The sequence below is a fragment of the Hibiscus syriacus genome, unplaced genomic scaffold (genome assembly GCF_006381635.1).
Source record: "Hibiscus syriacus cultivar Baekdansim isolate YM2019G1 unplaced genomic scaffold, ASM638163v2 tig00111277_pilon, whole genome shotgun sequence".
Taxonomy (NCBI): domain Eukaryota; kingdom Viridiplantae; phylum Streptophyta; class Magnoliopsida; order Malvales; family Malvaceae; genus Hibiscus; species Hibiscus syriacus.
In genome coordinates, this window is record NW_024063044.1 from 207,219 (window position 1) to 279,307 (window position 72,089).

Below are 72,089 nucleotides of genomic sequence, written 5' to 3' on the forward strand. Positions count from 1 at the left end.
AGTTAAACGTCTACTATTAATAACTTGTTTATATATGATAGTATTTGTGTTAACTTACATTATTTATTGTCGCATATGGTATTAAGTCTTCCAATCCAACAGACGTTTCCTCTTCCAGGAAATAGCCCTAGGAATATCATTTGAGGTTTTTAATGCATATGTCCGCATGCTGGGGAAAGCCTCGAATATCCAAATCTACAAACAATATAATAACAAACATTAGTAATTGTTAAATAATTCATTATAATTTTGAAAACATTATATAGAAATTCTTACCTTAAAGGCCCAAACAAAGCCTGACAAAGTGTATTTCGACCCATCGCCCCGCAAACTTTTGTGGTCATCAAAGGCACACGACAACTTAGTCCAGGTAGCTTTCCATATATAAGAACCCCACGGAAACAGATTCCATGAATTTAGGTCCTCTACCAATAATATTAGCTCCTGAGGAATAGGTTGTCTGGCCTCTCTGGCTAAAAAGCCGGCATACAAAAGTAGTAGAAGGCATACTCGGACAACATCGACGTCATTCATCCGAGTAAAACCATCTTTCTTATTAAAAAATTTCTTCAGGTCGTCGACGTGTAAGTTTGGCTTCTCTATTGACTGATCAGGAAAAACCCTGGATAACCATGATGGGCGGGTGATATGACGAGTGTACCGGCCTACATCATCGTGTCCGAATCGTAGACCAGTGATTAAGCAGAACTCCTTCCGCCCAAAACAAGTATACGCCGGTGGAAAATGAAACCATATCTCTTCATCACCACGTTGTATACTGTCGGGTAGATTGCTAGTCATGGTCTAAAGCCACAAATGGGTCAAATTAGCATCTCCACCCAGATATTATACTCTCAGCCATGGCCCGAAGCAGGTTTCCTCAAACAATTTTCTTTGTGCAGGTGAAAGTTTCGAAGCAATTGTAGTGGCTAGGCTAACTTTATTCCTTAATGTCAATGAAGCCCAAAAAAATTTCTACAAAAAACAATAAACATACCAAGTTAGATATACTAAAAACTACACTGTGAAGATATACCAAAAACAATAAACATAAATAGTAGTTTATTCTTGAAACTAAAATTTGTAACACTGTTTTGTCTTTTGGTTGAAATGAAAATCGCAATGAGAGAATGAAAATCGCAACGCGGAAATGACTATCGCAACGCGAAATGAAAATCGCAACGCGAAATGAAAATCGCAATGCGATTTTGGTTTCGCGTTGCGATTCTCATTTTGCGTTGCGATTCTCTCGTTGCGATAGTCATTTCCGTGTTGCGATTTTCATTCTCGAAACTATTCTTCTTCTGCATTACTTCAACCAAAAGACAAAACAAAGACAAATACTAACTTCACAGGGTTAAATACTAAACAGTTTAGCAGTATTGGCAGCAATCGAATGAATTTAATAAGAAATCTAAGTGAAATGGTTAATCTATTATTGAAATTATCAGTAAACTTATCATCAATTTCAATATAAAAAGCCTAAAATAATGCAAAATTTTCAAAATAAAAATAATTAAAAAAACTAACTCTCGGAGGTTGATTTTCCATTTCTGAATGATTGTGAGGGATTTCTGACCGTGAATGGTTGTGAGGGATTTCGTCGGCGATGGGGATGGAAATCTTTGGAGATGGGGACGGATTTCGCCGTAGAGAGTGAGAGATGGAGATGGGACTGAGTGTTGTGATTTTAGGTTTGAGGTTATGAGTTGCGATTACTGTGGACGGTTCAGTTTCCGATATATTAAGAAAAAATTCGTGTTTGGAATTTGAAAAAAAAAATACGCGTTAATACGAATGGCGCTATGTAAATCGCATTGCGATAGTCAGATTCACATTGCGATTTACGTATTCGCATTGCGATTTTCCTAATTCGCATTGCGATTTACGTAATCGCGTTGCGATTTACGTATTCGCATTGCGAATTAGGAAAATTGCAACGCAAATTTGGGAAATCGCAATGCGATAGTCAGAATCGCGTTGCGAATCTGGAAACTGATTTGCGATACCGGAGATCGCGTTGTGAATTATCGATCGCATTGCGATTTAGTTGGTCATTTTGGCAAATCCAAAAAAAGTTGGTTAAAATCGTATATTATAAGGCATTTTTGGTCACTGAGGTTATTTTCTCTTAATGATATATCTTTTATGACAATTTTAAAACAAGTCATTAATTTTCATCACTATATTTTTGGAGCCAAAATTTACCTCCAAAAAAACCTGGTGGGAAACCTTTCAATGATGTTTAAACAAATTAACTACGTTCTAAAATCGTCTCCAATGAAATAGAAGTATTAGTGACGATTTATTATTATGACAATTCGATTTAAAATAGTGGCATTACAAATTTGTCACCAATAAATTTTATTTATGACAATTTGATTCGTCTTATTTTATGAGAAATAAAAGGTGACGTTTTATTCATATCACAAAAATTAAGTTTAACATGACTAATGCAATTATTTTTCATTCATTGTTATATGTCTTATTTTTATATGACGATTTAAAAAGGAAATAATATGATCGTGTCATTCAATGTTTAGCACCAATAATTATCATAAAAAAGTTCTCAAAAATCTTTTAGTGTCATATTAGATTTGTCACTAATTCAAATTTTTATTAGGTAGCAAATTTAAAATATTTTTAGATTTTAGACTCCAATCTCGATCGCTCTATTAGTTTTCTAAAAGTTTATGCTCTATAAATATTTTATATGTGTATATATATTTAAGAATGTTTTAATATATATATATATATATATATTCAAAAAGTCCTAACCATACGAAATAAAATTAATTCAATCCTTAAATTATTATTAAAATATAAATTATTCTTTTGAAAATTTTGAAATTTATTCAAAAATAAAAAATATTAGTAAAATTATAAAAAATTGTTTTTAACTATAAAATATTACAAAATTATTTTAAAAATCATAAAATAATACAGAATTATTCTAGAATATTAAATAATTACTTAAAATATTTAGAAAACGATATAAAATATAAAATTTAAAAAAATAATAAATTTTAAAGATTCGTTTGCAACACAACGCGGTCTTATATTATACGTAACTGTCACATCTTGATTTTGGGGTAAAAAATTTGAGTATTAATTATGTTAAATTATAGGATAATTTTACATTTGAAGGGCTTGATTGTTGTAAATTAGATGTTCGTGAACTTAATTGTACAGAAAATATAACAGTTAAAGACTAAATTTAATGATTTTGAAATATAGTGTCCAAATTAGGACGATAAGGATTTTTTTAAATGTGTGATAATATTAAGGTTCCATTTCGTGAACCCTAGAAACATCTAGAGTCACACCCTAAATTATAGCCATTACATTATGTACATATTATATTTCTATAGCCCTTGTTTCATTTTGGATTTTCTTTATTTTCTTGCTCTCCCTCCCATTCTCTCCCTCGTTTTACTCCGGCAAAACTTCATTTGCCTTGCTCCGACGTCTCCGTCATTGTTATCCTCTTTAAAGCTTAAAGTGCTCCATCGCTTTCTCTAACCACGTTTTCACCGTTGTATTTGTTGTCGTCATTAACACCTTCTACAACCCTAACTTGTCCTTGCCGCCGATGATTCACTTCGGTTGCAGCGCCCTTGTAGCCGTGTGGTTCAACAAACAGCAACGAGCCATCACCTCACTTGACCATCTCTACTAAATTCGACGCTTGCTTTAATTTGTAACCCAAGTTCCCATAAATCGTGAATCCTGATCTGCACGCCAAATTGTTGCATGCCTTCTGAAACATGTAACTGTGAGGTAAACAATTATTATTATTATTATTATTATTTATGAAAAATATATATGTTATACATGTATCTGTTCGATGATATTAATGATATTGGTAAGTTTGATGTTCTGTTTCATGGGTTTTGCTCAATCTGGATTTGTTTTTTTAACAATCTTGAGCTGTGAATATGATTTACATTCATTATTAGAGTTTTGAGACAGTTTGTTGTCCGAGTATGTTGAATTAACTTATGAGTTTTTCGTTGTAAGTTCCAAATTCTTATACAACATTGATTTCTTTATAAATGAGGGGGAATAATTGATCAAATAGATATTTTTATGATTAAATTATAAGCAGCTTGCTGTAAAGTATACTTTTAGTCTTTTGTGTACAAATCAGACTTATCTTTTATATCTTTTTTTCAAAGCCGAATCATTTGATTTTCTCTCTATTCCATAGAGTTGTGCAATTGGACAATGTGTTAATGACTAGATATAATAAATGTGCCAAAATATTTGCATTCATCAGTGATAACCTTATGGTTTGTTTACCAGAATTGAAGGACCAAATGTTGTAGGATGAATTTGAATTATGTACCATTGAGGAATGCATTTGATTTGAAAGGTTAAAACTCACCTGTAGTTGAGCTGTTGAAAGAGGTTAGAATGACCACAATTTCAAGTATTTGTCTTGCTAATTCAGACTATAATTACAGTCAGTTTGAGCTAATTAATCTTCAGTGTTCAGTTGGAATCTATCAGATATCCTACATCCATTTGAATCAGAACAGTAAAGCCCTTTTATTATGGAAACCTGCTTACAACATAGATTAGCAATTTAGATCCACCATCTCCATCGCATTGGATCTAGTATTTCGTTTTTTGTTTGTGCATTGGTAAGTGGTTGTTGTCAAACAAAGTTGTTTTATTTACTTGGATTACAGACAGAATGAAAGGGGAAATGCTAATTGGCCTTCGATTAATATATTTATATATCATTACTTTTTATAATAAGTGGTATATGGGTGAGAATAAGAAAAGCATTAGAAGTTTGGCGGAGTTGGCAGATATCAATAATGATATTTTAATAGTATTTGATGTAGATGTTAATTTTGGAGTTATACCAATTTTTAGTATTATTTCGAAGCAATTAAGAATTTGATAGAGAATTACTAATTCGAGGATCATTTCTGTAGGATATGGTCGAGTTGGGCTAGGAAAGTCTTAAACCCTAGGCTCGAAGGTAAGTTGATTGAACCGAATCATTTGTGTTGTGGTTTTTAAAATATTTTATTGCACTTCAAAAGTTGTATTGTGGATTTTACTGATTTATTCTAGAAAATGAATTTGGTTTTAAAATATGTGATATCCTGGATTTGGTTGTAACGTATAGTTCGGATAGTTAGGATTTTAGGTGTTATAGTAACCCCTGATGCAATCGAGCCAGGGCACCATCTCCGCTCCACCCAAAACTTAAAGTCCCATGCTCCTTATTAATTCCAAAATCTGATAGCTTTTCCCAGGAAATGCCTCTAGTCATTTTTTATAACTTAAAGCACATATTTCGTTGTCTAGTATTATAAATAAATACAATGAAATTTGAGGGTTTTCTCGTTTTTATACTTTGGCTAGGCAGTGAATGAAGAGAAGGTAAGATTGAGAACACAGATAGATTCAAGGCTGCCAAGGTGTGGGAGAAGATGTAACTCATGCAAGAGTTCAAAAACCATTCATAAGCAAATTTGGATACTTTTCATTTTAATTTGTAAAAAATATAGGTATTATTGTAATTTGAAAAATGCAGACCTTTTCATGTAATTTATAAAAATTATAGGTATTATTGTAATTTATGAGAAGTTTTTTCTTTGATTGTAATTTATAAATAGTTTTGGTATTTATTGTAATATTAAAAAAGTGACTTTTATTGTAATTTATATAAATATTTAAAATTTTATTGTAATTTTATAATTTTTATTTTAATAATTTTTATTTTAGAAATTTACATAAAAAATTGTGACGATATTGTTTTGTCATTTATAAGGTAAACTTTAATATTATTAGTGACGATATAAATAATTAATGAAAAAAATTTATTTTATTTAGTGACACAAGTAAATGTCATTGAATTTAAATGATAACGTAACATTATACATAAATGTCACCATATGTTTAACAGCGTGTGACGATAAAAATATACGTCACACTATACATTTAGTGACACACCTAGGGTGACGATCGTCGTGACATTGAATTTAATGTCACAAAATACAAATAGTGACGTTAATATAAGTATCAATGACAATATCTTCAACGTAAAAAATAAACAAATTTGTCGTAGTGATGTCATTAAATTGAACTCGAAATATTCTTATACTTAATTCGATTGAAGCTTAAACTCGAAATCAAACTTGAACATTATGTACATGAAAGCCTTATAATGTTATTTCAATAAAATACAACGAGACTAAACAAAATCAAAATATTGAGCGGCTAATATTTCAAGCCTTGTTTATATTTCTTGCAACATAACAAAATTTGAACATACTATAAACCTAGAATTCAATTAAATATGGATCACGCCCGCATAATATCAACATAGAAAAAGAAAAGGTGAATAGCCGACAGCCCGGTCATACGTAAAATGCCTTCATGAAAATTTAACAGCTGAATTGCCTTTGAAAAAAAAAAACGCATAGGAAAGAAGAAGAAGAAGAAATTCAAAAGGGGGTTTAATTTTTAGTGAAATGAGTTCAGAGATTTCAAAAGGCAATCATCTATGAACCGAGTTAGCTTGGTTCATTCAAGAGCTTATATTAGCTAAAATTTAGGTTTAATATAAAAAATTTATTATATCGTATTCTCTTATGTTATGGTTATGAGCACTTTTCTTCCTTCCCTTGGAGTCCCTTCCTCTCCCTCTAGGTAAGATTATGATTAGATTTAGAATTTATATTAAGAAAAAAAATATCCAAATTATACCTATTTTTCAATTTATGTGTCTATTTTTTTCTTTTTGTAAATGTAGGTGCCTAACGTTAAAAACGTTATTATTTTAACTGTTTGATCCACGATAACCATTAAAAAGTTCAGTTAAAAATCAATCAACTAATCAATGTTGGACACATATGACCTAATTTTTAAATTTTTTAAAAAGATAAAATTCTTAAATTTTCAAAAAAAATCCATTATTTTACAAAATATGTAAGAAAAAAGAACTTTAAAATTCATAATCTCTTCCCGTCGTTGACAACCACCACCGCCGTCAAACACTTACCCACTTATCTTCGGACTGTCACTATCTATTATCCTTTATTGTCGTCTCAATATCACGTATTCATGACTTAAATAGGGATTTAAAAATGCCCTAATCAGTTGTTCAGCAAACCCCCCACCATAAACCCCTTGAAAGATCATAAAACAATTCCTTGCATGTGTCCTATTAGGGGATAAGAACACCACCGAGGTCAAAGGAATCCAAGAATTGGTAATCAATAAGAATTATAATATAGTAATTTAGGAATTTAAAAAAGTTAGAGTTTATAGATTTAAAAATTAGGGTTTTAAGAGATTAAAGCAACATCGAGAGGAATGTTACGGAATACGGCTATCAGATAGAGCAAAATCGCAACTGATAATTTGAGAAAAATAAAAATGAAAATAAAGAAGACATAAATTTTACGTGGAAAACCCCTAAATAATATAGGGTAAAAACCACGGGCAACAGTAGAAGAATTTCACTATGAGAAAATAGGAATTACAATTTCTCTCATCTAACAAGGAGAAAACAATAACAATTCTTTCTTGATAAAAATGAGAAAAAACTCTCAAGAAAGCTTTCTAATTTATCTAGTATTGGGAGAAAGCTAGAATGATTTGGGATGATTTTGAAGCTAAATTGGTTAGAGTATTTATAATTGAAGCTTAAGGACTAATCTTGTAAATATCCTAAAGTACAAGGACTAAATGAGTAATTTTCCCATTGCCAATTTCAACAAAAACATGTTGCCTAATTTTGACCAAATCAGCCGCCCCATTTGCCATTTTTTTCAGCCGCCCCATTTGCCATTTTTTGACTTTCAACAATCTCCCACTTGAAGATTTGATTGGAACAATTATATCTTCACACCATTCTTTCTAACTTGTACCTTCATGTTGCTTACGTTTCTGACAGGCCACAAGAGGATCGACACCAAGTAAATTTATCAACATTGGCCGAATTCATCATGAAATCTGCTATGTTATCTTTAGTATGGATTTTCTGCATATCTATCGTCCCTTCTTCTACCTTTTCACGAATCAAATGGTACTGAACTCGTATGTGCTTTGTCCTTGAATGAAATGATGGATTCCTTGCTAGATGCTAGGCGCTTTGACTGTCGCAAAACAAAGAGACATACTCTTGATTGTACCCAAGCTCCTCCAATAGCATCTTCAACCAAATTGCTTTCTTTACTGGCTTGTGTAGCTGCTACATATTTTGCCTCTATTGTGGATGTAGCCACAACTGACTGTAATTTTGAAACCCAGCTTACAGCTCCACCAGCAACTTTGAACACATATCCTGTAGTAGATTTGCTTTTATCCAAATCCCCTGCATAGTCAGAATCAACATACTCATTAATAACTAAGTTTGATCCTCCGTAACATAATGCAACATTTGAGGTCCCTTTGATGTATCTCAGGATCCCCTTTACTGTATTTCAATGCTCTTTGTCTGGATTCGGCCATCTACATACTAACCACTCCCATTGCTTGTACAATGTTTGGTCTTGTGCATATCATAGCGAACATTAAACTTCCCACTGCTGATGCATATAGTACTCGAGACATTTTCATCCTCTCTTCTTCACTTCTAGGACTCATACTAGAGGATAATTTGAAGTTAATAGGAAAAAGGGTATAAATTGGCTTACAATCTTGCATGTTGAATCGTGACAAGATCTTCTTCAAGTAATTCTTTTGTGAAAGCCAAATCTTCCTATTTCTCCTATCTCGGTGAATTTGCATCCCTAGAATCTTGTTTGCTGATCCCAAGTCCTTCCTTTCAAATTCCCTAGCCAGTTGTGCCTTTAATTCTTCGATATGATCTTTGTTGGGTCCTACAACCAACATGGCATCCATATACAACAACAATGTAACAAAATCGTTATCACCAAACCTCTTGAAATAAGCACAAGGGTCTGCGTTAAGTTTGTTGTATTCAAGGCACATAATGAAGGAATCAAATTTCTTATACCAACACTTCGGTGCCTGTTTTAGACCGTATAGAGATTTGTTCAACCTGCAAACCAAGTTCTTCTTTTCTTTTTCTTCAAAACCTTCAGGCTGGAACATATAAATCTCTTCTTCAAGATTTCCATGAAGAAAAGTTGTTTTAACATCTAGCTGCTCTAGATGTAAATTCAATGTAGCACACATTGCCAAGACTACTCGAATTGTTTTTATTCGAACCACAGGATAAAAGATTTCATTAAAATCAATACCTTCTTTTTGAGCATATCCTTTGACCACCAGTCTTGCACGATACCTCTGAACTTGATCGTTACCATTTCGCTTGATTTTGAAGACTCATTTGTTACCAATTGGATTCCTTCCTTGTGGTAGTGACACAAGGTCCCATGTATTATTTTTATGAAGGGCTTCGATTTTTCCTTGCATCGCCATCATCCACAGTGAAACATCTTAGCTATTTATTACCTCTTGGAATATTGATGGCTCATCGTCCTCTGTTAAAAGACAGTATGCAATATTTCCTTCTATAACATAATCTGAGTGCCAATTGGGACGTCTTCTCACACGATCTAATTGACGAGTTGTTGGAGCTTCAGAACTCTCTGGTTCTTGTTCATCAAGTGTTGGCTCTGCTTCATAAGAATCTCCTTGTTCAAACTCCTTTTCCACATGTATTTGTGTGGTCTTTGACTTTTCAGCACTATCATCTTCTTCTTTTCTTTGTAGTTTATCTTCTACAAAGATAATATCCCTGCTGATGATCATTTTACGTGCAGTAGGATCCCATAAGCGATACCCTACCCCAAGAATTTGCATTTCCTGGATTTTGGATCCAACTTTGAAATTTATTGGGAGTTATACATCACGTACACTATACTTCCAAATACATGGAGGTTTGAATAATAAGTTGGTTTACCAGTCCACATTTCCATTAGTGCCTTCAGCTCTATTTTAGTTGATAGAGCTCGATTCACCAAATAACAGGCGATATTGACTGCTTCTACCCAAAATGATTTTTCTATGCCTGTAGCCCTCAACATTGCTCTTGTTCTTTCTAACAAGGTTTTGTTCATCCGTTATGCCACTCCATTTTGTTGAGGAGTGTTCGCTATTCTGAACTGTCTTTTAATGCATTCTTTCATGCAAAAGTCATCAAATTCTTCACTTGTGTATTCTCCTCCATTATCTGTTCTGAAACACTTGATCTTATTTCTAGAATCAAGTTCCACCCGCGCTTTGAAGTTTTTGAAAGTTGAAAACACGTCTGACTTCTTCTTAATAGGGTACTCCCAACATCTCCTGGAGTAGTCATCAATAAATGAGACAAAGTATTTTGCTCCGCCTAGGGATGTAACTAGTGCTTGCCATACGTCAGAATGAACCAATTCTAGAACACTTTTGCCTCTAGAATTTGACGTGTTTAATTTCAACCGGTGCTGGTTACTTGTTATACAATGCTTACACAAAGTAAGTGATATCTTTGTTAAGTCTGAAAGTAGATTTTTCTCCACAAGGACTTTCATTTCTTGTTTTGACATGTGTCCAAGTTTCTGATGTCATAGCATTGTAGAATCTGAACTACATGAGGCAATAGAGGCTCTTGCTCCTAGCAAAGTCTCTCCCTTCAGCATGTACAAGTTTGATGCTATCTTTTCGCCTTTCATTACCACAAGCGCTCCACGGAACACCTTCATGATTCCTTTCCGTGTTTCAATCTTACTTGCATTATTATCCAACAATCCGTAGGATAATAAATTTTTCTTCAGGCCTTTCACGTGTCTCATATCTCGAACAACTTTAATTATTTCATCATACATCTTCAATTTGATGGTTTCCACGACAACAATGTCTAAGGCATGATCATTGCAACAATACACAAATCCTCCTGATATAGGTTCATAATGATGCAACCATTCTCTTCTTGAGGTCATGTGATATGTTGCTCCTGAATCAATGAGCCATATATATGCAAATCTCTTTCTATCTTCCACGGTTGTTGATGCTTCACAACATAGAGCATCTCCATCATCTGAAATGTTTGCGGTATTGCCTTGTGGATTTGAGTTTTTACCTAGACTCCAACAATCCTTCTTCAAGTGACCATTCTTTCCACAGTTGTAGCACTTTAAATTCTTCTTGCTTCTCGACTTTGATCTACCATGTTTGTGACTGCTGCTTTGGCCACGTTCTGTTGATCTCCCTCTCATCGTTGTCAACGCTTCTCCTTGTTGCAGATTTACTTATATGTCTTCCTTGTTCTTGCACCGGTTTTCTTTTTGTAGAACAGCAGCTGTAACGTCATCGAAGACTAGACTGGTGACATTATTGTTTGTCAAGTTGATGATGAGTTGATCATACGAATGAGATAGACTTTGAAGTAGAAGTTCAACATGTTCTTGTTCTCTTATTGTACATCTTAAGGATGTAAGCTTAGAAAATAAAGTGTTCAGTGTGTTTAAGTGCTCCGTCACTGAAGTAGATTATGGCATCCGGAGAGTATACAATTTCCTCTTAAGAAAATTTTATTGTGCAATGATGTGACCTCGTACAAATTGGTGAGATGATCTCATATCTCCTTAGTTGTCTTCTTCTCCTCGATGCTTGACAATACTTCATCTGCTAATGCTAGATGAAAGTTTGTCATAGCATTCCGTCCATTTCGATCCATTTGTTGTCATCTGTGAAATGTATCGGCCTTTCACTGATAGCTGTTACACAACCGTCTTTCCTTAGGATGGCCTTCATCTTCAATTTTCACAATGAGAAATTTCTCCCATTGAACTTTTCAATATCAAATTTCGTTGCCATAACTTCTATTACGGATAGCTCCCACTATTTCACTATCGTGAATAGTTCTCTGAAACCTTCAAAGAATGGGTAATAACTTCTTACTTTCTTATGTTGGATGATCCACCTTTTGGTAGCAACTACAAAGACAATAAGTAGATATTACACACTCTAATCTGGCTCTTGATACCAATTGTTGCGGAATACGGTTATCGGATAGAGCAAAATCGCAACTGATAATTTGAGAAAAATAAAAATGAAGATAAAGAAGACACAAATTTTACGTGGAAAACCCCTAAATAATATAGGGTAAAAACCACGGGCAATGGTAGAAGAATTTCACTATGAGAAAATAGGAATTACAACTTCTCTCATCTAACAAGAAGAAAACAATAACAATTCTCTCTTGATAAAAAGGAGAAACAACTCTCAAGAAAAGCTCTAATTTCTCTAGTACTAGGAGAAAGCTAGAATGATTTGGGCTGATTTTGAAGCTAAATGGGTTAGAGTATTTATAGTTGAAACTTAAGGATTAATCTTGTAAATATCTTAAAGTACAGGGACTAAATGAGTAATTCTCCCATTGTCAATTTCAACAAAAACATGTTGTCTAATTTTGACCAAATTAACCGCCCCATTTGCCATTTTTTTTCAACCGCCCCATTTGCCATTTTTTTACTTTCAACAATGAATAGTTGATAGTGATGGCTTGTCGATGAGTGGATAGACGGTTGGTAATAACGGTGGCCGGAGATAACTAACGAGTGAGGTCGATACTTTGGGATTAACAATTTTAAGATGGTTTTTAAAAAATTTATAAACAAGCCATATGTCACATTTAAGTGGTTGATGGTGCTTTTTTTTAAAGAACGTGACAAGTCTTACAATTAAAATAATAACGTTTTTAATATTAGACACATACATTAATTAAAAATTTAAACATTTAAATGAAAAAAATGTATTAAATACTTTTTTAATATTGAGCCTAATATTTATAAGGCTGTTCCCATAAAATTAATCCATCGATGTCCACCATCACTCATGCAAATGTTATGGAATGTGAGCATAACTCATTAATGTTGGAAAGTAGGAACGTGGAGCAAACAAAAGTGAGAATTAAAACCGAAATCGAAATCAAATAGCATAAAAATCATAAATTTTGGTGCAGTTCGTTTGATTCCATTTTTCTTGGTTTTGCATGTTCACTATTTTTTAAATTCAGTATAAAAAATTTAAAAATTAAAAATAGTGTAAATATGCGAGTTTAATTATTATTTATTTTAAAATTTTATTTATTTAAGTTTATCCTATAATAAATTCAAAATGAATTTATTTTGAATAATTATTTTCTTTATTGTTTAATTCGATTTGATTTGAAACAACCAATTCTCATATAAAAAAAATAAAACCAAACTATTTAAAATTATAATTTTAATTCGAGTCGAAACCAAACCATACTGAATTGAATTGCAAAATTCGATGCAAATCGATTTTTTGAATTTCTCTATTTCATTGCTTATCCTTACCGAGAACAGCCATGAAATCAAATTCCTAATTATCTTGCTTCATTCTATTTTGATTGATTTATGAATTAATAAAATTTATGATTTTATACATTTTTATTTATATTGGTTGAGTAACAGCATATATGTTTTTACATCGATAAAAACATAACCATATTCATAATTAAAATATTTCCCTATCCAAATGATGTGCAGACCACTGGACTATGCATGCATTGGTCCGCGCTTCTTTGGAAAGGTCTCCCAGGCAAGCAGTTTCCTCGGTCGTGAATTTCCGGTATTCTCAAGCAAGCGGTGCCTCTCAGGTGAATAAATTGTCGGAGAATATGAACCTTTCCAACTTCGGCAACCGACATATGGTGGCTGGAATTACACCCGATAGCATATTATGTGCCACGTTGAGTTGTTCAAGGCTCACCATTCCCCCTATCTCCTCCAGCAAACTTCCCGTAATCTCATTGAAACTTACATCCAAAACAGTCGTATTTTTAAGCCTACCGAGTCCTGCCGGCAAATAAGACCTGAAACCATTGTTACTAAGGATGATCTCTTCAAGACCAGCCATGTTCCCGAGACTCGACGGCACGCGACCGCCGAACTTGTTGTCGGCCAAGACCATAACAGAAACCAGGGAGTTCCCGAAGTTGTCCGGCAAAGGTCCCACTAACATGTTTTGGTTAATAAAAATGGCGTCCAAATCTTTGTCGAAAAGTTGTTTCGGCACGGTTCCTTTAAACTCGTTGAACCTCAAATCCAAGAACTTGAGCGAAGGCAAAAAGTTGTTTCGGCACGGTTCCTTTAAACTCGTTGAACCTCAAATCCAAGAACTTGAGCGAAGGCAACTCGAGAATTGTACGGAAGACGGCTATCGGATAGAGTAAAATTAAACTGATAATTTGAGAAAATAAAAATAAAGATAAAAGAGACGCAAAATTTACGTGAAAAACCCGTAAATAATATAGGGTAAAAACTACGGGCAACGGTAGAAGAATTTCACTATGAGAAAAATAAGAATTACAACCTCTCTCGATCTACTCAGGAGAAAACAATGATAATTCTCTCTTGATAAAAATGAGAAAACAACTCTAAAAAAACTCTCTAAATTCTCTCTAGTATTGGAAGAAAGCTAGAATGCTATGGGATGGTTTTGAAGCTAAATGAGCTAGGGTATTTATAGTTGAAGCTTAAGGACTAATTTGTAAATACCCTAAATTATAATGACTAGAATTGAGATTTAGCCATTATCCAAATTCAACTAATTTAGTTGCAAAATTTGACAATTATATTCGGTGCATAAATGTGCACTTTCGGTGCACTTTCGGTGCATCCCATGTTTCTGACTTGTAACAATCTCCCACTTGAAGATTTGATTGGAACAATCATATCTTCACACCATTCTTTCTACCTTGTATCATCATGTTGCTTACGTCTCTGACAGACCACAAGAGGATCGACACCAAGTAAATTTATAGCGTTGATCGCCTTCGTCATGAAATCTGCTATGTTGTCTTTTGTATGGATCTTCTGCATATCTACAGTTCATTCTTCCACCTTTTCACGAATGAAATGGTATTGAACTCGTATGTGCTTTGTCCTTGAATGAAATGCTGGATTTCTTGCTAGATGCAAGGCGCTTTGACTGTCACAAAACAGAGAGACATACTCTTGATTGTGCCCAAGCTCCTCCAATAACATCTTCAACCAAATTGTTTCTTTACTGGCTTGTGTAGCTGCTACATATTCTGCCTCTGTTGTGGATGTAGCCACAACTGACTGCAATTTTGAAACCCAGCTTACAGCTCCACCAGCAACTTTGAACACATACCATGTAGTAGATTTGTTTTTATCCAAATCCCCTGCATAGTCAGAATCTACATACCCATTTATTAGTAAATTTGATCCTTCATAACATAATGCAATATTTGAGGTCCCTTTGATATATCTCAGGATCCTCTTCACTGTATTCCAATGCTCTTTGCCTGGATTCGCCATGTACGACTAACCGCTCCCACTACTTGTGCAATGTCTGGTCTTGTGCATATCATAGCGAACATTAAACTTCCCACTGTTGATGCATACGGTACTCGAGACATCTCCATCCTCTTTTCTTCACTGCTAGGACTCAAACTGTAGGATAATTTGAAGTTAATAGGAAGAGGGGTATAAATTGGCTTACAATCTTGCATGCTGAATCGTGACAATATCTTCTTCAAGTAATTCTTTTGTGAAAGCCAAATCTTCCTATTACTTCTGTCTCGATGAATTTGTATCCCTAGAATCTTGTTTGATGATCCCAAGTTCTTCATTTCAAATTCCCTAGCCAGTTGTGCCTTCAATGCTTCAATATGATCTTTTTTGGGTCCTGCAACCAACATGTCATCCACATACAACAGTAATATAACAAAATGTTATCATCATAACTCTTGAAATAAACACAAGGGTCTGCATTAAGTCTGTTGTATCCAAGACACATAATGAAGGAATCAAATCTCTTATACAACACCTCGACGCCTGCTTTAGACCGTACAGAGATTTGTTCAACCTGCAAATCAAGTTCTTTTCTTTTTCTTCAAAACCTTCAGGCTGGAGCATATAAATCTCTTCTTCAAGATTTCCATGAAGAAAAGTTGTTTTAACATCTAGCTGCTCTAGATGTAAGTTCAATGTAGCACACATTGACAAAACTACTCGAACTGTTATTAGTCGAACCACAGGAGAAAATATTTCATTGAAATCAATACCTTCTTTTTGAGCATATCCTTTGACCACCAGTCTTGCACGATATCTCTCAACTTGATCGTCACCATTTCGCTTGATTTTGAAGACCCATTTGTTACCAATTGGCTTCCTTCCTTGTGGTAGTGGCACAAGGTCTCATGTATTATTTTTATGAAGGGCTTCTATTTCTTCTTGCATCGCCATCATCCACAGTGAAGCATCTGAGCTGTTTATTGCCTCCTCATATGTTGATGGCTCATCGTCCTCTGTTAAAAGACAATATGCAATATTACCTTCTATAACATAATCTGAGTGACAATTGGGACGTCTTCTCACACGATCTGATTGACGAGTTGTTGGAGCTTCAGAACTCTCTGGTTCTTGTTCATCATGTGTTTGTTCTGTTTCAAAAGAATCTCTTTGTTCAACCTCCTTTTCCACATGTATCTGTGTAATCTTTGACTTTTCAGTGCTATCATCATCTTCTTTTCTTTGTAGCTTATCTTCTACAAAGATAACATCCATGCTGATGATCACTTTGCTGGCAGTGAGATCCCACAAGCTTTGATCCAGCTTTGAAATTTCTTGGGAGTTGTACATCATGTACACTATACTTCCAAATACATGGAGGTTTGATTAATCAGCTGGTTTTTCAGTCCACATCTCCATTTGTGTTTTCAGTCTATTGCAGTTGATAGAGCCCGATTCACCAAATAATAGGCGGTATTAACTGCTTCTGCCCAGAATGATTTTTCTAGGCCTGCATCCCTCAACATTGCTCTTGTTCTTTCTAACAAGGTTCTGTTCATCCTCTCTACCACTCCATTTTGTTGAGGAGTGTTCGCCACTGTGAACTGTCTTTTGATGCATTCTTTCTTGCAAAAGTCATCAAATTCTTCGCTTGTATATTCTCCCCCATTATCTGTTCTGAAACACTTGATCTTATTTCCAGAATCAAGTTTCACCCGCGTTTTGAAGTTTTTGAAAGTTGAAAACACATCTGACTTCTTCTTAATAGGGTACACCCAACATCTCCTAGAGTAGTCATCAATAAATTAGACAAAGTATTTTGCTCCACCTAGGGATGTAACTGGTGCTTGTCATACGTCAGAGTGAACCAATTCTAGAACAATTTTACCTCTAGAATTTGACGTGTTGAATTTCAACCGGTGCTGCTTACTTGTTATGCAATGCTCACACAAAGTAAGTGATACCTTTGTTAAGCCTGGAAGTAGCTTTTGCTCCACAAGGACTTTCATTCCTTGTTCTGACATGTGTCTAAGTTTCTGATGCCATAGCATTGCAGAATCTGAACTACATGAGGCAACAAGGCTTCTGCTTCTAGCAAAGACTCTCCTTCAGTATGTACAAGTTTGCTGCTATCTTTTCGCCTTTCAGCACCACAAGCGCTCCACGGAACACCTTCATGATTCCTTTCCGTGTTTCAATCTTGCTTGCATTATTATCCAACAATCTGTAGATAATAAATTTTTCTTCAGGCCTTTCACGTGCGCACATCTCGAACAACTTTAATTGTTCCATCGCACATCTTCAATTTGATGGTTCCCACGCCAATGATTTCTAAGGCATGATCATTGCAACTATACACAGATCCCCTTGAGACATGTTCATAATGATGGAACCATTCTCTTCTTGAGGTCATGTGATATATTGCTCCTGAATCAATGAGCCATATATCTATAAATCTTTTTCTGCCTTCCACGGTGGTTGACTCTTCACAACATAGAGCATCTCCATATCTGAAGTGTCTGCGGTATTGCCTTATGGATTGGAGTTTTTATTTAGACTTCAACAATCCTTGTTCAAGTGACCTTTCTTTCCACAGTTATAACACTTTAAATTCTTCTTGCGCCTCGACTTCGATCTACCATGTTTGTGACTGCTGCTTTGGCCACGTTCTGTTGATATCCCTCTCATCGTTGTCAACGCTTCTGTTTGTTGTAGATTTACTTGTCTGTCTTCCTTGTTCTTGCACCGATTTTCTTCTTATAGAACAGCAGCTGCAACGTCATCGAAGACTAGACTGGTGACATTATTGTTTGTCAAGTTGATGATGAGTTGATCATACGAATCTGGTAGACTTTGAAGTAGAAGTTCAGCACGCTCTTGTTCTCCTATTTTACAGCTTAAGGATGTAAGCTGAGAAAATAAAGTGTTTAGTGTATTTAAGTGCTCCGTCACTAAAGTATATTCTGGCATACGGAGAGTGTACAATTTTCTCTTAAGAAAAATTTATTGTGCAACCATGTGGCCTCGTACAATTTGGTGAGATGATCCCATATCTCCTTAGCTGTCTTCTTCTCCTCGATGCTTGACAATACTTCATCTGCTAATGCTAGATGAAAGTTTGTCATAGCATTCCATCCATTCCCATCCATTTGTTGTCATTTGTGAAATCCACTGGCCTTTCACTGATAGCTTCTAGACAACCGTCTTTCCTCAGGATAGCCTTCATCTTCAATTTCCACAATGAGAAATTTCTCCCATTGAATTTTTCAATATCAAATTTCGTTGTCATAGCTTATTTTACGGATAGCTCCCACTATTTCACTATCGTGAATAGTTCTCTGGAACCTTCAAAGAATGGTAATAACTTCTTACTTTCTTTGTTGGATGATCCACCTTTTGGTGGCAACCACAAAGACAATAAACAGATATTACATACTCTAATCTAGCTCGGATACCAATTGTTGCGGAAGACGGCTATCGAATAGAGCAAAAGCGCAACTGATAATTTGAGAAAATAAAAATGAAGATAAAAGAGACATAAAATTTACGTGGAAAACCCCTAAATAATATAGGGTAAAAACCACGGGCAACGGTAGAAGAATTTCACTATGAGAAAAATAGGAATTACAACCTCTCTCGATCTACCAATGAGAAAACAATGATAATTCTCTCTTGATAAAAATGAGAAAACAACTCTCAAAAAACTCTCTAAATTCACTCTAGTATTGGAAGAAAGCTAGAATGTTATGGGATGGTTTTGAAGCTAAATGAGCTAGGGTATTTATAGTTGAAGCTTAAGGACTAATTTATAAATACCCTAAATTACAATGACTAGAATTGAGATTTAACCATTGTCCAAATTCAACTAATTTAATTGCAAAATTTTACAATTATATTCGGTGCATAAATGTGCACTTTCGGTGCACCCCATGTTTCTGACTTTTAACAAGAAACACGCAAAGAAACTCACCGGAGAAATTGTTGTTGCTAAGATCCAGTTCGAACAGAAGCTTCAGGTCCCTGAACTTGTTCGGAACCCCACCACAAAATCGGTTGGTGCTGATGTGGAACACCGCGAGATCAGTGAGCAAGCCAATCTCTTCCGGCAAGTGCCCAACAATGTCACCGTGGTTTAAATCAATGCCGGCAACTGTTTTGATGGAGCGGTCATCAGGTGCAGGAGCGCAGTAAACCCCGGTGTAACTGCAAACATCGGAACCAACCCAATTAGCAGTGAGGTTTAAAGGGTCGGATACAATAGCTCGTTTCTAAGCTTGTAAAGCTGTGTAGGCATTTCTAAGCCTAGGGTTTTCGAATACAAGAGATGGATCACAGTTCAGGCCACCGTGGCCAGAAATGGGATGCCGCGCGCATGAGGATAACCCTATAAAGAGCGAGAAGAACAAGAGTGAGATACCCATAAGTTTAAACAATCTAGTTTCTTCTTCTTCTTCTTTTTATTTATGAATGAAGGTGTTCTTGAAATCTTTTGAAGAATTCTAAATATAAAGCTAATTTAGTACTATTTTTTATTATCATGTAATTATGTCATCCAATCAATTGAGAAGGAGGAGATTTGAAGCAGTCAATCCATGCATCAAAAGGACATGCAAAGTATTTAAGGCATGCGTTACATTCATACTTTAGTTACAGATACCTAAAGTGTCAGTTTGAAATGTGTTTTGACTTTGAATATTGCATAGCGTAATTCATGCATGTTGTTACTTTTTCAGGGGAAAAAAATTGAAGTATCCGTCATCAATAATAAAAGCTAACACGTCACCTCCACGTCACAAATTGATGATGAAGGCTATGACCGATAGATTAAATCATTCATTTTTCGAAATTTAAATTTAAAATTTAAAAAGAAATCCTTAATCATCTTTATTAATAAAAGTTTATAACAAATAGAACTTATCTACCAATCTCAATGACTAAAAGTAATGTTATTCTCTTTAAAGATTCTAAATTTAAACAGTTACGTCTACAAAATGTACATATGTTACTAATAATTATAAAAATATTAACAAACACACGTTTATAATCACCCTATGGTATTAAAAAAAGTTTAGTATTTTTTTTATTAAAATAAGGTGATTACAAAGTAACATATGTTCTAAATACTCTAAATCATTTAACAATGAACGCTCAATCACCCTACTGCAACCGCTGGTACTCGAACCCGTGACTTCTAAGAACAACAACAATTCCTTTAATAACTGAGATAAGTTGATTCATATAAAAGTTTAATAACTTTAAAATTTCATAGACTCTTGTACAATTATTTATTGTTGATGATTTAATATCAGTTAGTTCTTAGATTTGATCATGAATCTCGTACAATCAATTGTTAATGATGATTTGATATTAAGATTAGATTTGTTATTCCCACTTTCCCAAATCCCAATACGTAAATTTCTTACTCTTCCTTTCAATTTTTACCGCTCATATTTTACTACACATGCACTTCCACGATTTTCAACTCTCAAACTTCTCTCTTTATCATGTTTGATTTTGTTATTTATAATTTGCAATTTATGGAGTGTTATAAAATCATTTATAATAGATTGATAATGTAATGCGTTTTCTCATAAATTCTTAGACCACTATTGACATCCTAACTCAGTTACAACATTTTAAATCGTTCAATTAAGCCAATAACCGTTAATTTTTAACAGATGTGATGACGTGATAATTAATAAAATTGACAATCATATGCTTGGTCCTTAATACTTACACATTCTATTAATTTAATCACTATTTTAATTCAATTAAATAAATTTAACTCTCCAATCCAAAGGCACCACGTGTCACTATATGAACGAGACCCCTAGGACACATGGCACCTCCGGATTGAATAGTTAAATTTATTTAATTGAATTAAAATAGTAACTAAATTGATAAATTGTGTAAATATTAAAAACCAAATATATAATATTGCCAATTTTATTAACTGCCACATGACTTGATTAAACCATTTAAATAGTTAGGCAGTCTAATTGATCGAATCGAAATGTCAGTGGTCAAAATGAAAATGAGATGTAGTTTAGTGATCACCCATGTAGTTTACCCTAATCGAAATTGTTCTGAGCACCATAGAGTTTGAAATTCGCTTATACCTTGAAAAAACAATTCCTACATGAAAAGGAGCTTATTTGGAAACAAAAATCAAGGAGAATGTGGTTATTTGTTCCTTAAACATGGAGCATGCACTTCACCAAAACAAAGAAAGGTTGAGCATGCCCATGTCTAACTCAAGCATACACTTTTCTAACACTTCCACCGAGGTCCAAGCAACATAAAAACAAAAAAATAAACCTGAAACACATCTTTGCAGTAATTGTATCCAAAGAAGTATAAACCATGCCATAGGAGATACCTTGTCGTTTTAAAACGAAAAAAATGCATGCAATTTGAAACTAGGACAAGTTAATCTAAGAATAAATTCTGGAAAAGTAAAAGCTAGGTTCCCCTGTAATGTGAGTTCATAGGGAGTACAGCAACCTCTTGTGATGCAACCTGTTCTACATTATGGATTAAACACAGCAGTCAAGTTCATTCCATTCTCAGACTGCAGCATAGAATATAACCATGATATCTTTGCAAGTATTTACATCTGCTTTACAATTTTGACCACTCCAACTGATAGGAACTGGCAAAAAAATTCTTAACATATGCAACACTACTAAAATGTCAAATCCTACCTAAATATGAAACTACAAAAAATGCATTGTAGTGTCAAATTTTGAACCTATGTTAGCACTCAGTGACAAGAAGTCTGTAAAAATTTCTCCTTCATGCGAGAAATGAGCTTAAACTTTTCCTCCGCCTCAACCTGCTGCCGAATATCAGTTTTAGATGCTCGATCAGGATGAAATTTTAACAAGGCTCGTTTATAAGCTGCATGAATCTGGGAAAGACCATTAATTATTGTCAGAGAACAACCTGCAATTTTAAAATGGACATAAAACCATGCAAATTCTAATCTCCTCGTGGCCTCACAAAGCAGGAGCTATCAAGAAGTTAATGAAACAATAGTGTCGTTATTTTAAATGTTCTAACAATTTCTGGGCAGAGCACCTAATTTGAAACTATTGGGTACTGAGATAACAAGATATCTGAATCAATCAAATCATTTTCAAGATTCAATCAATAGGAACAATATTAATGTCAAGGATATAAAAAAAAATCCAATGTCACCCACCTCATTGGACAAGGGATAAAACCGCCACCTACAGGGATCCCCAAGCCACGAAGCAATGAGGCCATATCAATGCATGATATTTCCAATTTACTAAGCTCCTTTCTTACTTCCGTTCTTAGTTGTTCCTTTAGGGTCAAATTTTCCTCATCCTGAAGTAGAAATCAGTTTAACAGAGTAAGACATAATTATATAAAGCATATAGGATGAAGTACAAGCAACATGAAAGACAAGGATAAAAAATAATTATAGATAAATATCCCTACCTTCTTTTGAGTCTCCCTCATTTCCTCCAGACGTTGTTTTTGTCGTCTCTCCATATCCAACACACGCATACTTTCAGCCTTTCTCCTTTTACGCAATCTTTGAGCCTCTTCAGCCTGCAAAAGAAGCAAGTTAGATAAATGTTAAGCAACATGTTCAATCAAATATTCCATGTACAACACAAAACCATTCACCAAAAACATTCAATCAGATGTTGCTTGCATTTTACATGTAAATGTGATTCACAGAACTAATTTTGTACTCCAACTTCATCAAGTTTAAACACTAAACTAATACAAAATAGCCAAATATGAACCTGTTAATAAGACAAACATTAGTTATCCAAAAAAAGGTACCGATATTGAAACTTGTTTAACAAATTGTATGAAGATTATAAGACAACAAGTCAACTAACATGTTTATAAATTAACCATTGAGTTAACAGTGTAGATGATGATAAACAGACTGCAAAGGAAACTGTGTTGAAGTTGAAAAGGAGATGAGAAAGATATGATTGCATCAGCATGCTTTCTGGTTAAAAAAAATCAGACCATAATACAAAAGACTAGTGTAAAATGCAGATTATCTCATCCAAACAAGTTTTCAAATAATTAATTACTTGTTCCCTAAAATCTTAGCAATGTACAGAAAACAAAAGTAAGCATCCAGTCCAGAGAGAGAGAGAGAGAGAGAGAGAGAGAGAGATCAATTTAAGTGCCAAACCTGAATTTTTAACTCTCGCTGCCGAGATGCCCATTCTTCTTCCATAGCTTGCTTGTATTCATCTGTCTCCTTGAACTTTTCTCTGTCTATAATCATATCCTTTTTACAAGAAACAATGGCATCAGCAACTTGAACATGCACACTTTCATCATATTTTTTACTGTTGAGCATAGAATTAATGTTTGATAGCTCTGCCATGGACAAAGATTGCCTTATTTGAGTTCCATTATTCTGAAAACTGTCCACATCACAAAATCTCTTACTGCTGACTACTCGAATTCCATCCAATGGGGTCTTAACAGAAGTGGATTCATCAAAAAGAGTTCTGACTTCAACATCGACAGGATTCACATCTTTTTCAACCGGTTTTTCTTCCGATGATTCTTTGGATTGTAGCTTCTCTTCTCCATTTGCAAATGTATTTCCATGTTGCAAATCACTTGGGTATGGGTCAAAATTTGAGGGTGTCCAAGAAAACTCTTCATTTCTATTCCTTGAAAGAGGAACTTTTACAAATCTTTCTCTTCCAAATATAACATCAGCCTGAACATGAAAAAACTGTGCTTCAGCAGTTGGCCCATATTTTGATCGTGAAAGGCTTTCAGGGTCAACTTTATCATCAGATTCTACGAAAGGCCTTTCTGTCCCACGATTGAGACATGTATCATCCTGGTAATTATCACTGTCAATCTCAAAGGTAGGAGAGTTTTGTTTCTGAAGACTTGAACCGCTTGAACCGGAGGATGCAGGGGTTTCAGCATATTGTTGACTCGCATTTTCTCCAACTCCTGGAGGAGTGTCATTACGTGATCCTGAGCCACTTGTCTGATCCTCTAAACCAGATTGACCATTTCTAATATTATATTGCCTTCTCCGGGAAGCTTTCTCCCATTGTTCTTGAAATTTTCCAACAGAACCTTCAATAAGTTCACAATCAGAATAATCACTTTCAGATGAGCTATCCTCAGACTCAGGACTTAAACCAAAACGCTTTCCAAAAGGAGTCTTCCCAGCATAGGTTTTCTTGCACTTTGATAGTTTAAATGCAGGTCTCTTTTCCCTGATGAACCAGCAGTCATCATCATCTAATCCTGTAGATTTCAGCTTAAAGTCCGATGCAGGACAACTTTTTCTTGATGAGGCCTCACTATCCAAGTCACCACCACATTTACAAATCTCGGGATTATCCATTTTATCAGTTTCATCATCATCAATGCTAATTATATCTGGAGCAGGAAAATGCTTACCACTGCTAGGCCCACTGAAACCTTGTAAACATTCCTCCACAGACTCAGGAGCATCAATGATGATAATGTTCTCAAATCTATCACCATCAACATCAATGAAAGCAACATTCCCAAATTTCCCTTTCATGTTACAGCTTTTCAACAGGTTCTTCCTCGCTGCTTTCCCACTCATTTTTCTTCTGCTTTCAGCATGATTAAAGACAAACATATCCCTGATTAGCAATAATACAACAAATGAAACAGGAAATACACAATAATCTCACATCAAACCAGTTATTACCCTTTTTAACGAGGCCCCTGCTCTTTTAAAAAAATACCCTTTTTCCATTTAAACCATTGTCCCCAAGATTCAAGCACACAATCTAATACATACAGAGATCAAGAATTTAATTCCTTCAAAAAATAAAAGATCAAGAATTTAAGTAATTGTTAAAATAAATTTTCAAAGCTCGAAACACAGAGAAACATAGCCAATAGCATAAAGACTACACAGAATTCAAAACGTAAGAAAAAGGTCAAGCGAATTCAAATGATCCAACAAGCTTAGGTTCACTAAATTCACAAACGGAATCCACAAAAAGGTCGCAGCAACTATAAACCCTAATTCCAGTTAGCAGTTAAAAACACGAAATTGAAGAGAAATCGTTAAAAAAATAATCGGATATAACTACCATAAACAATTAAGACAGTAGGGGAGAAATTAAAAGATCAAATTACTGAAAATGCAACGGCAGGAACTTACTTTAACCAAAGCGACAGAGAAGAGAAGAGAAGAGACAGAGCGGGGGGGATTCAAAGGGAAAAGGAGATCGATTTATAGGGAGAAATAAACAGTGAGAGCATTGAAGAAACTGGGTCGTTGGGGTTTTCTGATAATTTGCGGCGAGTGCTCTCGATTCATGATCAAAACTGTTAAATCCGCATACAAGAAAATTCGGCTTATGAGGAGGAGAATATTAAATTATTAATAATAATAATGAAGAAACCAAACAAAATATGAGAAGTAAATAATGATGGGGAATCTTGCTTGATACGCACGAGGGGAGACTAATATTTGGGGGGGGGTTTAATAAAAGAAATTAAAGTATTTTAGATTTTTTTAAAAAAATATTAAATTAAGATAATATCTATTCTAATTATTTTTAAATTATTTAATAATAGACATTATATTTTTTAAATTTTATTTATGGGTCATGAATTCTTTCAAGAAAACAAATAATTATTCTGTTATTTAAAATTTAACACATAACAAATAACATCTGAATTTTACCGTTTTGAAAACCCTAGGCTTGAAGATTCAAATAAATTAAATTTGAATAATAGCCGTTTTATTAATTTAGTAATGGAAGAAGGCATTGCGGCTGTTCTGTTACGGGAATTGTTTTATATGGCATGTCGTGATGAAAAGCTTCTAGGAAGCTTACGTCAGATTTGGCGCATAGCTAATTTCATAACCCTTTTTCTCTGTTTTTCTATTTCTAACTTTCTTTTGGCACTCTCTGCCTTTTTCCCGTATTTCAACTTCAAAATTTCAGCCCTCTCCGCCTATTTCAACAGCCATAGGGTTATGTAGATGGGGTGAAACCCTAGAATACTTTTAAAGAGAGTTGGAATAAATTTAGGTAAAAAGACAATAAAGTCTCCACTACTTTAAAAAAATTAATGTCATCTTTATATTATTTTTCTGAAGATCATCTTTCTACTTATAAAATAAATTTAATATTATAATTTAATCAATGTTTTTGTCGATGATGTGGTAATTCACAGCTCTAACGTGACAGTGCACAATAATTAATGATATAATATGTAGGCTAAATTGATTTTTTTTATTTTGTTAGAGGTTAAAATTGATTTTTTTTAACTTCAATGGCTTATTTAATTTTTTAAAAAATAAAAAATATTTTACATTTTAGGTATTAAACTATTCAAATATTCAAAAAATTAAGAGTTAACTATACGAATGATCACTTATGTTTGTGCTTTGTCTACTTTTGGCCACTGATTTCAAAATACATAAGATATAATCACTTTCGTTTTTATTTAATTAAGACGTGATCACCTCGAGTTAACTGTCGTTAATAGCAATTAAATATTTTAATATATCACACATTATGTCCTTATTATTTACATATTCTCTCCATTTGGTCCTACTTTTAATAAATTAAAATAAATTTATTCCTCCAATCGAATGATGTCACATGTCATGCCATGTGTCACCATTAGGACGGAGGACTAACTTTAGTTTAATTTAATATATTTATTTCCACCAATGCTTGGTCTAAAGTAGACAACATGGTGGGTATATTTTGTATCTTAGTTTATAAATACTTAAATTCATACTATTTTATATATATTAACTTAGAAACATTTTTTATATTAACTTATTAAATATTTATTAACTTAATTTAAAAATATTTATTTTTATTTTCATTTAAAATATATATTATGTTAAAAAAATTAAAAGTATGACTAAATTAAGAGCATATGCAAATAACATTGACCAAATGTGTCATCATACCAACTATCATGTCACGTATTATGTTAATTGTTAACAACAGTTAACCCGTGATGACTACATCTTAATTAAATAAAAATGAAAATGATCATATCTTAATTAAATAAAAATAAAATTGACCATATATTAATTAAATAAAAACGAAAGTGACCACATCTTATGTTTTTTTAAATCAGTGACCAAAAGTGGACAAAATACAAACATAAGTGGTCATCCTTGTAGTTAACCCAAAATTAAATATAAAAAAATAAAAATTAAATTACTAAAATTTAAATATACATATTAAAAATACTAAACTATTATAAAAATTAAATTTTTTGAATATATATCATATGTTATTAAATGATAACTAATAAAATGGTTGTCCTTTGTTCCCATATGTAACGAGGTAAGGGAGAGGTAAGATAGTAGGATGCCCCAACACTAGGTTGAGAGCAGCTTTCGTTAAATGATAACTAATAAATTATTAAAAATAAAAAATATTTTTAAAAATATATTACACATAATATATACATGTAATATAAAGGCATATCATTAACACTTATACAAAGTATTATTATTAGATTAATCGAGACTTACGAAATTTAAATTAGTCGAAACTTACAAATTTTATAGTAATCAAAACTTATTGTTTTTATAATTATCTTTTATATTGAAACCTATTATATAATTATGTTTTAAATTAGTCAAGACTTACAAATGATAATTAGGATATATAATAAGTTTCGACCGATCCAAAAATTATAAGTCTCAACTAACTTAAATTTTGTAATTATAGATTAATTCAATAAGAATACTTTGTATAAGTGTTAGTGATAAGCCTATATGTTGCATATATTTGTTATGTATAATATAACTTTTTAAAAAATTAATTTTAATAATTTATAAGTAATTATTTTATTACCTATATATATATTCACTCTTAAAAAATTATAATAGTTTTAATATTTTAATATGCATATTCAATTTTTCAGTAATTTAATTTTTAATTTTTATATTTTTTATATTTAATTTTTTTGAATGTTTAAATAATTTTATATTTACAATTCAAAATAACCTTTATTTAAAAAACATTAAATAATTCCTTGAACATAAAAAATTGACCCTCAAGCAAAATAAAAAATTTAATTTAGCTCATCTACCATGTTATCTGCCACGTCACATTGTGGACTACCACGTCAGTATGAACTGTCACATTAGCATCGTAATAGTCAACAGTGGAAAACGTTGGTCAAAGTGCTACATTGTGTTTGTTTTCTAAGTTGAGGGTCACACTGAAAGAAAAAAAATAATACAAGGGTTACATTGATGTTTTTAAAAAGTAAAAGGACTTCTAATTCCTTTTGCCATAAATTTAAAATACATAAGGTTAAAAAATACAATCCTATTATTTTTTATAGGTATATAATTTATAAAAAATTTGAATTGAAATTTTATAATTTTAACGAGATAAATTGTTGTGATTTTCAAATTAAAATTTTAAGGGACTAAAATTATATTTATAACATTTAGGAGGCCATTGTCATCAGTTTAAATTTAATATTCAATTTTTTTTTTCAAAATTTATTATAAGTTTCAATCGATTTAAGTTAAATCACTTTAAATTTGAGTCATTTTAAGCTATCTGATTAAATTATTTTAAGTGATTTGTTTGGATGATTTTAATTTCAAATCAACTTTAAGTTAATTTCAGTTTTAACTTTGAATCATTTCATATTAATTTTAAAATCGAATAATTAATTTTTATGATTAAATCAAGGTGGAATCAAGTTGAGTAAACTAAATTTTTGGGTTCAAGTAATAATTAACGAGCATACCTAATTTTTTTAAACATTTATATATTGATGGTTATTGTCTTACTAAAAAGATTTTTAATTGCCAAAACGTTTAAGGCAGTGAAGAATTGCTTTCTTATTTGAAAATAAAAGATTTAATTAGAAAATAAGTGCCTAAATTATATATTTTTTAAAATAAGTGTTTACTTGTTTTATTTATCTATGTATTTATCATTACAAACGTTATCACTTTAGGTATTTCGATCATAACAACTATTAAAAACCCCATTAAGTAACATTTATACATTTTGGCAATTTTAGAAATTTTATTTAAAAAAAACTTAAATATATTATTATAATAGAAAACCCAATTTTTTTTTAAATCAGAAGAAATCTCAAATTCCTAAAAATCTCTCAAAATAATCCTAGAAAATTTTAAAATATAAAAATAACCCTTAATTCTTAAAATCTCTTTTTCTAATCCCCTTTACTCCAATCCCCAATCATCTCCGACCACCTATCTTTTGGAGAAAAATGACCCATACGTAGCCAACCACCCAATGTCGAACATAATCCTAGCTATCATCTGAAAATCCAAAATTCTCAAACTCATACTCTCCAATCCTTAATTCCTAAAATTCCAAATACGTCGTAAATCCTTAATCTAGAAAATAAGTTGCTGACCCGTCGACCACCATTATTTTTATTTATTGTTCAGATGGATTGGAATTTCAGGGTTATCTCAGTCGGGGGTTTGGGGAGAGGGAGGGGACGAACGGTTGCCGGGAAGGGGCACGTCAGGTTGTTTTTTTTCGGGGGGGAGGGGGGCGTGGGATATTTTCTAAAATGAGTTTTAAGTTTTTTTTTTCAAAATATTTTTTAAGTTTTTTTTAAAGAAAATTCAAAATTATCAAAACATGACATATGTCATCTAACAGGATTTTTTAACGGCCGTTACAGTCGGACACTTAAAGTAGTAACATTAGTAATGTCAGGGATTAGGGCATCTATTTAGGAAAAATGGTATATTTTGAGTACTTATTTTCTAATTAAGCCAAAATAAGGTAAGAAAAGGGTTTGGATCTTTGGTTAAAAAGCACATGAACCATGAATCGGATGCTGGAAAGCAACTACCATTATAAGGTAAACCAACTTCAACAACAAACATGGAAATAATATTAAATATATTAAAGTCAATAAGAATGATACATCCATGATAAACATTGACATCAATTACATCCATGATAAACATTACATCAATTACATCCATGATAAACATTGACATCAATCCCTTCTACAGAAATCTGAGGAACCACTCCACAGAAACACATGCATATACAAACACAATCACCCAAATGAAGCCAAAACAAACAGAAAAGGAAAATAACCGAGCAAAACAAAAGATTCTAAACTTGCCTATCTTATTTCTTCATCCGCTTTTGAGCATGATCGGATTCCTCTCCATTGCTCACATCTCTAAGATGGGTCATTGCTCGAGTGGGGGAATTCTGTGGATCCTGTTAAAATATTGAACACCAAGTTGTTGTGTATGTTAGACTAATTTAATCAATACAGTCCCCTCAAATTTTAATAAACAACATGGAACAATAGACCTCTTAACGGGATTGACCAACAAGAGGTGACCGATATCTTTATTTGTTCCAGCCATACCTTAGCAGAAGTTCCTGATGTTAGTTCTCTGTTAGCATGCTTTCCGAGATCGATCTGCACCGAGATGTTGGCCTGTGACAGATCCAAACCCGCACTCTGCAGTGCTTGTGTCAGAGAGTTCAATAACCTGGTCAACATCAGAATCCATAAACATTATCAACTTAAAGTTCAGAGCATCCTAAACCCAATGAGTTTTGTTTTAGCCACACAGTATTTTGTCTTGTCGAGGAACCGGTCAGTGCACCCCCCGCGGGAGATGACAAAGGAAGCATACGATAAACATAAAAATTAAATCTAGACAGCCTCGGGCCTCAAATGATGGGAGCAACTATTGCTGATGTAAAATATCAGAACAAATCATAATATGTTCAAAAAAAGAGCAGTGATGTAAAATTTTGCAACTCAAAAATCCCATAAACTATAGAAGATATGTAATTGACGCGTCATACATGTGGAGGATCGAAAAAGAAAAGAAGATTAACCCACCCTTCAGAATAGACACTCGATATGCTAATTGTTCCTCCTTCAATGGTCAGATCTTCAAGTTGGTTCAATGTATCGTTGCCGATAAAGCACTCGGTCGATTGAGCCTCAGATACTGCTCTCTGAAGGGGATGCACAAGCATGTTATAACCTTGGACGGGCATAGGTATTTTCCAACTCATCAACTCAGGTTGCTGATCCATAGCTTTGGACATTGTGTCTCTGAGAGAATCAGATTCTACCAGATTTTGAGAACCTGTAATCATTGTGGGGTCGATGTTGCTGTTATTCTCATCAAACTTCCCGGAAAATGCAGACCCCAGACCAGAACCATTTTTAATAGCTTGCTGTTGACCACCAAAGCTCTGAACGCGCCAATGACTATTTCTCTATAATAAAGTACGGAAAATCTTCAATACCGAGTAACTTATGAATACAAGCGATTAACCCCGTGAAAATAATTAACATGCTTCTCCCAAGATAACATGGATATAATGTCTCTGGTAATAAGCCGAGTAACGTATCATCCATGTCAAACATACTCATATCGAACACATAACCATATATGAAACTTACCCCTGAGTTCAAGTAAAACATAGTTTTAAATTGCAAATTAAATGCTAAACTCCGTAGATAGTAAGGATACAAGAACATACCCATGGCATTAATTTTGTTGGCTCAGAATTCCATTCCTGATATGAACCCTCATACTTTTTAACCTTCTCCTGTAAATATTGAACATACTCTATCACCTGCAAAAGAACATCGATTTCAACAATTTCTTAAACAAGTAAACAGATCAATCAGAATTTTCATATGCATAAAATATATGAAAATATTCAATCTGCAGATTCACAACCTACCTCTAGAAGGAAGGAAGCTGTATCTCTCTTTTGATCAGGGTTCGGAATTAGATTTCTCAATAATTGAAACCTAAAAGCATCAGAAAAATGTTCCATGTTACCATTCACTTAGTTAAGCTACCATCATTGATCCAATATTTCTTATTGGAGTTTAACAAGAAATTCTATATATATATATACACCTTTCATTAATCTTACTCCGTCTCCTTTGCTCCGTAACCGAGTGTTTCGATCGTATAGCGTTAGCCTTATCACTGTTATTCCCATCTGTTTTAAACAACAAAAAAATGTAATATATAAAGAAAACCCGGAATTCCAGATTCAACAAAAGAAAAGAAAAACCCATTGAGAAACAATCATTAATCATCTAGAAATAAAGTGATAGAAGAGAAGAAAAGGGAAAAGGGGGATCTGGAGGGCAAACAGTGGGATCCAATAGAATAATACCTTTGTTGGTGTTGTTATTAATAGTGTTTAAAGACATCGTTTGATTAAAGGATGGCCCTTGATTTTTGGAACCAAACTCTTCTTCCTCGTACTGTTCTTCCTCCTGACTTCCCTTTCCTGTTCTCATCTACGCTCCTTCTCCTCCAGATGTCAAAAAACAAACAAACAAACACGACGAAAAAGAAACCCAAGATGTGGAGATTAAAAAAATATGATAATTTGATAGGGGGGAAAAAGGAAGGAAGTGGAGAGAAAATGGGAAGGAAAAAAAATGGTGTTTTCCTGGTAGGTTGGTTTGTTCCCGGCGAGAACAGCAGTGGACAAAGAAATGTGATGCGGGTGAATTTATGAATGCCCCGTGCATTTTTTTGGGCCCTAGGCTAGATTATTATTATTATTATTTTAAATAAATTAAAATTATTATAAAATAGTATATATTTTAATTATTTATTAATAAATAATTAATTATTTTATTATAATTGTTGGTGTTTAAATACGAGACCTTTAAGATCAACATCTATTTTTTTAACCAATGAAGTTAATTATTTCGTGCCCCTAGGCTAGATTGGGGAAAAAATATGGGAACATTATTGGTGAAGTTTCCTACTAGATCCTCTTAATTTTAAAACCTGAAATATTGGTTCCATTAGAAAATCATTTAATCACTTTCGATTTCTTCTTTTAAATAGCGTGAATTATTATAATGTAATATATGTTGAAAATATCTTTCTGATTTATTGATAAATGTACAAACACTTTGCAGATGCAATTGTTCGAATCTAAAATCTTTAGAAAAAAATACTCTCTTCAATTACCGAAATCACTTAACGAATTCAATTATTTTTAATTTCGAAAGCAAACATTAAGTACAATCACAGTGTTATTTTTTTCAATCAATTTGAATAAACTATCTTTGAATGTTTGGGCTTAATTTAGATCATATAGTTATATGAGCTTATTATCTGTTATCATTGTTTGAAAGCTTGAAAAAACCATGGAGAAAAAACGTATACACATGTATGGCAGACTGTTACGAGAATATGAATTCTCTAAATGCAGCACATATTTTTTTTTGCTCTCCAATTCTAAGGCTTCATCCAGACAAATCTGGATCGACTTAGGTTATACATCTGGTTTTAGTGGGTGAGTTTCCCTTCGTAATTTTTTGCATACACAAAAATTTGAACTTGAGATCTTATTTAAACTATATCAAGCGACTCACCACCTGAACCAACTCAATTGGTTAAATACAGCACATATTCAAGTATATGATCTAATCTTTCGACTTTATTTTAAAGAAAATTGAACAGGGTTTTTATTACAAATAACAGAGAAATACAAGCATCACCATAAATATTATTCGCTCACCAAAAACAGGAATATGTAACAACACTCAACCTAAATTTGTCAGTTTTATTTTTGGGTAAACTACTTAAAATGACCACTTAATTATGAGATTGGTGTCGATTTGACCACTATACTTTTAATTTTGGCATATGAGCATATAACTATTTAAGTGATTTTAATGTAACAACTTGTCATTAAAAATAGTGTAGCTGATGTGGACCTCTGACTCGCCATTAATCAATAGCATTCATATTAACTACACTGTTTATTTTAATGGCAAATGGCTACATTGAACTCACTTAAATGGTTATGTGGTTATGCTGTCAAAATAGAAAGTATGGTGGTCATATCTATACTAACCCCATAATTAAGTGGTCACTTGAGTAATTTACCCTTTTTTATCTTCCAACTTCGAATCCAAATATGTACAGTCAGAAATGACACAGATTTATAGTAATTCTCACTTTTCCAGTATTACAATACTATATAACACATTCATTCCTGTCATGGCGATTCATTCCAGTTTCTTCTTTTTTATAAACCCTCTTTGAGAGGTTCATGTGATGTCATCTTGGTCCAGAGAGCTCCATTGCAGGGACCAACAATGAAGAGTCATCGGTTAGATCAGAGTATCGTTCCCAAGGAGAGCTCCAGACCTGGATGGTTCAGCTCTTTGAGAAGCTTCCCACTTGTCGGCTAGCCTGTCGCCTTCTAGCATCCGAACCACTTCCAACATCTTCGGTCTTTGACTCGAATGATATTGAATGCATAAAAGTGCAACTCGAACCATTTCTTCAACCTCATTTCTGTCGTAGTTGTTCTTCAGATCCTTGTCAACTATCAATTCTAGTTTCTTTTCCTGGTGAATTTTTCTTACCTGCATTGCACGTAATTGTATTGTTATACAGTACCAATATCTGAATATGCTTCAAACATAGATATTTCAATGAAAACTAGTGGAAAAAAGTAAATTTGTTTGATTAGCTCACCCAGTCAAGCATGGCTCCTTTCTGGTTAGCTGATTTCTCGAATTCGAGTGCCCTCAGCCCAGATCTGAGCTCAAGTAAAAGGATTCCAAATCAGAAAACATCTGTTTTCTCAGAGGATTGCCCAGTTGATATATATTCAGGGGCTATATGTCCCACGGTGCCTCTCACGGCTGTTGTTACATGTGATTCTCGATTATACAACAACTTTGCCAATCCGAAATCTCCGATAATGTCCTCACAATCATCATCAAGAAGTATATTTGCTGCCTTAACATCCCTGTGAATTATCTTGGGATCACACTGCTCGTGCAAATACAGTAACCCCCTTGCTGCTCCTAATGCAATTCTCTTCCTTGTGCCCCAATCCAATGCTGGTTTCACTGCAACACACACAAGTTAGACAACATTATTCTCGAGTACAAAATTTCAACTTACTGAACATTTGAGATCTACGTTGCTCGGACTCATTTTTCGTTTCAAAGTACCTTTGAGGCGAGTGGCAACGCTTCCATTAGACATGTAAGGGTAAACCAGAAGCCTCTCCGTTGCAGTGATGCAAAAGCCGTAGAGACGAAGGAGGTGGCGGTGAATTGCTAAGCTAATGAGTTCCACTTCAGTTTGAAACTGGGTTTCACCTCCAATGGCGTTTCCATCTTTAAGCCTTTTTACAGCTACGATCGTTCCATCGTGTAAATACCCTTTGTATACGTAACCGAAACCTCCTTTCCCGACTAAGTTCCGGCTGCTGAAATTGTTAGTCGCCACCTGAAGTTCCTTGAAATGGAACCTCTTCAAGTTTCCAAGACATATTTCTTCTTGGTGTTGTTCTGAGATGTTAAGAGAGAGAGAAAATGTTTGTATGGAGACAAATTAAATTAGCCCTTTTTCATCAACAATATTCTGGTTTCATGTGTGTGTGTGTCTGTGTATGTATATATATATATATAGTTTTTACTAACCATTAACGTCAAAGAAGATTTGCTGGTTGTGTTTTTTTCTCCACCAAAGAAAGAAACCAAAGGCAAGACTAAGTAGGCAAATGCAGGCAAGTGTTAAGCCAATGGCTAAAGCAATTTCACGGCTCTTGGATCTACTAGAAAAGAACAAGGATATTCTTTAAATCATGCCTAACGTTATATGATGTCAGATTGATAGAATTAAACAAGGGTAAACTACATGTTCAATACCCCAACTATTATTTTTGTTCTGTTTTAGTCACTCAACTATTAATTGTTTTTCAAATCATGCCTAACGTTATGTTTTAGTTTCATTTTGGTCACATGCCTTTAATAATATAACAGAAACGCTGACATGGTATTCTTTAAATTTTTTCAGTAATGGTGTGGCATTACCTTATGGTGAAACATCAGCATCACCGTTAATTTTTTAACGGTGGGTGACCAAAATAAAACAAAAAACGTAACATTAGGTATGATTTTGAAACAAAAAATAGTTGGGTGACCAAAACAGAACAAAAGTAATAGCTGGGGTACTAAACATGTAGTTTACTCGTTAAACAGTTACTTGAGAAACATTGAAGAGGGAAGGTTTTGTTCTTACTTTGTGAATTATTTAAAGAAAGAGACATTGGCGTTGGTCTGGTTCTGGAGCAATCTTTTTCAGTCTCTACACCACAAATCAGTGGGTTTCCGAAAATACTGTGTCAACTAAAAAATATGTAAGCAAATAATATATATATATATATATATATATATATATATATATTACTTCATACAGGGTAAATTTACATGGTAAAACAAAATCTAACTCTATCTTACTTGTATGTTTTTGCAAGCAATTCTGGGAATGAACCGCCCAAATTATTGACCCTGTAATATAAGACAGATCACGCATATTGTTGAAAATCCTCGTACTGTGTCTGATATGAATTAACTTTGGAAATAAAATAACTGGAACTTGGAATTCATAGGATTTAGTGAATTACAGGAAATTTAGCTGCGACATGTTTGCCAAAGAGGAAGGGATTGCTCCTGAGAGAGTGTTGTTATTCAGCCTCCTGTTATTATTCAAACAGAACCACATCATCAAATTCAAACCTTTTTTTATATGTAGATACTTAGAACAACTCTCGTTCGAAACAATTCATGTTCAAAACAACTCCCATGGTAGGTGTGGATGCTGGATTAGCTGTTCGGATACAACTCATGTCCCGAACATCTGTTGTTTCAGAAACACAGTTATATGTTGGTTCAGAAGAGATAGCAGCATGAGAATAAGGTGATTACACGAACCAGCCGAACAATTCGATATAGATACTTAAAGATACAGAAGACTTTTCAGACGGGATAGAGTGCCGGGAATTCGACCTTCGAAACGGTTGTTAGAAAGATCAAGGTTTTCGAGCTTCGAAAGCTTCCCTAGTCCCGATGGTACATTTCCTGATATATTGTTATTCTGAAGGCTCCTGTAAAAGCAAAGGATTTTTATTGAACAAAGCAATCATAAACTAAATCACAATTGTCATAGTAAGATCTGAGAACTGATGCTCACAAAAGCTGGAGATTTGTCAAGTTTCCAATGGTAGGGGCAAGAGTACCAGACAAATATGGCTTGGAGCTTCCCTGTAATAAGAAAAAACATTTGAGCCAACAAGCTTGTAATAAGTTCATTTAACCATAACATCAAATACTTACAAGACAGTGACTACACCGTCAGCACAAGTGATCATGTTCCAATCGCAAGGATGAACAGCAGTGTCGTCCCAAGTCTTAAATACTCCATGAGGATCGACCAGAGTTTATGCCCACTAAAGCTTGCACTGAACAAAACAAAAGATTCATTTCCTGCTTGCAAACTCACTTCTTTACAGAATTTAACAAGACAAGCAGCCATTTGATTAGAGTTACCTTCAAAGTTAACATCTTTTGGTGGAAGCGATCCAAATGCAAAAGTCCACAAGCAGACCAAAACCACAACTCAAAACAAACCCGTCTTTCGTTAGCCCCATTGATCCAGCACTTGTTGCAGTCCCAAAAGAAAACAGATTCTTGTAAGAAATGACCCAAACTGAAGTGATGTTTCGGTAGGATTTCTCTTGTCGCTGTCGGGACTTTCTTTGAGAGCTCAGAATCATGGAATACCAGAAACTCTGATCAGTAACATGGCTGTCACTGGTTCAAAATCAAAAGCTGAGAAAAAAGAAATAGTATACAAGAAAGGTAAGTTATTACCCAAACACGTATGCTTTCAAATGATAACTTGATAAAGGAAAGAGGAATCCTTTCAATCATGCATTTATATCTGGAATTGGATTTTTTTCTTTTTTTCTTTTACAGAAATTTTGTGTGACAAGAAGGTGACTCTAAAACTTAAGGAAAAATTTTATAAAGTTACAATAAGACCAGCGTTGATGTATGGATCAGAATATTGGATAATCTAGAAGAATCACGTAAGGAGGATGGAGGTCGCAGAAATAAGAATGCTTCGATGGACATGTGGTTAGACTATGTGGAAAATTACTCCAAACTCTGCAAATAGGATGTCCTTGGGGGTGATGCTTGTATCCGAAAAATTGAGGGAGGGAAAACTATGGTGGTTTGGACATGTCATTAGGAGACAACAGTCGGATGCGGTCAGGAGGGTAGAGTCGATTATAGTCGACGGTGCCAGAAGGAGAGGACGACCAATGAGGAAGTGGGTAGACTGCTTGAGATCTGATTTGAAGGATTTAACCCTTACCGAGGACATGACCTCTGATAAGAAAGTATGGAGACTTAAGACCAGGGTAGCAGAGTAGTGTGGGTCACATCTATAGGGTGTAGCATCTCTGCCTTCTTTTTAATGCCTTTATAGTAATTTCCTTGACTTCTACTTTTAATACATTTTTGTCATGGGAATTTTTGAAGGATTAGAACTAGGATAGCGGAGTAGTGTTGCATTAGTTTAGGTTTTAACCCATTTGACATTATTCCTTTATCGTAGCTTGCAACCACTGACTTCTGTATATCATTCTCATGTTTCGTCTTTTAAATTTATTTGGGACTTACATTTTTTGTCTATATGCAGAGATTTATACGCAGGGATTTATTTGCAGGGATAACTTCCCATTACAAACGCGCATATGAAGACTGTTCAACTATGTATTTATTTATCTATTTATTTATACATGCATTGTATTTTATCTTTATTTTTAAATTTTTCTGACTGTCGGAGGTCTTCCACGGAAGCTGCTCTCAACCTGGCGTTAGGGACAACCTACTACCCTACCACCCCCTAACCCCATTACATATGGGAATAGAGTTTTGTTGTTGTTGTTGTTGTTAACTGTAAAACATTATAAATATACTACTATATAATTGAATGCTTAATCAAAATTTGTTTTAATCTTTTTCCCCTTCTTTTGCAACTTGTATCAATGTTATAGATGAATCCAAGTTTTTCTTCTTTTATTTTGTTTAACTGACGGCGACACTAGTTTTGATGTTGGTTGTCGCTTGTCGGTTATCTTTTTTATTTTTTAATAAGAATAATTATTTCGTGACATATTTTTGTCTTTATGACACGTTTATTTCTATCTTTTGATAGGTTACGGTTTGTTGTTGTTGTTTTCGTTTATCTTTTTTTTTCTCCAGAAATAGGTTTGACATCGTCACAACTAATCAAGATCACATTTATTTGTTATCATGATTATCTTCTCTGTTTTGGACCATCGAATTGATTTGTATACGCTTTTTGTATTTGTGGATAGTTTTCTCACGTCGTTCGACTCTGATTTGCGATTTGTCGGTGCTATTTCAGTAACTCCATCCCCTTTTGTGGTTCGTTTTCCGATGCAATCAGATTTGTTCGTATATTTCGAGCTTTTCGGTTAGGTTTTTTAACATTTTTCTTCTTTGGTTCTTATGTAATCTAGGTGGCTAGTTTTTATCTCAATGATATTAGAAAATGATATAATTATATTTTAGGTTTATGGTTATGATTATGCTTATAAATCTTCATTATAATTTTAGATATTTTATATTTTTAATAAAACTAATTTCTATTAAAAAAATTATTTTTGATTTTTACATTTACCGGATAGGGTTAGGCATGTAGTTTGGCCTAACATTCCCTCGGATGGGTAAAATTAGGAACATATTATTGGTGGTAAGTAAAATATTATTTAGAATATATGATACTTGTTACAGTGAAATAGAAACTCATCACGTAAGTATGATGATTTTTTTGTAAAATATAATTTTTTATTGAAATTTGTCATTTGAACATGACAAAATCTATAAAATATATATTTTATTGAAATTCATCATGTTCACATGACGAAGTTTAATCAAAATTATTTTTATGAAACTCGTTATGTTTACATGACTAAATTCTAATTCATTATAACAAATGTTGTATTTCTTTAATAATTTTTCACCAACGTTTTTTCTTAATTCTATTTTAATGCTATAATATTAAATGTGTATATTTTTTAAATGTATACTTTTTTTTTTAAAATAAAATTTAAATGTGTATATATATGGATCTAGTATGACTTAAATAAGACCAGATTTATGTATAATATTAATACTATAAATAATTGTTGAAACTTAATTTTAAATTATATATTTTTATTTTCCAAGTATATTTATAAATGATTAATTGAACTTATTTAGTGGTCTTAATGGAAGAAAATAATGTTGGTCTTCCTACAAGATATGAGTTCAAACAGTGTGTGCGTGCATTGACATGGCTAAGAAAGATTTTAAACATATATTACCTTATAATCACCTTAGGTTATTTTAAAAAATAAAAAATAATAGTATGATCGATTTACATTCATTTAATGATCCTAAATCAGTATAATTTCTTTTAATTTTATAATATTTAAGTATATTCTACCTCATATTTTTATCCTAATATTTAATAATGTTAAATATATATGATAAAATATTAAACATAAAAAACTTAATATATTTTTTAATATTTACATTATGATATTATAAATTTAATTTTCGTAGCATAGAATACATAAAATTTAAACAAAAATATATTATAAATTATACAATCTAAATTCTAATTTTTTTATAAAAAAAATATTGTGAGCCTAACTCAACTCGGCCAGCCCAACGAAATCTCAAATCAATATAATTAAATATTAAACATATTTTTATTTAATAGTTATAAATTTTTATATTGATTTTTAATATATATATATATATAACTACCTTTTAGAAATAGACACAACATGGATTAAGGGCTCCCTGGTTTTATGGCTTGGAAGTGCGTTTTCAGGCCTTAGAAAGGCCATTGATATAAAAGCCATTGCTTTCTATAATTTGGACAATATTCTTGTTCAATATTGAGAATAAATATTCTCATGTTAACGGTGACACTTCCAAGTTATTGTTAATGGTGTATGTGGATGATATTACCATCACTGGGAGTGATTGCAAGGAGGTTGATGAAGTGGTTCAGCTTATAAATGCTGAATTTTTGCTTAAAGACTTGGGAAATGTTGAATTCTTTTTGGGCACGGAGGTTCAATAGCATTCTCATGGCTTGCGTTTAAGTCAGAGGCGTTATATGACTGAACTATTAGAAAAAGCTGGTATGGTTGGTTCAAATTCCACTCCAACTCCCACGGTTGTGTATCCAAAGCTAAAGGCTGGAGAGGGATCTGCCTTCCTTTGAAGATATTCATTTGTATCGAAGCATTGTTGGTGGCTTGCAGTATTTGACATTGACGAGACCATACATTGCCTTTGCTGTTAACAAGGTCAGTCAATATATGAACGATCCATGTGATATTCACTGGCGAGCTGTTAAACGTATCCTCGGGTATCTGTCTGGAACGTTAGACTATGGATTGTGCTATCAGTCTTCTAAAGTCCTGATCTTGTTTGTTATGCTGATGCTGATGATTGGGCAGCTTCGGTCGAGGACCGTCATTCCACTCATGGTTATTGTATCTACCTTGGTGGCTACCCTGTCTCCTGGTGTTCTAAGAAACAGAGCGTTGTGTCTCGTTCAACTTTGGAAGCTGAGTATTGAAGCTTGGCGAATTCGGTTTCTGAGTTATTTTGGATTGTGCAGCTGTTGAATGAAGTTGGGCTGTTGATTGAAAGTAAACCAGTGGTTTGGTGTGATAATTCTTCCACCATTTCCAAGGCCGCTAATTCCACTCACCATGCTCGTGTCGAGCATGTAGAAAATGATCTACATTTTGTTCGTGAAAGAGTTATTTCTGGTCGTCTGGTAGTCAATTTTGTTCCATCTTCAGAGCAAGTGGCAGATATTCTTACAAAGCCTATACCTCCATCACAGTTTCAGAGTATGCGGTATCGTCTTAGGGTTGTGCTGTTAAAGGATGATTAGAACCAGGAAAATATTAGAGTAATGAAACTGAAGGTTATTAGTCAGTTTAATTTCTATTATTGTTAGTTGAGTCTGTTGGGCCTTTCTTGTATCAACTTGTATAGGCTATATATATCGAGTCGGTAAACAGTTTTCATCAATGAGAAATTATATTCGTTTACTCTCTCTTTGCTTAACTCTTTCAACCGATGATCTAACCATCTGATATCTTCCTTACTCTGGTCATCGGAGATCATTTCACCTCAACGGTGTTGTTTCTAACTGAAATATGTAGGTATGATATAAACATCATAATATGTGAACATGAATTATCAAGATTCAACAGAAGCAAAAATCACATCAACAACTTATTTTTACATAGTAATTCGAACAAACATAACATACGAAAGATATCATATCCATAATACTTGAATCACTCATTTAGAGATTATATCAAACTGTTAAATTATATATGTTCAAATCATTGGATATTTAAATAAGCTTACATCACTCATGATAGATAATCAAGTCATAATATTAGATGTTTGATAAATTTTTGTGACCGTCACTTATGATCACTAATATGTCACAATCGGAGAAGAAGAATAGAGATTGAATGAGGAAAAACATAATAATGTGTAATTCATAATTTTTTTATTACAAAGTAGTAGCTGTTCTAAATATTCTCAACTATTTGACAATAACCACTCAATTACCCTGCTGCAGTTGCTGGTGCTCGAACTCGTGACCTCTAGGAACAACAATCAATTTCTTTAACTGCTGAGATAAATTGGTTCGTGCAAATGTTAATCTTATTTGATAAGGAAATTGTCATTTTCTAATTAAATGAAATTAATCTCTATTTGAATCACTAAGTAAATAAATGAAATACACACCTAGATGTATTCAACGCCCAAATTTCAAGTCTAGTTCTGTGACCATTAAAAGCTAGATGTCGTAATGGTTTTCGTCTGGACACCAAATTTTTACTTGGCGGGAAAAGTGATATGAATAAATGGTTTTAAAATGTTTTGGGTCAGGTAGGTTAAATACCTAAAAATTATCTTTTAAAAGAGTTTTAAGGAAACATCAGTTAAAAGATAAATTAGTCTGCGTTTAACCAAAAATTCGTTCTTTTTAATAATGAAAATGGATTGTGGCCGGTTACGTTTAGGGAAGGATTAGCACCCCTACAACGCCCAAAATTGGTACTTATTAATTATAAATTGTCTCTATTATTGGAAATTTAAAAGTTCAAAAAGATATTTAATTCATAATTATGTTAAGTTTATTAATATAATTTTAAGATAATATATTAATATATATATTTATTAAACAAGATATTTATTTATTTAGAAATATCAGAAAAGGGCTTCTAGGTGCTTTAAGACTGCTCCTTTCTTAATATTAAAAAATAAATAAATTTTAATAGAACATAAAAATAATATAAAAAATAGATTTATATAGTAAAATATTTATTTTTTATTTAAAAATATCAGAAAATGGACATCCAGTTGTTTTAAGACTGTCATTTCTTAATATTTAAAATATGATTAAAATGATTTAAAAATAATATATAAATAAGATTTTCATAAAATAAATAAATATTATTTATATATATATTTGTAAGACTTAGATAAATATTATTTATATATATATATATATATTGACATAACTAATAATAATAATAATACTAATGATAATTAAATATATATAACCATAAATATATAAAAGCAAAATATGATTAAACAATGTTTAAAATAAATAAAATTAAAACATAGTATTAAAATGTAAAAAGTAATAAAGCTTGTAAAATAAATGAAAATATTAATCTTAGGGACTAAAATAAAATTATATAAAACATCAATTATTAAATGTAAAATATTAAAATTCGCAGACCTAATTTGAATTATTAAAAATATATGTATTAATAGTGTAGTTTGACCCAATTAATTATTTTGGGATTAAAATAAAATTTATTAAAAATTACAAGGACTAAATCTATTATTTATCCTAAAATATATAAATACTGACAGGGACTAAATTATAAATTAATAAAGTTAGAAGACCGTATTAAAACTTATTAAAATTGATTTCAGTGACTAAATTAAAAAATTACAAGGTTCAGATGGCTGTAGAAAGGGTTTGTCCATGTGTGCAAATTATGCATATACCCCCACCCAAAACGACACCGTTTTGGATGGGGTATATAAACCCCAAATGGCTGGCCCGTAGGGCCAACACTCTCATTTCTTCTCTTCTTCTTCTCTCTCTAAAATGAGAGAAGAATAATTCTCTCCCTTCTCTCTTAGTTTCCCTCACCGAAAGGAAACGATCTCCGGCCAGCCACCGTCAAATCCGCCACCGGCCACCACATCCGGTGGCCGAAAATTACAAAATCCACCCCAAATTAAAGCATGGTTTCCCCTAAAGCTAAATCCAGAGGTTTTTTAGCCTAAAATTCTACTAAAACGCGTAGATCTAAGTCTTTTTACCTTCGACCTTTGGCTTCACGATGGTGCGAGGAGGCTCTGATGATCGTTGTTACCTCGGTAAGTTTCTCTCCTCTATTTTCTTTCGATATTTGGCTGATGTGGATAGTTGCTATCTGTCTCCCCTTGTTCTGCTCTGTTGGGTATGGTTTTTGTGGGTTGCTCTCCGTTGTTGGTTGTTCCCCTCTGTTCTCTCTCTGTTTTGTGGTCCTCCCCCCTTTTCTTTTTGTTTTGCAGGTGTGGTGGCTTTTATAGCCACACCGAGGCTCTCGTTGGACCGGTCCCAGAGATGATTTCTGGTGAGTCACCGAACCTGTGGTGACTCACCGAAGAACGGGACGTGTGGACGGCTGGACTGACTCTTCTAGGAGCTTCGACGGGCGTCGTGGTAGCGGTAGCATCGGCAGCAGCTGGTTGGACCATCTGGCTTGGGAGGTGTCGGCAGAGGTGGCTACTGCAGTGCTAGGGTTTAGAAACCCTAGTTGAAACTCTAAATGTTTAGGGTTTCCTTTTAGTTTGGGCCAACAATAAATAGGCCTTATAAATGGGTTTAGGGTTTGGTAATAATTAATTTAATAATATTAATAATATAATAATAATAATAATAATAAAATAGTGAAAAATTAATGTCTACAGCTTCCCCTCTTTGCTCATTCTTGTGTTAACAAGAATAGAGTAAAGACGAAAAAGACAATAATTTTTTCATTTGACTTCTTTTGACTAGGATGGAAAGGTTGAAAACATTCTTTCCAAATGTCTTATCATCTTGCACTGTAGGTCTTATAGATGACCCGGAGGCTTTAAAAAACATCAAAAAGCTCCCAAAGGTTTTAAAAACATCATGAACTGAAGGGCTTACAGATGACCCGAAGGTTTTGAAAACATCATGCACTGAAGGGCTTACAGATGACCCGAAGGTTTTGAAAACATCATGCACTGAAGGGCTTACAGATGACCCGAAGGTTTTGAAAACATCATGCACTGAAGGACTTACAGATGACCTGAAGGTTTTTGATAACATCATGCACTGAAGGGCTTACAGATGACCCGAAGGTTTTGAAAACATCATGCACTGAAGGGCTTACAGATGACACGGAGGTTTTGAAAACATCATGCACTGAAGGACTTACAAATGACCCGAAGGTTTTGAAAACATCATGCACTGAAAGACTTACAGATGACTCGAAGGTTTTGAAAACATCATGCACTGAAGGACTTACAGATGACCCGAAGATTTTGAAAACATCATGCACTGAAGGACTTACAGATGACCCGAAGGTTTTTGATAACATCATGCACTGAAGGACTTACAGATGACCCGAAGGTTTTTGATAACATCATGCACTGAAGGACTTACAGATGACCCATAGGTTTTGAAAACATCATGCATTGATCGACTTACAGATGACCCGAAGGTTTTTGATAACATCATGCACTGAAGGACTTACAGATGACCTGAAGGTTTTGAAAAACATCATGCACTGAAGGACTTACAGATGTTGGAAATAGTTTACTAAGTAAAAAAACTATGGAAATCATTTTCTTACTCTTCAAAAATTTCATTTTTAGAAAAGATTAAATGAGAAATTTTTGAAATCGTTTTCTCATTGAAATAACTTGTTGATTGGGTAACATGACCCAATTAAAATAATGTCTCTTCTGTGGATTGCGTCCATCTATTCTTCAGATGTTTGCGTGATTCATGTATTTGAGGTTTTGAATTCTGCCTTCTTCTTGTAAGGTATTGTTCATCATGAATCTTCTTTTTCATATGAAGATCTGTAAAACTTCATGTTTGAATGTATTCAGATGTATCAATGTAATGCATTGTCTATTGTGTAAATGATGTTCTTATGAATGCATGAATGTTTATGCAATCTTCATTTGACTTCAAAGTGGTGAACTTGGTCTTCTTTTACTTCATCATTTATTGGCAGGGTTACCTTCGATATCAGTGTAGCAACCTATGCCATAAAGCTGAAGAACCATCTGAGCAATCTTGTATCTTTGTATCTTCTTTGCTTGCATTAAAATCTCAGAAGAAATGTTTTATTTACAGAACTCTTGCCGTAATCAGAATTATGACCTTGATGCCCCATTTTGTCTTTGATAACATCGATTTCTTTGCTTGGACTTGTGTAGAAATCCAATAAATCTTTCATCTTTGAAAAGAGAATCTATCATCTTTAAAGAGATAGGTTATCATCTTTGAAGAAAGAGTCTATCATCTTTGAAAAGTGTAGATGTAGATATGTCATACTCAGCAGAGATTAATTAGGAGAGCAATGTCTGTTCTGATTTGACTCTTGCAACACATTATAAGGAGAATGTATCCTGATTCCTTCCATGTCTCTACATCTAATTGGATCTCGAACAAGGCAACTTGTCATTCAACTTTAGTTGTCTCCACTAGTCTCTTGTTGTAAAACATTTGACAACACGTTCATCATTTCTTGTGATTTCAACTGATCTTGATATCATCTCGAGCAAGGGTAAGTGTGATATCGATCACGTTTTCTTCCGAAATGAGCATTGTAGAAAGTAGAAACACTTCAACTATAGGATCTATGTACAAAAGGAGGTTTATAGAATTCTTGCTGCTGGGGATGAAACATATAGGATAAACCAAATAGATGAAAACTCAGTTCGCCCTGGCTGGTAATGATAACCCTGGTAACAACGGGAATAAGAATAACATAAGATGAGCCTCTTTATTTGTTCAATATCATCATGTAAACAAACACTGATGTGAAAAACAACTTCGTGATCTCAACAGCATGATTGAAACTAACTTTCAGGAATCTCAAAGAAATATTTCCAGTCATCACCGACACATAAAATACAAAATTCAAAGTCGAGATTTTGAGAAACTGAACCCTGTATCAAATGGTTTGCCTAGGGACCATCCTTATTCATGCAACCGTGATGTAGCTTAACAAAGAACATGTTGTCGTGTGACGCGTGATTTAAGAAGATTGAGTATTTGAAACCATTCTTGCTGAGTAGATATTTGTTCAACAATATGATCCTGATGTAACTGTCTGATGAACGAAGCAATCATGTATAATCAGCTCGACTTTCACTGCTTCATCATTTTCATTCTTCATACCTTTTTGCCTCAATGGAAATATTTGCTCAAATTAATGATCTTTCTGTAAGATGATATAGGGTTTCAGCATACCCCAACATTTGCTAATACAAACGTTCAAAATGCGTCAACATTCCTCATTCTGATTGAAAGGGGCTTTCAGCATGCCCCAGCATTTGCTGATATAAATATTCAAAATACATCAACATTCATGATTCTGATTGAGAGGGGCTTTCAGTATGCCCCAACATTTGCTTCTTGTTAATCTGAGCCTTAAAAATGCCACACATGGATCTGCCTGAAATAACCTTTAAAATGTCCCAACATTTGCTGATACAGGTGTTAAAAATGCATTCACATTATTTCTTATTGATATGAGCCTCAAATAATGCCCAAATATTCATATTACCATGAGCCTTCAAAATTCCCCACCATTCTATTCCTAGTTGAAATGGGCTTTCGAGATGCCCCGCATGGATCTGTCTGAATTGGGCCTTCACAATGCCTCTGACATTCTAAACTATAAGGATTACTTTCAATGCCTGTTTGACTTTGTTGAGTTAATCGATTGACGGAATTGGCCAAGTGGGGGTGAATTGGAAATAAAAAATTTGGTGGAAGCTTTTGCAGAAAATTGAAAGAAATTGCACAGCGATTTAGAGTGGTTCAACTTTCTCAACCAAAGTCTACGTCCACTACCTTAGCTATCCACACTAAGGATTTTCCACAAATTCACTAATTTGTCTTTCTTTTGAGGACAAAGAGTAACCTTACAAACCCTCAAGAATTATACCCCAAATTCTTGAGAACACTCTTTCCCAAAGAGAACAATACAAATTTGCAAACTTACAAGGAAATCCTCACAAGGTAGATTGTTTGCACAATTCTAGAACAAAGAAAAGAACACTAAAAAATGAATACAATTGAGCATAATAAGTGTTCTTTAAAGCAAGATGAATATTGAATGAAAAATAGGCTTGAAATGCTCAAACTTGAGGTTTGATGTTTTCTCTTTGATTCTCTCTTGATTCTAGTTGCTTGATATTTTTTTTTGATCAATGGCTTCTAAGCTTGCTTAAATACACCTTGAATCACTTCTGAACGTTGGGGATGATTAGAGAAGATAATATAGCTATTTTAGTGTGAAAACAATTAATAAAACAGCTTGGAGCGTGGGGGGGAATCGGTACCCCCTGAGGGGAATCGGTACCCACTAGGGGGGAATCGGTTCCCTCCGATCATACTGGAATTCTCGGAGCCAAACCATTAAGGGGGAATTGGTACCCCCTTGGGGGGGAATCGGTTCCCTCTGAGCAATCTGGAATTTTTGGCTTTGAAATGGTTCGAAATACTTTGTAAAATTATTTTGAATTTGTTTTAAGATTAAAACTTAATTTTACACTTGAGTAAGGATTAAAAATGATTTTTGAAAGATTTAGAGTAATGTTTTGATATTCGAATAATTATATCGAATATACTTAGAAAACCTTTATTGCACAATCTTAAAATTCATTTAACTTAATTTGTTATATCGAAATATCAAAATGTTTTCAACAATCTCCCCTTTTTTATATAACAATACATTTTAGTAATTTTAAGATTTTGAAATCAAAAACCGACGTTTTTGAAAATTACTCCCCCTTACTTTAACACTTACTCCTCTTTTAAAACATTTAACATTTCTCCCTCTTTTTGTTAAATCAAAAAGACATTTGTAAAGAATTTAAACAAGGTTTTGAAATCATTTAGCCAATTGAATACAGTTTAAGCTGTTAAGATCACAATCAAGAGAAATGTTAGCCATTAGTTTCATAATCAATATTCATAATTAATGTGACATGGAAAAATTGGTCATATTGCTAAAATGATGTAAATGATGCAATAAATTTAACTAAGCCAAATATATAAGCTCAAACGTCCAAACAAATCAAAAGTCTAACAATCCTCAAAATCAAACATTCCAAAATATTCAAAATGTTCAAGCAATAATCTTTTAGTTTAAAGTTTTAAAACTAAGCATAGAATCAAACATCCGGATCGGGAGGAGGAAAACGAGCTCGCATAGCGGCCATTTCGTGAGTGAGTTCATTAATACGCGCATTGGTTGCTTCGTTGTTTGCACGTATCTCCCGAAGAATTTCTAATTGTTGAGCTCCCATTGTGGATAAATGGGACTCTATAGAAGTAAAGCGCGAATCCATGGTAGCATATTGGAAATCGAATGTCTCCATAAAGGATTGAAAATATGGAGGCATTTGATGCGTTTGTTGTGCTTGCTCCTCGGGCTGCTCCTCGTGCTGCTCAGGCTCATCTTCGGCTTCATCGATGTCTCACATTAATTGTTGAAGCTCAGGATCATCGTCAGCTTCTGGTTGAGCTCGTGAAGAACTAGCTCCCGGAGTATGTTCAGACGATCGAATCCATTCACCGGTTTCCTTATCATTTATCCATCCCGCTCTTGTTAAGAAAAGAAGATTAATTTGTTTCTTTAGAGAAAAGGAGGCATCTAGACCAACTCTAAGCTCGGCTTTAGAAAATAGGTTACTCAAAATGCAACCGTAAACTAGAGATGAACAGAGTTTCTTGTTAGGTACAAGGTTTACGGTTTCAACAATTTCAGCAAAAATGATCTGAGGTAGGTTTATTTTAATACCGTTTTCAAAACAATGTAACCACCAAAGATCCAAGGCTCTAAGAGTAGAATAACGATATCCGGATGGTCTAAACCACCAAGAAATCATTAGATGAAGAAAACGTTCATGAAGGTCTAAGACACTTGCACTATCCCTTCTTTTATAACGAGATCCTAAGATTTTTTTCTCATTTGAAATACCATCATTATCTAATCCGAATGCATTGGCTATGTAAGCCGAGTCAATATATAAGAATTGTCCTAGGAGGTAGGAACGAATTCCTATGGTTTCGGTTTCAGTTCGGTTTTTAACACAAACGACATTAGAATAGAAAATACGAACAAGTTGATGGTAGACAATGGGTTCAAGATCAAAAAGTTTATCAAATTTCTACTGCTGTAAAAGAGGAAGATATTTAAAATTAATATCTAACATAGCTTGACGAGAAGGGATACGTTCTTCTCTAATTTTATAAGAGTCGAAATATTGATAATACCAAAAACGATGATTTCTAGGACCATGATGATTGAAGCATGAGTTTTGGATATTCAAATTAGGATCAATGGGATTAAGATTAGGAATTGGATTTTCAGGAATAGGATGAGGATTTGGAGGTGGATTTGGTTGACGATGTGAGCGACTAGATGATGACCTAGCACGTTTAGGATTGGACATGGTTTAGGATCAATATTTCAAGGTTCTCTAATTCAATTATAATGGGCAAAGTTTTTGAAAACTATTTGAAAAATAAGATTTTGAAAAACAATATATGTATAGTTTTCATAACAACAACATAATTCAATCAAAACACAATAATTTGAAAAATAAATTTTTTTTATTTTGAAAAATTTAAATATTTTAGAAAATTCTTGTGTTTTTGATGAAATTAGTTGTAATATCTAGTTTCTAATCACTAAACAATCAATGCCCGCTCTAAAGTTCAACCTAGAACTAATTAAAACTAATTCTATGTTCATAAATTGATGAAATAGAGAGTTTAGAAAATTTTACCTTGAAGGATGAAATTGAGTGGATTTTGATGTTGTTTGCACGATTTTAATGATGATAGCAAGTTTAGAAGATGATATTTGAAGTGAATTCCGATTAAAACCGATGATTTAAGGCAAAAATGGAGATTTGAGAGGTTAGAGAGGAGAAACAGCGGAAGGAAGAAGAAGAGAAGGTTTTGAGGATTTAAGGGTTCTACCCGTGTTAAAATCCAGAACCCCAGGGGGTATCGATTCCCCTGTGGGGGGAATCGGTTACCCTTCAAAGGGGGAATCGGTTCCCTCATGAGGGTATCGATTCCCTATGCACCAAATGCTAAAATCCGATTTTAAACACATAAAATGCTAAATTAATTTTCTCTAGTGGTATTGGCAACTCATATATTGAAAATTAATCATGTTCAAATAATCAAGTTATTCTTTAAACGATATTTGAACATAAAATTAATTTTTCATCAAGAATCATAAACTCCCCCTAACTAATAGCAATGAATGCAATTAAAAATTAGCATTTTTCATTTAGTCTTAAAAGTGCTAAAATTATTTTAAACACTAAGTGAAGATAGGTTGGTTAAACCTAATTCTCTCCTAAGTGTCCAAAATATTTCCTTGTCTAAAGGTTTTGTAAAGATATCCGCTAATTGGTGCAAAGTATCAACAAATTCTAGAACTACATCTTCCTTATTGACATGGTCTCTAATGAAGTGATGTCTTATTTCAATGTGTTTAGTTCTAGAGTGTTGGATGGGATTTTTAGTGAGACAAATAGCACTAGTATTGTCACACTTGATAGGAATGGTACCAACTTGAATTCCCATAATCAAAAAGTTGTTGTTTCATCCATAAAACTTGTGCACAACAACTACCAGCTGAAATGTATTCGGCTTCAGTGGTAGATAATGCAACACAATTTTGTTTCTTTGAAAACCAAGAAATCAATATATTTCCAAGGAATTGGCAAGTACCGGAGGTGCTTTTCCTATCTAATTTGTATCCTCCATAATCCGCATCAGAAAAAGCATGCAAGCTAAAGCTAGAGTCTCTAGGATACCAAAGTCCTAAACTAGGAGTGTCCTTAAGGTATCTAAAGATTCTCTTAACAGCTAGTAAATGTGATTCCTTAGGGCATGATTGAAATCTAGCACATAAGCAAACACTAAACATAATGTCCGGTCTACTTGCAGTTAGATAAAGTAGAGATCCAATCATTGACCTATATAATTTAACATCTATAATTTCACCATCCTGGACATAGTTGTACTCTCGTGGATAAGATACTTCCCTTTCTTCAATGGTTGGATTCTCAAAAAGGATCATGAGTTTCCTCATTTTTCGTTTCTTCCTTTGATGATGGTTCTCCAACGTCATGTCTAACGTCATTTGTATTTATAACACCTACATCATCATTCACACAAGAATCCTTCCTCGGAAGGGGATTATCATCGAAAACAACATGTATAGACTCTTCTACAACTAAAGTTCTTTTATTAAATACTCGATAAGCTTTAGAATTTAAGGAATAACCCAAAAAAATTCCTTCATCACTTTTAGCATCAAATTTGCCAAGGTTCTCTTTACCGTTGTTTAAAACAAAACATTTACATCCAAACGGATGAAAATAGCTAATGTTAGGCTTTTTATTTTTGAAAATTTCATATGGAGTTTTCTTTAAAATTGGCCTAATCATTACTCGATTTATAACATAACAAGCGGTATTTGTGGCTTCCGCCTTGGCAAATTATTTTCACAAAGCATGATTCTAGCCATTTCTTCTAAAGTTCTATTTTTCCTCTCAACAAATCCATTTTATTGAGGGGTTCTAGGTGCTGAAAAATTGTGACTAATACCATTAGAATTACAAAACTCAGTAAATCCAAGATTTTCAAATTCAGTGCCATGATCACTCCTAACACTAGTTATAGAGTAACCTTTATCGTTTTGGATTACTTTTGAAAACGTGATGAATTTTTCTAATGCTTCATCTTTAGTACTTAAGAATAGAACCCAAGTATATCTAGAGTAGTCATCTACCAAGAAAAAATGCATATTGTTTTACACCCAAGCTAGTAGTCCTAGTTGGCCCAAAAAGATCTATATGGATCAAATGTAATACTCTACTAGTTGATACGTCATTAATGGATTTAAAAGAAACTCGCTTTTGTTTTCCTTTAGCACAAGCATCACAGATTTTATCATTATCAAATTTAAGCTTAGGCAACCCTCGAACTAAATCACCTTGAATTAGCCGTTGCAAAACACTCATACTAGCATGTCCTAGTCTCATATGCCATAACCAACTATCATGTTCATCCTTAACAACTAGGCACAAATTAGTCATATCAATACAATCTAAATGCACCATGTATATGTTTCCTATTCTATGACTAACAAGCATAATCCCGATTAGATGCAATGTCAATGACTTTACAACCATTAATATCAAATATGACATTGAATCCCTTATCACAAAATTGACTAATACTCAATAGATTATGCTTTAATCCATTCACATATAAAACATTCTTAATTTCTATGGAAGAGGTATTACCAATAGTACCAATACCTTCAATGTGACCTTTTGAATCATCACCAAAAGTCACTTCTCCTCCATTTTTGGCATTAAGCTCAATGAACCGATTTGTCTCCGGTCATGTGTCTTGAGCATCCACTATCAAGGTACCATGAATTTGGATTTGTTTCCCGTGCCTTGTAGCAATGCTCCTTTTCCTACAAACATAGATTAATTTCTAATTTTTGGTACCCAAATTCTTTTGGGTCCATATTCATTAGTTTCCAAAATCCTAGTCCCCTTAGGTATCCATTTGTGTAGGATATCCTTATCTTTAGTAGTAATGAGCTCCTTAGGAACCCATATACTTCTAACGATTTTTCCATTAGAGGTTCTTTGGGGACCTCTATGATTGTAGTTTTTAAAACTTTTTCTAACAAAGTTGGATTTTGAATTTTCTCCACTTTCAAAACGTTTTGTTCCAACTTTATCAAAAGAAGCTTTAAAATCATCAATTTTCTTTTGATGATCATCATTGACTTTTGAAAGTAAATTTTGCAAATCTAAATTTTTCTTTTCAAATTCTTCTAGTTTGGTTTGCAAATCTTTGATTTTACTTTCAAGATCGTTGTTGGTTTTGGATATGAGTTTATTTTCATTTTTCAATTTTGAAACATCATTTTTATATTTTAAAAACAATTTCTCATAATTCGAAGCCAACCCATTATATTCCTCTAATAACTCATCATAGGATAAATCATCAAAATCATATGAGTTAGAGGTTACCTTAGAATCTTCCCCGAATGCCATTAAGTATAAGTTTGCTACTTCTTGTTCCTCTTCATCGGAACCTTTTTCATCGCTCCATGTAGCCACATGAGCCTTGTGCTTATTCTTTGATTGGCTCTTTCTCTTCAATTGTGGGCAATCATATTTGACATGCCCCGGCTTTTTGCATTCATAGTAAATGATCGTTTCCTTCTCTTTTAGTTTATTTTTGAGGCCTTCATTTCGTTTGAATTTTCTTCCTCGGTAAGGTCTCATCATTTTTCTGAACCGTTTGGCAAACAATGCCATTTCCTCGTCATCGCCATCTTCATCCGAATCACTCTCATTTTTTTGTGGATTTGAGAGCAACTCCAATGTTTTTCTTCTTCTCCTTCTCCTTTGGTGTCTCTTCAATCTTATCATGGTCCACCTCATCTTCAAGCATCATTTCATGAGTGAGGAGTGAACCGATTAGCTCTTTAAGAGTTAAGGATGTTAGATCCTTAGACTTGATGATTGCCACGATTTTGGGAGGGAGTAGACTAACTTCCTCACAAGCTTTTCATTTGAAATGATCTCTCCATATGATTTGAGACCATTATAAATCGTTGAGAATCTATCCGTCATAGCTTTGATATCTTCATTTGGTTTCATCATGAAATTTTCATAGCTATGTGTTAGAATACTAATTTTAGATTTCTTTACCTCATCGGTACCTTCATGAGTGACTTGAAGTTTGTCCCATACTTCTTTGGCGGTTGTACAAGATGAAACTCCTCCGTATTCATCTGGTCCAAGAGCACAAAATATGATATGGATGGCTTTGGAGTTGAGCTAGAACATTTTTGTCTCTCCTTCACTCCATAATCTTGGATGAGTGAGAGGCTTGAAGTATCATTCTTCTACGACATTCCATGCTCCCATGTCACTTGCTTGAATGAAGTACATCATCCTATTTTTCCAATAGGCATAATTAGCCCCATTGAAGAAAAGAGGCTTATTGACGGACATCGAATCGAGACCGGAGTCAAAGTTTAAAGTAGAGGCCATTGATGACTTTGATTATCGATATAACTCTTCCCGAATCGACTCAAGAGGTGATTAAACCTTCAAATGAGTTAGGCTCTGATGTCAATTGTTGAGTTAATCGATTGACGGAATTGGCCAAGAAGGGGTGAATTGGCAATAAAAAATTTGGTGGAAGCATTTGCAGAAAATTGAAAGAAATTGCACAGCGATTTAGAGTGGTTCGACTTTCTCAACCAAAGTCTACGTCCACTACCTTAGCTATCCACACTAAGGATTTTCCATAAATTCACTAATTTGTCTTTCTTTTGAGGACAAATAGTAACCTTACAAACCCTCAAGAATTATACCCCAAATTCTTGAGAACACTCTCTCCCAAAGAGAACAATACAAATTTGCAAACTTACAAGGAAATCCTCACAAGGTAGATTGTTTGCACAATTCTAGAACAAAGAAAAGAACACTAAAAAATGAATACAATTGAGCACAATAAGTGTTCTTGAAAACAAGATGAATATTGAATGAAAAATAGGCTTGAAATGCTCAAACTTGAGGTTTAATGCTTTCTCTTTGATTCTCTCTTGATTCTAGTTGCTTGATATTTCTTGTTTTTGATCAATGGCTTCTAAGCTTGCTTAAATACACCTTGAATCACTTTTGAACGTTGGGGATGATTAGAGAAGATAATATAGCCGTTTTAGTGTGAAAACAATTAATAAAACAACTTGAAGCATGGGGGGAATCGGTTCCCTAAGTGTAAAATTCAAATATTTCGACTGTTACACATGGGGGAATCGGTACCCCCTGGGGGGGAATCGGTTCCCTCCGAGCATACTGGAATTCTCGGAGCCAAACCATTAAGGGGGAAATCGGTACCCCCTTGGGGGGGGGAATCGGTTCCCTCCGAGCAATCTGGAATTTTTGGCTTTGAAATGGTTCGAAATACTTTGTAAAATTATTTTGAAATTGTTTTAAGATTAAAACTTAATTTTACACTTGAGTAAGGATTAAAAATGATTTTTGAAAGATTTAGAGTAATGTTTTGATATTCGAATAATTATATCGAATATACTTAGAAAACCTTTATTGCACAATCTTAAAATTCATTTAACTTAATTTGTTATATCGAAATATCAAAATGTTTTCAATAGACTTGAATATCATGTTCCCCACAAGGTCCAATTTTGACAATGCATTCTGGTGTGTACTTGTGGTTTTATCCGTACCCCAAATATGTTTATCTTGAATACTCTCATTCTGGTGTCACTAAACAGCAGTGTTGTCAAGTAGCTGGAGGAATTCTCTTCATGTTGTCACACACTTAAGAAGTTCTTAATCATTCTAACTGAAATGTCTAAGATATATGCCTCTTCTGAATGAGGTGCCCATTTTTTTTGGATCTGGAGGGATCTAGTCAGACAGAGTAGTATAAATTACTTGGTAATTTATCCCAGGCTGATATAGTGAACCTTGTTTTCAGTTAAGGCTATTTCTGAAATATACTTTTCTGAGGGAGAGAAACCAATTTAAGTGAACAGTAATCTGATGCAATAGCAAGACTACATATACAGTGGTACAAGCTTTTGAAAAATCTGCACCCATGCAACATGTTGATTCTGATAACTACTCATCTGATTATGAAGCGATATTTCAGGATGATTTCAAAGATATTGATAGTTCTTCTGATATCGAGGAAATCTCGAATTCTGATTCTGATGAGGAGAATAAACTGTTATACTTGACGAAAACGGGGTACTCAGAGGCTGAGGCTTCAATAACCATGGAGAGATGTGGTCCAGATTCATCAATTGCAGAATTGATAGATTTTATATGTGCTGCTCAAATGGCTAAGGCTGTTGATGCACTTCTTTCAGGAGAAGATAGGAAGTCATTATGGAATGACCCTAATTACAAGAAAATACTAAACTCGGGCTATGATTTTTGGAAAAGGGAGAAACAGAGGAAGCTTGAAAAGAAGCTTCTTAATGAAGACGATTATGCAATTCATCTTTTAAATCTAATGATTGGTTTTCGGGTTTCTACGAACCAAAACAGATAACTCAAAGAACAATTCCAGAAGACTATTGGGCCTCCTTATTTCTACTATGAGAACGTGGCGCTTGCTCCAGTTGGTGTTTAGACCAAAATGTCACGGTACTTATACGATGTAGAGCCAGACTTTGTAGATTCAAAGTATTTTTGTACTGCTACACGGAAAAGGGCTACATTCATAATCTGTCAATTGAGAATAGATTTCCTCTTATTCTGCTTCCTCCATGCACCATACATGATGATTTTCCATTGACAACGAACTGGTGACCTTCCTAGGATCCAAGAACAAAGTTGAACTATTTACAAACATGTACAGGAAGTGCCAGATTGATAGAAAGGATCCGTAAGGCTCTTGAAGCTTATGAAGATGAGCCACTTTCGAGTGTACAGAAATATGTTCTTGATGAGTGCCGAAAAAGGAATCTGGTATGGGTTGGAAGGAATAAAGTTGATCCACTTGAAACTGATGAGGAGGAAATGCTTATAGATTTCTCTAAAAACCATACACGAGGATCTGTATAGAGACATGCTCCCTGGTGGTATCAATGTCCTGACTCTTTTCTCTGGGATTAGTGGTGCAGAGGTTGCCTTCTACCTGTCTTGGCATACCTTTGAAAACAGATGTGCAAGAACTGAATGGTGATCGGTTAGAGCAATTGATGAGTAGATTTGGCGGATTCGACCTGGTTGTCAGTGGCATCCATTGTAACAACCTTACTGGAAGAAATAAACATCATCGAGTGAACTAGAAGATTTATGTTGGTGTATTCTCTTACAATGGCTACTACAGTGATTGTCTCTTCTGTTGTTCCAAAATACGCAATGCCATATCCCACTCATCCCGAACCATGGAAAGGTTTGGCTGATAATAAAACTGGTTATCTCAACTTTTGAAATCCTGTAACCAATATTACCTCATATGAAAGGCCTATAAGTGTAGAATCTGTTCCAATGTCTTATTTAAGTTCAACAATCTTCTGAATGATATAATAGATATAATCCTGACAAGGAAAATGATCGATATGGAAGAAGTAGCAATGATGTACCAAGACTTGAGCCAGTATCACGGTATAACTAGAGTGCAAGTGATGACTTGTTCATTCCCATAATACACTTAATGGGACTTATAATTCTGTGATTGGAGAATCTGCTAGAGACATGGATTGATGGCTGGGGAAAATAATTTGTCTAGTGATGCTTATCACCTTCAGCATGAGATAAGTGATAATTTTTCTTGATGGATTGCTAATGATGTCACAGGAGAGCGTCACAAGTTCAATTCTCCAAACTTTCTGGCTTTTCAGACCACTTGATTTCAAGAATGCTTCATCATTCTGGTCTGACTTATTCTTTCTACAATAGATGTAGAATAGGCAACAATCTGCTTTAAGGACCTTCCTCATTTGAGACTGTCTTGTTTGAAAAATGTTTTTCCTCCTTTCTTTATCGAAGAATGATAGAATTTTGTAAAATGTTGCCTATCACAGGTTCACAATAAAATCAAATCATAAGCATGAATTCAAAGAATATCAAAAGAATCAACAATTCTTTAATGTTTGAGAATTATAGTTCTTTGACAAATATCAAGATTTGGTTTGGTTTCATGATGACTTTCCTATTTTCTATGGTTACATCTATTTAAGATGTCACTCATCTATTGCTCTTTGTGAACTTTGTCACATGCCTCACTTTGAGGATTTGGTATTTTAACCGGATACGTACAAAATGACGCAACTAGGATTGCCAATTACTAGACCTTCTAGAGTCCTTTCATTTCAATTCTCTGGAATTTTTCATTTAGACTCATCTAATCAAAGTAGTGCGAAAATATCGGTCTAAAAATGAAATTTCTGAGTGCTTGTGTGAAGTTGACTATAACAGGTGTTTCGTAACTCCCTTAGTCCATTTGTTAACACATTTGCCATTTTGGCTAGCTGAATTCAACTTTATTGTATATAATAATATAATCACCTTTATCAGGTTAATTGAAACTTATCCATAAAGCTGGGGCGATTAACCAATTGCTCTAGAGGGACAGTTTATTGCATATAATAGTATAAATAGATTAGCTGAATATTATCCAGAAAGCCGGGGTGATTAACCATTTGCTCTAGTGGGACAACTCAAGCTTTATTGTATATAATAATATAACATGGGTATCCAAATCCAATTTCTTAAGCTTGTTAAGAAGAACCTGTTATAGTCTAGGTGTTTTGGTGGAATTCAGAAAATCTCTTCGTTAGAGTTCAATTCTCAAGCAACTGACTTAAACTAGATTTACCTATTTGTAAAAATTATGTTCATCATCGAACGTCGTCAATAGAGAAATATTCTAATCGGTTTTGTAATATAATACACCAACGATGCCCCATGTTGTATGCTCATATATATAAATACCAAGCCTTTTTGTAATTTCTTTCAATAAGAGTAGGCTATCTCATATTTGTAATAGGATAATGTTTAGGTGTATTTCTTCTGAGGTAAGGTCAATGGTCCTTGTTTTTCTGGTTTTCAATCCTGATATTCTGTCAAAGATTATAACTCTAATCATGAAGAGCTTTTTAATCCAGTTGATATTCAAAGAACTGCAAGATTGCAAAATTGACTCAATGCTCATAACCTTAATAAGCAACACAAATATATTTATTGCACAAAAGGTGGAGAAAGGAACAAAAAACAAGTTCAAACAAGATGCTGAAAATAGAAAAGCACTACAGTGGTAGATAACAACTTCCACTTGTTTTGTTTAACTTGCTATCTCATTCCTCGAATGTTGGGTGTGTAAAAGGATCAGGGTCATTATCTTCATTTGCCCCCATTTCTTGATCATCTTTTGTGTCAACTTCTTTGGATAAACCCTCAAATGCACAAATATTTGCTTCTTCTTGATCAGTCTCTATCATCATCTTCTTATTCCCCGAGTGGAAATTGGGCTCAATTTTATATTCAGAACAACTTTCTTTGGTGATGACAGTTTTGTTCTAATTCTGAATGCATCTTGCAGCTGTGATTGGAGTAGTATTCACCAGACTCTTTATATTGCCCACTGCTTTACTTGTCCTCAGAATATTTGATACAAATGTTTGAGGTTTCTTCAGAGTTACATTTTTCCCATTCATTCTTAAACCGGTGGGCCAATCTCGAATTACCTCTCTTTTCATTTCTTTCTCATTCTTTAGTATCAGAGAAGTATTAGGAGTTGAATCTGTCATACATACTTCATATTCCTCAATTTTGCCTTTTTTTCTTTTCAATATCTTCTATTGTATGATCTTCATTTGCCTTGATAGTGTTAACTTTATTTTGGGGTTTGAATCCCGATTATTTGATCAAAATGGATTGACTGTTAACATCCACTCTTATGATTTTATGAACCAAAAGGTCTTGAACTTGTCTTTTGAAATTACCGCAATTCTCGATGGAGTGTCCTCGGATTCCAGCATGATATTCACAAAAGACTTTCTCATTATACCATCTCGGGTAAGGAGGCAACAAAGGCTTAGCCTGACATGGGCCAATAAGATGGGCTTTGAGTAACTCAGGATATAACTTGCTGCATGAAACTGAAGGAAACTTGGGTAGAATTTCCCCTGACATCACTGTCACATTACAATTGTTTTCTTTGCTTTCTTAAAGACCTTGTGACTGACGATCTAGATGTTTGATTTGTTTAGCTTTCTTCAATGGTACTGAAATTTCTTTTATGCTTCTCTTCAACTTGATCTTTGTCTCATCTTCTGGAGTCATACCCAATTTTTGGAGATTTAACAAATTTTCACATTCCCTGGCAAAGTTCTAGTCATTTGTTTCCATTGTATCATCTACATTATTCATAATCCCATTTAAATCTTTCACAACAGGATCCTCTAAGGGTTTCTCTCCATGGATTACAATATTCATCAGGTCCATCAATTTGGTCAGTTGTTCCTTTGAACCCTCCTGGAACTTTTTTACTTGATCAGTCATCTTTTGTTGTGTCTCAATAAATTGCTCTTGTAGTTTCTCGATTCTACCAACCCTTGCTAAAATCTCATTTATGGTTATTATCCTTCTTTAGGAAGACCAAGTTAACTCCACTTTGATTCTGTCATGGAATTCTCCACGAATTATTCCACGTTGTCATGATTAAATGCATGTAGAATAGTTTGAAATAAAATGTAATTATGCAAATATGCAAATGCAAAAATGAAAATATAAATATAAACGTAAAAATGAAAAAAATGCAAAATGTAAATGAAAATGTAAATATGTGAATGCAACAATAAAAATGCAAATTGTGCAATACAAAAGCAAACATAAAAGTATAAATATAAAACGAAAATGCAAATGCAAATGCATGTATGAAAATGTGTTACTCAAGAGTGATCATCTTAGAATAGATTTCATTGAACATAAAAGTTTTCGTGCATCAAACAAAACTTTTACATGTAGGGGATAGCTTTTACTCCTAACTTCTCTATTTCTCTTAAAAGCCAAATTAACTTCCACTCATGTTCAGGTGTGGAGTTATCCATCTGCTTTAATTCTCTCGTGAAGCCAGATAAGTTCACCAGCTTATGAGCCACATTGCTTTCTTGAGCAGCAATTTCCTTCGTGACATTGTCTTTTTCCTTCATCTTCTGTGTCAACTCTCGGGTTTGTAAACAAAGTTGTTCATTTTTTCTTGTGAGAAATTCTTTATGTTCAAGAAGTTCTCGTACAAGATCTCCATAATCATCTAAACATTTATTCAATGTTTTGTTCTTGGCCATAGTGGCTTTTAATTCAGTATCGATCTTAAGCTGATGAATCTGATATGATGCTTCCATGTTGGTCATAGCCATATTAAACCTTTGATTTTCGACTTGACATCTTTTCAATTCACTGACAGATGTATTGTGTCTTTTTTTCTGCAACTCATAAATCATGAGAAAACTTCTAGGCTCGTCCTTCATGTATGTTATAGTTCTTTTTCAGTTTGGTGACCCCTGTTATCCACTCTTCTAGGGTGTTTCCTAGGCCAGTATTTTGAAAGGCTTGACTAACCTTCTGGAAATCTTCATGCATGGTTTCCATTTTGGTGCTCAATTTATCGTTTGCAATCTTTAGATGACGTATTTGAGCCTCATACCTCAGCAAATTTTCTTCTTTCTGGGCGCCCCTATTGATACTCTTACCTTTGAAGACTTTTGGTATTAATCTAGCAGGACCTTCAGTTACCAAACTAGGTTGATCCTTTGTCATAAATTGTAAGGTTCCATGATCCAAAAGACTTTGGACTCGACGTTTGAAGGCAAGACAATTCTCGATGGTATGTCCTTGAGTTTCGGCATGATATTCACAATGATCGTTGATGTCATACCAATTTGGATACGGAGGTTGAAATGGTTTTATGTAATATGGAGCCACTTCTCGTGCTTCAAGTAGCTTTTCATACAACTCTTTATATGATATATGTATAGCATCAACATGAGAACCGTCTTTTGTCTTGGATTGAACCTGAGTTTTAGATGCCGGGAGCAGACTAAACTTCGATGATTTCAGGTTACATGATTTCTTCTCTTCTCTGGGAGCTTTTACAGTTGTCATCATTTCCTGAATATCTCTAGACAACTTGTGAATACAAATAATGATTGTCTGTAACTTCTCAAATTGGTTAGGATCAGAAGTCCCTTGCATATATGAAATTGCAGGATTATCTTCATTAAGCTTTCTCTCTTTCTGTGCAGGAATCTCTTTTCCTTTGGCCAAAATAGATATTCTATCTATCATCTTGGACATCTGCTCTCTAATTTCTCGTATCTCCTCTTGCTCCTTAATGGACACATGATCTTTAGGTGCATAGCTCTCCTCTATCTTCGGAGTTCCCTCAAGATGCCATTCCATGGTTGCATCATATTTTGTTCGATCATAAAACTTTTTGTCCATTTATGATTTCTTTCCAATTTGATGAACAGTCTTTCAAGTCAACACCTTTTGGTTATGCTATGATCATGCAATGCAAACGAAAGAAATCAATATAAACAAGTTAGAGCAAAATAAAATGTATAAAAAATAAAAATGGGAAGGGAAAAAATAAATTGGTTAATACCAAGAAAGATTCTATCTATCAAGGTATATAATGTATCCTAACCTCATGCTTTCTAGTTTCATGCTTTGTTTGGAAAAATTAACCTAACTGCATGATTACTAGTTCACATGCATTTATTCAGAGGGAAAAATAATAAATTAAAAGCTAAATCTTATTTCTCCTTTGTGTACACTTACGGACAGAGGTTCAGTACTGTCTTAGATCAAGAGAATTTCTAAGGTTCATTATATGCAGGGTTTTAGTTCTAAGAGTAAAGGTACTCGAACTGTCCTTGTTGATGCCCCCTTGGACTGCCAACCCTCAATCCTAGTCCATCACAGACTTAAGCGGACCGAGTTCAATTCGAGGGGACACATTTCTTTATGCCTGACACGGAGAATAAATTCTCATAGAGCATATGAACCCCGAAAGCTACTTGCTAGGTCTGACACGGAGAATAAATTCTCACAAAGACGTCACTTTCACTCCCACTTAAAAGGGACAAATCTCAGTTATAGAGATTATGTTTATGCAATGCAAGTATTGTGTGTGAGGAGAAATATTCAGACTTCTAACAAACTATTAAATAAAAATGAAATTTAACACCTTTAAATAAAATAAAAACAATCATAAAGAAGAATATATAAAATATTACAAAAATAATAAGTATATGTATGAAAAATTTGAAAGGAAAGAATTATAAATTAAATATATGAATTTTTAATTTCTAGAGACAATTTATAATTAATTTGAAAGCTTGACTGGTCCCCAGCGGAGTCGCCAAGCTGTCGTAACCGGTTTTCGTCCGGGCACGAAATTTTTACTTGGCGGGAAAAGTGATATGAATAAATGGTTTTAAAATATTATATGTTTGATAAATTTTTGTGACCGTCACTTATGATCACTAATATGTCACAATCGGAGAAAAACATAATAATGTGTAATTCATAATTTTTTTATTACATAGTAGTAGTTGTTCTAAATATTCTCAACAATTTGACAATAACCACTCAATTACCCTGCTGCAGTTGCTGGTGTTCGAACTCGTGACCTCTAGGAACAACAATCAATTTATTTAACTACTGAGATAAAATGGTTCGTGCAAATGTTAATCTTATTTGATAAGGAAATTGTCATTTTCTAATTAAATGAAATTAATCTCTATTTGAATCACTAAGTAAATAAATGAAATACACACCTAGATGTATTCAACGCCCAAATTCTAAGTCTAGTTCTGTGACCATTAAAAGCTAGTTGTCGTAATCGGTTTTCGTCCGGACACGAAATTTTTATTTGGTGGGAAAAGTGATATGAATAAATGGTTTTAAAATGTTTTGGGAGTCGCCATCAGCCTTTTGGGTCAGGTAGGTCGAATACCTAAAAATTATCTTTTAAAAGAGTTTTTAAGGAAACATCAATTAAAAGATAAATTGGTATGCGTTTAACCAAAAATTCGTTCTTTTTAATAATGAAAAGGGATTCATGGTTGGTTACGTATAGAGAATGATTAGCACCCATACAACGCCCAAAATTGGTACTTATTAATTATAAATTGTCTCTATTATTGGAAATTTAAAAGTTCAAAAAGATATTTAATTCATAATTATGTTAAGTTTATTAATATAATTTTAAGATAATATATTAATATATATATATATTTTATTAAACAAGATATTTATTTATTTAGAAATATCAGAAAAGAGCTTCTAGGTGCTTTAAGACAGCTCCTTTCTTAATATTAAAAAATAAATAAATTTTAATAGAACATAAAAATAATATAAAAATAGATTTATATAATAAAATGTTTATTTTTTATTTAAAAATATCAGAAAATAGACATCCAGTTGTTTTAAGACTGTCCTTTCTTAATATTTAAAATATGATTAAAATGATTTAAAAATAATATATAAATAGGATTTTCATAAAATAAATAAATATTATTTATATATATATTTATAAGACTTAGATAAATATTATTTATATATATATATATATATATTGACATAACTAATAATAATAGTAATACTAATGATAATTAAATATATATAACCATAAATATATAAAAGCAAAATATGATTAAACAATGTTTAAAATAAATAAAATTAAAACATAGTATTAAAATGTAAAAAGTAATAAAGCTTGTAAAATAAATGAAAATATTAATCTTAGGGACTAAAATAAAATTATATAAAACATCAGTTATTAAATGTAAAACATTAAAATTCGCATACCTAATTCGAATTATTAAAAATATATGTATTAATAGTGTAGTTTGACCCAATTAATTATTTTGGGATTAAAATAAAATTTATTAAAAATTACAAGGACTAAATCTATTATTTATCCTAAAATATATAAATACTGACAGGGACTAAATTATAAATTAATAAAGTTAGAAGATCGTATTAAAACTTATTAAAATTGATTTCAGTGACTAAATTAAAAAATTACAAGGTTCAGATGGCTGCGGAAAGGGTTTGTCCATGTGTGCAAATTATACATATACCCCCACCCAAAACGATATCGTTTTGGATGGGGTATATAATCCCCAAATGGCTGGCCCGTAGGGCCAGCACTCTCATTTCTTCTCTTCTTCTTCTCTCTCTAAAATGAGAGAAGAATAATTCTCTCCATTCTCTCTTATTTTCCCTCACTGGAAGGAAACGATCTCCGGCCAACCATCGTCAAATCCGCCGCTGGCCACCACATCCGGTGGCCGAAAATTACAAAACCCACCCCAAATTAAAGCATGGTTTCCCCTAAAGCTAAATCCAGAGGTTTTTTAGCCTAAAATTCTACTAAAACGCGTAGATCTAAGTCTTTTTACCTTCGACCTTTGGCTTCCCGACGGTGCGAGGAGGCTCTGATAATCGCTGTTGCCTCGGTATGTTTCTCTCCTATCTTTTCTTTCGATATTTGGCTGCTTTGGGTAGTTGCTATCTGTCTCCCCTTGTTCTGCTCTGTTGGGTATGGTTTTTGTGGGTTGCTCTCCGTTGTTGGTTGTTCTCCTCTATTCTCTCTCTGTTTTGTGGTCCTCCCCCTTTTCTTTTTGTTTTGCAGGTGTGGTGGCTTTTATAGCCACCACCGAGGCTCTCGTTGGACCGGTCCCAGAGATGAGCTCTGGTGAGTCACCGAACCTATGGTTACTCACCGAAGAACGGGACGCGTGGACGGTTGGACTGACTCTTCTAGGAGCTTCGACGGGCGTCGTGGCAGTGGTAGCGTCGGCAGCAGCTGGTTGGACCATCTGGCTTGGGAGGTGTCGGCAGAGGCTGCTGCTGCAGTGCTAGGGTTTAGAAACCCTAGTTGAAACCCCAAATGTTTAGGGTTTTCTTTTAGTTTGGGCTAGCAATAAATGGGCCTTGTAAATAGGTTTAGGGGTTTTTAATATTTAATTTAATAATATTAATAAAATATATATAATAATAATAATAATAATATAGTGAAAAATTAATGTCTATGGTTGCCCCTCTTTGCTCATTCTTGTGTTAACAAGAATAAAGTAAAGACGAAAAAGACAATAATTTTTTCATTTGACTTCTTTTGAGTAGGATGGAAAGGTTGAAAACATTCTTTCCAAATGTCTTATTATCTTGCACGGTAGGTCTTATAGATGACCCGGAGGCTTTAAAAAACATTAAAAATCTCCCGAAGGTTTTAAAAACATCATGCACTGAAGGGCTTACAGATGACCCGAAGGTTTTGAAAACATCATGCACTGAAGGGCTTACAGATGACCCGAAGGTTTTGAAAACATCATGCACTGATGGGCTTACAGAAGACCCGAAGGTTTTGAAAACATCATGCACTGAAGGACTTACAGATGACCTGAAGGTTTTTGATAACATCATGCACTGAAGGGCTTACAGATGACCCTAAGGTTTTGAAAACATCATACACTGAAGGGCTTACAGATGACCCGGAGGTTTTGAAAACATCATGCACTGAATGACTTACAAATGACCCGAAGGTTTTGAAAACATCATGCACTGAAGGACTTACAGATAAACCGAAGGTTTTGAAAACATCATGCACTGAAGGACTTACAGATGACCTGAAGGTTTTGAAAACATCATGCACTGAAGGACTTACAGATGACCCGAAGGTTTTTGATAACATCATGCACTGAAGGACTTACAGATGACCCGAAGGTCTTTGATAACATCATGCAATGAAGGACTTACAGATGACCCAGAGGTTTTGAAAACATCATGCACTGAAGGACTTACAAATGATATTCGAATAATTATATCGAATATATCGAATATACTTAGAAAACCTTTATTGCACAATCTTAAAATTCATTTAATTTAATTTGTTATATCGAAATATCAAAATGTTTTCAACAATCTCCCCCTTTTTGATATAACAAAGCATTTTAGTAATTTTAAGATTTTGAAATCAAAAACCGACGTTTTTGAAAATTACTCCCCCTTACTTTAACACTTACTCCTCTTTTAAAACATTTAACACTTCTCCCCCCTTTTTGTTAAATAAAAAAGACATTTGTAAAGAATTTAAACAAGGTTTTGAAATCATTTAGCCAATTGAATATAGTTTAAGCTGCTAAGATCACAATCAAGAGAAATGTTAGCCATTAGTTTCATAATCAATATTCATAATTAATGTGACATGGAAAAATTGGTCATATTGCTAAAATGATGTAAATGATGCAATAAATTTAACTAAGCCAAATATATAAGCTCAAACGTCCCAAAAAATCCAAAGTCTAACAATCCTCAAAATCAAACATTCTAAAATATTCAAAATGTTCAGGCAATAATCTTTTAGTTTAAAGTTTTAAAACTAAGCATAGAATCAAACATCCGGATCGGGATGAGGAAAACGAGCTCGCATAGCGGCCATTTCGTGAGTGAGTTCATTAATACGCGCATTGGTTGCTTCATTGTTTGCACGCATCTCCCGAAGAATTTCTAATTGTTGAGCTCCCATTGTGGATAAATGGGACTCTATAGAAGTAAAGCGCGAATCCATGGTAGCATATCGGAAATCGAATGTCTCCATAAAGGATTGAAAATATGGAGGCATTTGATGCGTTTGTTGTGCTTGCTCCTCGGGCTGCTCGGGATCATCTTCAGCTTCTGGTTGAGCTCGTGAAGAACTAGCTCCCGGAGTATGTTCAGACGATCGAATCCATTCACCGGTTTCCTTATCCTTTATCCATCCCGCTCTTGTTAAGGAAAGAAGATTAATTTGTTTCTTTAGAGGAAAGGAGGCATCTAGACCAACTCTAAGCCCGGCTTTAGAAAATAGGTTACTCAAAATGCAACCGTAAACTAGAGATGAACAGAGTTTCTTGTTAGGTACAAGGTTTACGATTTCAACAATTTCAGCAAAAATGATCTGAGGTAGGTTTATTTTAATACCGTTTTCAAAACAATGTAACCACCAAAGATCCAAGGCTCTAAGAGTAGAATAACGACCTCCGGATGGTCGAAACCACCAAGAAATCATTATATGAAGAAAACGTTCATGAAGGTCTAAGACACTTGCACTATCCCTTCTTTTATAACGAGATCCTAAGATTTGTTTCTCATTTGAAATACCATCATTATCTAATCCGAATGCATTGGTTATGTAAGCCGAGTCAATATATAAGAATTGTCCTTGGAGGTAGGAACGAATTCCTATGGTTTCGGTTTCAGTTCAGTTTTTAACACAAACGGCATTAGAATAGAAAGTACGAACAAGTTGATGGTAGACAATGGGTTCAAGATCAAAAAGTTTATCAAATTTCCACTCCTGTAAAAGAGGAAGATATTTAAAATTAATATCTAATATAGCTTGACGAGAAGGGATACGTTCTTCTCTAATTTTGTACGAGTCGAAATATTGATAATACCAAAAACGATGATTTCTAGGACCAGGATGATTGAAGCACGAGTTTTGGATAGTCAAATTAGGATCAATGGGATTAGGATTAGGAATTGGATTTTCAGGAATAGGATGAGGATTTAGAGGTGGATTTGGTTGACGATGTGAGCGACTAGATGATGACCTAGCACGTTTAGGATTGGACATGGTTTAGGATCAATATTTCAAGGTTCTCTAATTCAATTCTAATGGGCAAAGATTTTGAAAACTATTTGAAAAATAAGATTTTGAAAAACAATATATGTATAGTTTTCATAACAACAACATAATTCAATCAAAACACAATAATTTGAAAAACAATTTTTTTATTTCGAAAATTTTAAATATTTTGGAAAATTCTTGTGTTTTTGATGAAATTAGTTGTAATATCTAGTTTCTAATCACTAAACAATCAATGCCCAATCTAAAGTTCAACCTAGAACTAATTAAAACTAGTTCTATGTTCATAAATTGATGAAATATAGAGTTTAGAAAATTTTACCTTGAAGGATGAGATTGAGTGGATTTTGATGTTGTTTGCACAATTTTAATGATGATAGCAAGTTTATAAGATGATATTTGAAGTGAATTCCGATTAAAACCGAAATTTAAGGCAAAAATGGAGATTTGAGAGGTTAGAGAGGAGAAACGGCGGAATGAAGAAGAATAGAAGGTTTTGAGGATTTAAGGGTTCTACCCGTGTTAAAATCCAGAATCCCCAGGGGGTATCGATTCCCCTGAGGGGGGAATCGGTTCCCCTTCAAAGGGGGAATCGATTCCCTCTGCACAAAAATGCTAAAATCTGATTTTAAACACAAAATGCTAAATTAATTTTCTCTAGTGGTATTGGCAACTCATATATTGAAAATTAATCATGTTCAAATAATCAAGTTATTCTTTAAACGATATTTGAACATAAAATTAATTTTTCATCAAGAATCATAAACTCCCCCTAACTAATAGCAATGAATGCAATTAAAAATTAGCATTTTTCATTTAGTCTTAAAAGTGCTAAAATTATTTTAAACACTAAGTGAAGATAGGTTGGTTAAACCTAATTCTCTCATAAGTGTCCAAAATCTTTCCTTGTCTAAAGGTTTTGTAAAGATATCCGCTAATTGGTGCAAAGTATCAACAAATTCTAGAACTACATCTTCTTTAGTGACATGGTCTCTATTGAAGTGATGTCTTATTTCAATGTGCTTAGTTCTAGAGTGTTGGATGGGATTTTTAGTGAGACAAATAGCACTAGTATTGTCACACTTGATAGGAATGGTACCAACTTGAATTCCATAATCAAAAAGTTGTTGTTTCATCCATAAAACTTGTGCACAACAACTACCAGCTGAAATGTATTTGGCTTCAGTGGTAGATAATGCAACATAATTTTGTTTCTTTGAAAACCAAGAAATCAGCATATTTCCAAGGAATTGACAAGTACCGGAGGTGATTTTCCTATCTAATTCCCATCCTCCATAATCCGCATCAGAAAAAGGATGCAAGCTAAAACTAGAGTCTCTAGGATACCAAAGTCCTAAACTAGGAGTGCCCTTAAGGTATCTAAAGATTCTCTTAACAGCTAGTAAATGTGATTCCTTAGAGAATGATTGAAATCTAGCACATAAGCAAACACTAAACCTAATGTCCGGTCTACTTGCAGTTAGATAAAGTAGAGATCCAATCATTGACCTATATAATTTAACATCTACACATTTACCTCCTTCATCTAAGTCAAGCTTTGTTGAAGAGCTCATTGGAGTTTCATGAGGTTTGCCATTTTCCAATCCAAACTTCTTGAGCATATCTTTGACGTACTTAGCTTGATTGATGAAGATGCCATCTTTTCTTTGCTTGATTTGGAGTCCCAAGAAAAATGAGAGATCCCCCATAATGCTCATTTCGAATTCACTTTGCATTAGCTTGGAAAATTCTTGGCAAAGAACATCATTAGTAGAACCAAATATTATATCATTAGTAGTATAAATTGCTTGGTAATTTATTCCAGGCTGACATAGTGAACCTTGTTTTCAGTAAAGGTTATTTCTGAAATATACTTTTTTGAGGGAGAGAAACCAATTTATGTGAACAGTAATATGATACAATAGCAAGACTACATATACAGTGGTACAAGCTTTTGAAAAATCTGCACCCATGCAACATGTTGATTCTGATAACTACTCATCTGATTATGAAGTGATCTTTCAGAATGATTTCAAAGATATTGATAGTTCTTCTGATACCGAGGAAATCCTGAATTCTGATTCTGATGAGGAGAATAAACTGTTATACTTGACGAAAATAGGGTACTCAGAGGCTGAGGCTTCAATAACCATGGAGAGATGTGGTCCAGATTCATCAATTGCAGAATTGAAAAATTTTATATGTGCTGCTCAAATGGCTAAGGCTGTTGATGCACTTCTTTCAGGAGAAGATAGGAAGCCATTATACAATGACCCTAATTACAAGAAAATGCTAAACTCGTACTATGATTTTTGGAAAAGGGAGAAACA

The 72,089-nt window shown here is 33.8% G+C and overlaps 2 protein-coding genes, 1 long non-coding RNA gene and 2 pseudogenes across 4 annotated transcripts; all 5 read right to left on the bottom strand.

The window, feature by feature from the left end:
- Nucleotides 1–13,468: 13,468 nt before the first annotated feature.
- LOC120157862 lies at nucleotides 13,469–19,681 on the bottom strand (annotated as a pseudogene).
- Nucleotides 19,682–22,023: 2,342 nt separating this feature from the next.
- On the bottom strand, nucleotides 22,024–25,633 carry LOC120157863. The gene is made up of 9 exons (XM_039168866.1): nucleotides 25,434–25,633; nucleotides 23,449–24,871; nucleotides 23,345–23,358; nucleotides 23,157–23,256; nucleotides 22,988–23,041; nucleotides 22,728–22,841; nucleotides 22,465–22,613; nucleotides 22,323–22,378; nucleotides 22,024–22,205 (listed from the first exon to the last, which is right to left on the bottom strand). The coding sequence occupies exons 2-9, from the start codon at nucleotides 24,865–24,867 to the stop codon at nucleotides 22,024–22,026; spliced, it is 2,088 nt and encodes a 695-aa protein (XP_039024797.1). The 5' UTR covers nucleotides 24,868–24,871; nucleotides 25,434–25,633.
- Nucleotides 25,634–30,262: 4,629 nt separating this feature from the next.
- On the bottom strand, nucleotides 30,263–32,804 carry LOC120157877 (transcription factor BIM2-like). 2 transcript variants are annotated; one of them, XM_039168871.1, is made up of 7 exons: nucleotides 32,450–32,804; nucleotides 32,185–32,269; nucleotides 32,003–32,072; nucleotides 31,796–31,891; nucleotides 31,143–31,528; nucleotides 30,657–30,783; nucleotides 30,263–30,502 (listed from the first exon to the last, which is right to left on the bottom strand). In XM_039168871.1, the coding sequence occupies exons 1-7, from the start codon at nucleotides 32,574–32,576 to the stop codon at nucleotides 30,407–30,409; spliced, it is 987 nt and encodes a 328-aa protein (XP_039024802.1). In that variant the 5' UTR covers nucleotides 32,577–32,804; the 3' UTR covers nucleotides 30,263–30,406. The 2 variants fall into 2 exon arrangements, with proteins under 2 accessions (XP_039024802.1, XP_039024803.1); XM_039168872.1 differs by having other exon boundaries at nucleotides 30,280–30,502; nucleotides 31,106–31,528.
- A 1,402-nt stretch (nucleotides 32,805–34,206) lies between these two features.
- On the bottom strand, nucleotides 34,207–36,952 carry LOC120157864 (annotated as a pseudogene).
- A 184-nt stretch (nucleotides 36,953–37,136) lies between these two features.
- Nucleotides 37,137–37,528, bottom strand: LOC120157873. Its single transcript, XR_005519178.1, has 3 exons — nucleotides 37,440–37,528; nucleotides 37,297–37,367; nucleotides 37,137–37,210 (listed from the first exon to the last, which is right to left on the bottom strand). It is a non-coding gene; the product is annotated as an uncharacterized LOC120157873 (long non-coding RNA).
- Between the last annotated feature and the right edge of the window lie 34,561 nt (nucleotides 37,529–72,089).

What these genes read in the sequence shown, in the direction of transcription:
- LOC120157863 (XM_039168866.1), bottom strand. Translation starts at nt 24,867, where the DNA reads ATGAGTGGGAAAGCAGCGAGGAAGAACCTGTTGAAAAGCTGTAACATG. An exon ending in TCTACACTGTTAACTCAATG is followed by an intron (nt 23,042 to 23,156) that starts GTTAATTTATAA and finishes TCTTATTAACAG; the next exon opens with GTTCATATTTGGCTATTTTG. An exon ending in TGAGGGAGACTCAAAAGAAG is followed by an intron (nt 22,614 to 22,727) that starts GTAGGGATATTT and finishes TTTCTACTTCAG; the next exon opens with GATGAGGAAAATTTGACCCT.
- LOC120157877 (XM_039168871.1), bottom strand. Translation starts at nt 32,576, where the DNA reads ATGAGAACAGGAAAGGGAAGTCAGGAGGAAGAACAGTACGAGGAAGAA. An exon ending in TAATAACAACACCAACAAAG is followed by an intron (nt 32,270 to 32,449) that starts GTATTATTCTAT and finishes TGTTTAAAACAG; the next exon opens with ATGGGAATAACAGTGATAAG. An exon ending in CAACAAAATTAATGCCATGG is followed by an intron (nt 31,529 to 31,795) that starts GTATGTTCTTGT and finishes ACTTTATTATAG; the next exon opens with AGAAATAGTCATTGGCGCGT.